The sequence below is a fragment of the Haliotis rufescens genome, unplaced genomic scaffold, assembly GCF_023055435.1.
Source record: "Haliotis rufescens isolate VD_foot unplaced genomic scaffold, xgHalRufe1.0.p SCAF_9, whole genome shotgun sequence".
NCBI classification, from domain to species: Eukaryota; Metazoa; Mollusca; class Gastropoda; order Lepetellida; family Haliotidae; genus Haliotis; species Haliotis rufescens.
In genome coordinates, this window is record NW_025964383.1 from 15,710,176 (window position 1) to 15,782,264 (window position 72,089).

Genomic DNA, 72,089 nt, shown 5'->3' on the forward strand with positions numbered 1-72,089 from the left:
CCGACGAACTATCTACGACAATGTTGCTTGAATCCCCGCAAGAATGTGATGTATACAACAGGGACGAACTATCTACGACAATGTAGCTTGAATCCCCTCATGAATGTCACGTATACAACACCGACGTACTATCTACGACAATGTAGCTTGAATCCAATTTTAAGTGTCACTTAGACAACACTGACGAACTATCTACGACAATGCAGGTTGAATCCCATTTTAAGTGTCACGTATACAACACCGATGACCTATCTACGACAATGCAGCTTGAATCCCATTTTAAATGTCACGTATACAACACCGACGAACTATTAACGACAATGTAGCTTGAATCCCCTCATGTATATCACGTATACAACACCGACGAACAATCTACGACAATGTAGTTTGAGTCCCCTCATGAGTGTCACGTATACAACAACGACGAACTTTTATCGACAATGTACCTTGAATGCCCTCATGAATATCACGTATACAGCGCCGACGAACTATCTACTTCAATGTAGTTTGAGTCCCCTCATGAGTGTCACGTAGACAACATTGACGAACTATTAACGACAATGTAGCTTGAATCCCCTCATGAATATCACGTATACAGCACCGACGTACTATCTACGACAATGTTCCTTGAATCCCCTCATAAATGCCGAGTAAATTTCATCTTGATACCTAAGCTTGAATCTCCATTTGATTACAATAATTCATTTGTTATTCTTGTATACTTTAAGGTTGAGCATCTTGTGACATTATGATGTAAGAAATCCCGAGGAACATGTCTGTGTTGTCATGGTATAGACGCATTAATCCCTCTGCTGTGACAATAATTTAAGTGACAAATTCGTTCATCTGTTTACTTGTTGTCGCAAATTTAAAGTGTAATTGCCGAACAAACGATGGCCATACGTCGGATTGACAGCGGATTCATAAGGATAAACCCGACATATACGTTCAGATGGACTTCAAATCTCGCGCAACCTAACCACAACACTTTAACATCAACTTGTAAACGAACAAAACCAATTTACGAATATCATATATCTTTATTACAGGCATAATTGTTATGTACTAACATTGTATACATATGCAGAAACACATGGAACAATTGGAAGACAATTATCATTGGACAATTGCAACGATGATCTAACAGCAATGGTACACGGTTGTATAAAAGGTAGTGAATTTACATCTTAGTCAAACTATAGCATAGAGATAGTATAAATGTTAATAGTACAATGAAACATTCCTTCTGAACGAGAGACAGCCTTCTCAGCATCCTGTACAAATTTGAAGCTGCTAAAATACTGACAACGGCATACATTACGATCACCCACTCAAATGATTAGCCACATCACACATTATTTCTATAAATCAAGAAACGGTTTGGAAAGAGCTGGACGTTCTTAACAACACCGATGTGCATAGTCGCATGGTAGTTGATACGAAGTAATGTTCACATGTACACTTACAGAATGACCTCTGCGGTTGTCGTCACTTGGATGACACGTTCGCACATTTGACGTAATTCTGACATTGCTCTCAAAGAGTTTCACTCAAATCTGGGGTTCTGTAGATGTGTTAATGTTAACGGATTATCATTTCACATTTGAGATATTAAATTTCATTTCCATATGAATTCTTCATAAGAACGATGCACAGGAATGTCAAATGTCAAAATGCGTAATGTGCGCTAAAAATCATTGACAAGTATGTCCTTTATATCATTGCCAAATGCAGCGCTAACTTTATGTGGTCATGTCGTTTTATACACTTTTGTTGTCCATGGATAAATATGTACGTAGGAAAGTATCCATATATATTAAAGCTCTTGAAATACAGGGTCCATTGTCTGAACCAGTTTGGCAGAACTAAAGGATGAATAACGTGAAATGAAATATGTGATAATTTAAACGATAAGTACACATGTCCATCCCCTATCACTTTATCTCTGTCCAGGCCTACGCACTTCTTCTTATTCACACCAAACGTATTCACATGAAATGGAAGGTTAGACCTTCCTAGAAAAGCATGGTACAGATTGGACAGAGCTTCCCTGAAGGTTTGTTGGTTAAGGCATTCAACAGGAAAGATAAGCTGTTTTGTCAGGCACTGTTCACATATGAGTGTTTCTAAACCACAGTGACGATAAACAAGTCAAACCAATCAGGAACATACTTGAGGTGCTTCCGCCTGCAAAACAAATATGGCGTCAGTTAGCAATCGACATAATCAACATGTGTATTCAATGCTGTGGTAATTGATTGGATATGTATGTTAACGTAACCTGCCTGATCTGTGTATGTTTGTCTTGAAAAATGTCAACACTTTATCGGATTATTATTTCACCTCATATGTTTCATTCATGCATTTCAGTGCTAATGGATTTACCCGTCATTGTTCTACATTTGACAAATTACACGAGTGAGTGCGTAGAACACGATTTTAGTTATGTCACGGCGTGTCAGCTTGATGTGGGATTAAAGCCTGAAGTGATGGTTTCAGACGATTCCCACTTCAGAGAAACCCACGAGCACGGGTATGGTGCCGGCAAACCTAGAAACATAATCTGGGCGGAGCAATTTGAACCCAGAATCATAGATTTTTGGGCGGCCCAAGGGATGCAAATCTGCACAGGGAATTAAGACGAACAGGCCATCCGTGTCTCCTACAAACTACACGAAAAGAAGGGACACTGAGTATTGATAAAATAGGAACATTCTCGATTATCCAAGACGATTCAAAAGTGATCACAAGTCCATGATCATTAGCCTGATTAACGTATGAACAACTTCTTGCTGTGACAGAAGAAACCTTATGTCTCGCAAAGATCCATGCCAGGATAAGCCGTAACATCCACATAAGTTTTCTGTCGGTGGATTGAAAAAGAAACACCGATTGAAGTGCACTTTGTTCAAAGGGATTATATCGATGTTCAATAAGTCAACTCTTAGGTTCGATTTTTTTAAAAAAGATGTGAGACAGTCTGAAGTAGTGGCAGAGATGAATTCATGTGAACAAGGTATGCCAGAGGAAGCTATGTGTGTCCTCGCTCAGACTACAAACGCATAAACTAGCTAGAACCAGAGTCACTGAAATAGTTCAAAGCGTTTTCCTGGACCCATTCATTGTATAGGACATGATCTACAGCTCACAAAACGGTGCCAATTAATTGGACAGATAGATGAGTCTGCTGAGAGAAACAGTAGGTTAATTTGGCCCCTTGTGTCAAGGTCACAATGTTAAAAGTATCATACCACTGGGACTACTTCTCTTCAGGGTAATTGGATAGAAAATCAGCTTGACCGTGGTCGTCCTAACTCTTGATCAACTGCCCTCTACACAGAAACGATGTTCGGACTCCAAACTCGGACAACGTATTTTCTTTCCTCACTCAATACGTAGCATCAAAGGCTTTCGTAATATGAACAAGGTCAGTTATGAATAAAAACTGTGTCACTCAGTGTAAACTCGCAGGACGTAGATAGCACACCGACGCACTCAGCTAATGAAACAAGTGGAAAATACTGCGGTTCCATTCTACCCCGGAATCCAACGCGGGTCTGGCAAAAAGTGCTGATCGTGCAAAAATGCATACTTGAAACAGGGTTTAAAACAATTAAAAGTCCTATGGAGGCAAAACTTAATGCAAATAGAGTTTAATTGAAGCAAATATTAATGCAATTAGAGTCTTATGGAAGCAAATATTAATGCAGTTAGAGTCTTATGGAAGCAAATATTAATGCAATTAGAGTCTTATGGAAGCAAAAATTAATGCAAAGAGAGTCTTATGGAAGCAAAAATTAATGCAAAGAGAGTCTTATGGAAGCAAAAATTAATGCAAAGATAGTCTTATGGAGCACATATAAATGCAAAGAGAGTCTTATGTTAATTTTCATGCTTTGTGCAGTAGATCGCCCTCTGGAGTTATGGCCGTGCAACATAGATGCATTTCGTAAGTATTGCTTTGATTTTGCTTCATTCAGGTCAACAGCACTTACAGCTTTTTGTCAATACTCGGCCTGGAAGTTGAATATGTGATTTGAACCCCATCCCTTGAAACAGTTTTCCCTGAAAGTGGCTTAGTGGAGTACACTGCGATGGTATCGTTATGGGCAAATGATAGTCAACAAATCACATGTATGCATCGTATGCGTTGTATGTAATGAAGTAAGTTGGATTTACCATGTTTAGCATAATATTGTATAGATAAATGTAATACATGGGACTACATGGCACCTATTGGTTAGGCGAATGTTCTGGAAAACGTCTGTTTTGTCAAGATATAGAAGCTCAATCCCCATGTTGTGACAATCAAGGGTAATTGCTGAACGGACAACGATCATGGACGGCGGATCCACAAGGGAAAACGACTCGTATCATAAGCTCAGGGGGACTTCCGGTCTCGCTCAGCTTAGCAGCAACATTTAAACATCAACTTGCAAAAATAAAAGCTAAATTACGAATATTAAAGATCTTTATTTGAACACACATATACACTTACATTGTATAAAGGAACTCATTAAACACTTGGAAGACAATTATCACTTGCCAATTGCAACGATGACGTAACATTCATGGGCTATGGTACACGATTGTACAAAAAGTAACACAATTTACATCCTAGTAATGGAGATGGGTATGATCGAAATGCCTCTACCTTGCAATGAAATCTCACTGCTTACAGAACTATGGGACTGATCAGTTAATATAGATGAGAGAGTTTGTATCATATCATGCCGCCCCCATCCCAAATTTAAGTAACATTTTTTTATGTACACTCCCGACCCCCAAATACATGCATGCGATACCATTTACATAATCCTCTCTATATAATAAATGACCAGTCCCTAAAAAATATTCAAATGTATAATTTTATTTTTTTTCGAAAATGTTGAACTGAACGAATTTTCTTGACCCTTCTCCCTCCCCATCCCACCTACAGTTATGATAGTCTTTCGCTGTGTCATTTCGTCATGCCTACCCTTAACCTCACCCCCAACCCCACCCATAATCAATGACCAGTCCCTAAACGTACCCTACATCGAAATGACCTTGGTTCCTATAATAACACTTCTAATAAAGCTATGCCTCCGGAACATGGAGCCGTATAAGGAACTAACAAAGACAAACATAAGAACCATATATCCTTATATCTAGCCTCAGCACATATATCTAGTCAGTCTAGCGAGTCAAATCATCAATTTTTTGTCACATGATTAAGAAGCGTACATCCGTTCTTGATCAGGGCAACACACATGTGCATAGTCACTTGAGTATTTGATCACAATAATGCCCTCACGGAGAATACTGTGCACTAACATTATTTTGTATTATTCTGCTTGTGACCCGCTTGTACGTAGCATGGGTTAAAAGGAGCATCTTTTACATGAGAGTACGGTGATGGTCTAACTGAATTGGTTTCTCCACATTGCCATTCTTCATCCCTTCATGGGTGTGCCAGTTACCTTTGTGAACTGGCATGTTTCTTTAACTTTATCTAACATTTGTTTCGTTTTAGTACGATTTCGACCACAATCATTGCACTTTAACAATTGCGAGGGTTCATACACATATACATAGTGCAATCTTAGTACATACATTGGTATATATTTATGTGCAGGCATGGGGTTGATTCTATTGTTTGGAATCCAACATATATGTGGTATATCTATATTCACATTTGTGATTTGGACCGGGTGTCTTCGTCACGACGTATCTCGGATTGCGGATGTGGGCAATGTTTCAGCTATGTCATGGCTACAAAACACAAAGTTGCTATGACGATGACGTTTCCCATATTGGGGAAACCTTCGAACACAGGATTTGTGTTGATTGACTAAGAGTAAGGAATATGAACCCAGTGTCATGACTCAGCACAGCCCTACACCATTGATACTCCAACGAAACTTCTTAAAATTCAGGAGCAAAGAAATAAGGTCCATTATCTAAATCTAAGAGGCAGAACAAAAAGCTGAAAGATCGTGCAATGAAATGCGTGATAAAGTTAAGCGAATATGTCGATCAGTTATCGTTTGAGCATTGCTCCGGAGTGAGTTGTTTTTCATATTCACACTTGAAGACATATCTCATTCCGGAACCATGCGATACAAGCCCATGCATTCAGACGAGGTGGAAGCGAAAATCTCCCCATGAGAACATGGTGGGTTGGACTGTCTTATCCCTGAAGGTTTGTTGGTTAAGGCATTCAACAGGAAAGATTAGCTGTTTTATCAGGCACTGTTCACATATGAGTGTTTCTAAACCACAGTGACGATAAACAAGCAAAAACAATCAGGAACATACTTGAGGCGGTTCCTGCAGCGGTGCCACCTGAAAAGAATAATGATTCAGTTAGCAATGAACATTTATGTTACCGAAGATGGGTAAGAAATGTTAACACTTTCTGATTGTTAAACGAGGTAACTAATTTCTTTGAAATGGCATTTAGAAGCGATACACATGGATGTCAACTTCTTTATTATGAGGTGAGGTGAAATGGGGTTTAACGTCGCGTCCAAGATTATTGCACTTATATAGCGACGTGCATGCACGTGTATGTGTGTGTGGCTGCTTGTACTAGTCCGGACTGATGCCGATTTATAGTGCTAGCACACTGAGATACCATGCCGCAGTTTAACATGAATACCCCACTCAGACACAGTATACTGACCCCGAGCCGACCAGTCCTTGTTTTAGCCCCTTAATGCCGAGCGCCAGACAGGGTAACAACAAGTACTATCTTTTAACGTCTTTTGGTATGACGCGGCTAGGGATCGAACCCCGGACCTTCCGCTCTCCGGGTGGACGCTCTACCACTAGACCACGGAGGCGGTCTCCTTATTAAGAGACCGCCTTTGTGGTCTAGCGGTAGAGCGTCCGGCGGTGAATCTCTTAGCGGTGAATAATGAACAAAACATACATAAGTGTTATTTCAAGTCAAACTGTCCGATACATTTGTCATAGTGTGGTCACTTGCATAGCCCTGCACCACAACCGTGGAATATATTTATTTTATGAAAAAAATAATAATCTAGAAATGTATTCAAAAGCAAGTCTAGCCAGCTCAAGCTAGCTCTATTCTGAAATTCAGCTTAGGGATTTAAAAAAAAAAAAATTTAGAGTCAAGAATGATATTGTGTAATATAAGATTTCAGAGACTAAATGTTAATCTTTCACTTGCATGAAGCAGTCAAATAAAGCACTTCACAGTTCCATTCCCTGTCCCAGTATAAACGGTTCCATGCAATGATTGACATGTTAGTTCATTCAGAAAGATGGACTGGTCAGCTGAAGTTATAGTAGCGGGTAATTCGGCCCCTTGATTCAATGTCAGATTGACAAATTACCATCCCAGGGGAGTAAGTTCTCTTCAGGCTAATTTTGATGGAGAGGCGACTTGACCACAGGTCGTGGTAACCCTTGATCAATCCCTAGATTGAAATAGTTTTCTGCTTTTATACCTAAGTGAGATTGAGTTGCCTCTAAATAGAGCATTGCAGACAGCTGTGTAATTATTGAATTTTTGTTAAACCGCATTCATATCCACATATCAGCTGTTATCTTTTGATTCGTCGAGAAGGCTTTGCAAAATGAATTTGTATCATGTGGAACACTTAGAATTCTTAATGAACCTCAAAAGATGAATTCACGAACAAAATCTTAGGGACCGACCATTTAATATTCTGGGGGTTCCTGGGATTTTATCGAAAGAATATATTGTCACGGAATATGTTTGACGTAACTAAACATGCTTCAGCCTGTTGAAACATAGATGGTCTTCCACAAAACTATACATTGTTGCAATGCGTTTCTTACAAAAAAATAAACCGCCTCCGTGGTCTAGTGGTAGGGCGTCCGTCCGGAGAACGGAAGGTCCGGGGTTCGATCCCCGGCCGTGTCATACCAAAAGACGTTAAAAGATAGTACTTGTTGTTACCCTGTCTGGCGCTCAGCAGGGACTTAAACAAGGACTGGTCGGCTCGGAGTCAGTATACTGTCTCTGAGTGGGGTATTCATGTTAAACTGCGGCATGGTATCTCAGTGAGCTAGCACTATGAATCGGCATTAGTCCGGACTAGTACAGGCAGCCACACAAACACAAACACATACACGTACATGCACGTCGCTATATAAGTGCAATAATCTTGGACGCGACGTTAAACCCAATTTCACCTCACCTACAAATAAATAGAATGTCAAATGGTGGTTCCCTCAGATGCACCACCTTCAACGTGTTTAGTCACTTTGTTTATTCGTCACAGAACATCGGCATGCCTGATAACCTACAGGAGTTGTTTTGGTATTTTTCTGTTTGAAGGCAATAAATAACGTCGAGTATTCCAAAAGATCCAAATTGTTTCTAAATAACTGAAATGGTAATAAGGAAACGCTGTACACAGACACATCATGAAATGTCAAGTACTGTAAATTTGCTGGAATGATTTTGCATTCACCAAGTATGATAATCTCACTTGATATAATCGTGTGTGATATTAACGTAATTGATGATGTAATCGTATGTGATGATTTAACGAAAACCTAATTATTATTGTTGGTCATGAGTAGGGTCCTTTGAAAAGTGTTTAGCTTAATGTCACATTACATATGTGGTAATTGTTGTTTCCGACCACACATATATGATATGATTTTGACAACTTTTGTCAGGAACAAAGTGGTTCTATTCAAAGTCCGATTCCAATCCTTGGTCTGGCAGTTCCAGTTTGTCCATCGGCCTTTTCGAAGAAGATATTTCAAGTTACACGATGGCATAACGTAAAATTTTAAGTTCTGTTGCATTCGCCAAGAAGAAACTTCGGAAGAAACTATAATAATTCATTAAAATGCGCGTAAGAATACACACTTTACGTTATTTTTTAAAATTCCAATGTATACTCACAGTATATTTCGAAATCCTTTCGACTCTGTGCCATCCGGTCCTTCAGCATGTCGTATTGTCCCTGGAGGGCAGGGTTATCCTTGCAGGCGTCCAAGATGTCGTCCACACAGTCAATACCATCCTTCAGATTTCTGGAACCAAACACACCAACGTCACCACAGGGCCAGACTCACATTCGTTCCCAAGAGGTAGTCTTACCCAGTCAGAGGATATTAGTCTGAGAGACTATTGAACCATTCTGTACTGACCTCAGAGTTGAGGACGTGTACGCTGTGACGCCTTGTAAGGATATACTGTCTATATCACTGCACCAGCTTTAAACAGAGACCATTACATACTCAGACGTACAGGGGTTAATACGTGATAGGTGATGTGTTCGGCGTTTACGAGAACAATAGCTTTTTAACGTAGACAGGGGATTTTCTTTGCTTAAGGTCCTCCACATTTTGCTTTGTTCTACATTAAACTGCACGCCGTGAAGTGACTTGTTGTAAACACTGGACTTAATCCTGACGCTACACTATTCGTGAGTGAGTGAGTAAGAAAGAAGGTAGGGAGTACACCGCTTTGAGCACAGATCTGATCTGTTAATGTCACACAATTGTGCATGCCACAACAAAAATGCCTCCTAAATAGCATAACTCGGAAAGGACCCCCCGTGGTTGAAAACTTTGTTGAACCTGTCAATATGCTTGAAGGCGTCCTTAAAACTTCATGACTAGCTATCGAATTCGTTTAAAAACATTACAGTATTCCTCTTTCATTTGCTGCGATGGTGGCAATGTCCCGGTATTGATCATCCAGTGCGTCCATACAATTTACCCAAGTCGGAGCAGATCACACGGTCAAACGTCAATAGCACAAAGGCTACAAACGCTGGTTTAATGAAAACGGATATTTATCCAAACACGCTAAAGATAATGGATACCATGGGATTCTGGTGTTTTGTCAATAATTGCGTGTGTCTTTTTTAATGTTAACTGCGGAAACCTCTATCACTGTTTTGAAGGTTGGATGCTATACGTTTCCTCCGGGGTGTATCGTAGACGCACGGGAAGGGTTGAAGATTGATCAGTTAGAAACTGACGCCTTTGTTTTGAAACTACACTGGGCTGACTGGGCTGCTATTGTCGTATGATGTAAAAGGCTCTTGTTGATCCCACAAGTCGATGTAACCGAGTGACACTACATAGAATAATAACGCATGATCGAAACTTTTAGTGCAGTGTATGAGTTGGGTTTCAGAGCACTTTTAAAGGTTTTCACTGATAGTGTAACGTGTCAGCTTAGAGTAGGAGGGAATCGCAAGGCAGGTCGTAAGTTTATTTGAGTTACGTGAAACCTGTGAGCTTGTGAAACATGTTAACCTGTGAACCCTATAAAACCTGCGAACTTGTGATACCTGTGAAACCATTAAGCATGTCAAAACTGTGAGCATACGAAACCTATGAAACTTATGAAACCTGTGAAATCTGTGAAACCTGTGAAATCTTTGAAACCTGGTGACATCTTTGAAACCTGTGACATCTGTGAAACCTGTGACATCTGTGAAACCTGTGAAACCTGTGAAATCTGTGACATTTGTGAAACCTGTGACATCTGTGAAACCTGTGAAATATTTAAAACCTCTTAAATCTTTGAAACCTGTGAAACCTGTGAACTTTTTGAAATCTGTGAAACTTGTTAAATCTTATAAATCTTTGAAATCTTTGAAACCTGTGAAATCTGTGAAACCTGTGAAACCTGTGAAATCTGTGAAACCTGTGAAATCTTTGAAATCTTTGAAACCTGTGAAACCTGTGAAATCTGTGACATCTGTGAAACCTGTGAAATATTTAAAACCTCTTAAATCTTTGAAACCTGTGAAATCTTTGAAATTTGTGAAATCTGTGAAATCTGTGAAACCTGTGAAATCTGTGACACCTGTGAATCCATTGCCCTGAGAGACCATTATGAACCAAGGATTCGCGTAAATTCAGAAAATTCTTCTTCACAAAGTTCATATTAGGGGTAGTACGAATCCTGCGTCAGGATGTAGAAGGTATACATAGACATTTAACATTTGAAACGCTTCATCAAACGTTTATTTTTGATAGAAAAGATTATATTTTCGTAACAGCTAAACATTTTTCTGGCGCCAGATGACCCATGCAGACTGTTTTTTCTGCATAATGTGAAGCTCGACTTTGGGCCCACTTGTGTAAACACAGTGTAAGGGATATTGACGCTTCTGCACATCAGGGAAGTCGAAAAGAAAAGGCAATAAAACTGCTAACGTGAGGATTTTCTCCGATTCGCCACGCTTTCTCGCTTTTCAGGGAAAATAATATGTGAATTTAATGACTAATGGTGTTTTCTTTCTAAATATGCCATGTGTAGGGTCTGACTATGAAAATGAGAATATCAGCCAAACATTAAGGGGGAAAACATTCATGCGAGCAAGGAGATGGCCAGAATAGCGTCTATGACGCATTAGCAACAAAATATGGATGTGAATACAATTAATGAATCATTTTCTTGAACTGGAATTATGAACAAAATCTGCACAATTTCACAACCTCAATAGATTATTTGCGTGCCAGCTCTCATTGTATTAATGACGTTCACTTTTGAATAATTTGATACTAACTGACAGCTGCAGTCGGAATATCTCGCCGTCCACGCTGAGATACAGTGAAGAAAAGATTGTGGATGTCATTTCGGAGGTTCATATCAGCACAAAAAATATACATTTATTTTAAACAACTCCGGGCACCTTGACATGTCACAAGTTGATTAATTTCAGCACACGATGCAGTCATGGTGGACTGAAGGCCAAATCTGCATAACAGTAACTTTACCAGAACACGGAACTGTGTGTGTGTCTGTGATATAGCAACGGTATAAACGAGCATACACGTATGGTTAACATACGCGAAATACATAGGTTGTCAGCTGTTGTGGGCAGGAACGAGACTAAAACATACGGTTTCCTATCCCAGGGTTCAGATTCAAACCGGAAGGCCCATCTGCCATGTTGCAAACGTTATATCGATGTTTGCACGTTGTTGGCTAATACGCATCCACGCATGCACTCATCACCCACATCCCACTGCTCATGTATCACCACCACCACCACCACCAACAACAACACCAACACCACAACAACAACATCCCCTTCGCACTACACCTGATAACACAATAACGATATCAGTCACTTTACACTCTACAACACCTGTGTCACAATACACCGTATAACACCGCACCACACCTGTCACAATACATTCTACAATACCCACACCACCTGTGTCTCAATACACCCTACAATACTCACATCACCACAGTCACATCACATCCCTATAACACCAACACCAGATCCTCAAAATACACCCTACGACTCCCACACCACCTCTGTCACAATACACACTACATTACCCGCACCATATGTCCCTGAATACACCCTAAACCACCCACACCACACCCTCACAGTACACTCTAAACCACCCACACCACACCCTCACAGTACACTCTAAACCACCCACACCACACCCTCACAGTACACTCTAAACCACCCACACCACACCCTCACAGTACACTCTAAACCACCCACACCACACCCTCACAATACACTCTAAAACACCCACACCACACCCTCACAGTACACCCTACAACACCCACACCACACCCCTTACAATACACCCTACAACTCCCACACCACACCCTCACAATTCACCATACAACACCCACACCACACCCTTACAATACACGCTACAACACCCACATCACACCCTCACAATACACCCTACAACACCCACACCACAGCCTCACAATACACGCTACAACACCCACATTACACCCTCACAATACACCCTACAACACCCACACCACACCCTCACAATACACCCTACAACACCCCCAACCATACACCCAACAACACCCATACCACACCCTCATAAATATACTCCACAACACCCATACCACACCCTCACAATACACCCTACAACACCCATACCACACCCTCACAATACACACATACCCCATCCTCACAATACACCCTAAAACACCCCCAACAATACACCCAACAACACCCATACCACATCCTCATAAATATACTCCACAACACCCATACCACACCCTCACAATACACCCTACAACACCCATACCACACCCTTACAATACACACATACCACACCCTCACAATACACCATACAACACCTGCATCACACTCTCAAAATACACCCTACAACACACACACCAAAACCCTCACAATACACCCTACAACACCCATATCACACCCTCACAATACACCCTACAACACCCAAACCACACCCTCCCAATTCACCCTACAACACCCACACCACACCCTCACAATCCACCCTACAACACCCACATCACACCCTCACAATACACCCTACAACACCCACACCACACCCTCCCAATCCACCCTACAACACCCACATCACACCCTCACAATACACGCTACAACACCCACACCACACCCTCACAATACCCGCTACAACACCCACACCACACCCTCACAATACACGCTACAACACCCACACCACACCCTCACAATACACCCTACAACACCCACACCACACCCTCACAATACACCCTACAACACCCACATCACACCCTCACAATACACACTACAACACCCACACCACACCCTCACAATACACCCTACAACAAATCTATGTTTCAAACCACACCTGCTTTATATTAATCATCCCACATCTTACACTAAAACCTCACAGAGAAATATACTTACGGGCATTTTGATTTCCTGTCGTTTTTATCTGCGTTTACGAACATCATCATGCTTCCAAGGCATGTCTGTACATCCTGAACAAGTTGCTGAGGTTCGGGACAGGCACTGGACGTGTGGTACCCTGCAATAAATACACAAAAGCATTTACTGAGCTGTCCGAAAATAATATACTGCCGGGTAAACGAAAATATACAACCATCTGGCTGTGGCTTAAATTTAATTTAACACAAACAAGAAATGGTTAGTCATTGAAGTTTGACCCATTTGCTACGAAACTTCGTTTTTGCTACCGATTCGAATAAACGCTATTGCCGCCTAATCATATTAGTCCCATTGGCCAGCGACTGTCTGCGCTGAGTTGAGACATGGAGATCGTGACGTCTCTTCCGAAACGAAGCTATGGGGGTGAATGGGTCGTGCGTATTGATCGAAGGAGAATTCAGACATACAACACTGACTATATGAAGATACATATGTACAGAAAGGAGTTTAAGTGACATCTGAGTGTTAAAGTCACGGGAACGGGGAGTATCGTAATTTATCATTTCCCTACGACTTTTCCGGGGGCACGGGTGGTCCAGTCGTCTAAGGCGCCGCGATTCGCTGTGCAGAGTTGCGTCCCTTGGGCACGCCAGAAACCTATGATTATGGGTTCGAATCCCGGTTCGCCCCGATTATGTTGCTAGGTTTGTCAGCACCATACCCGTGCTCGTGGGTTTCACCGAAGTGGTAAACGTCTGAGACCTGCATCACTTCGGGCTTTCCTCGCACATTGAGCTGACACGCCGCGATATAACTGGAATACTGTTAAAAGCGGCGTTAAACCCAACTCACTCACTCACTCACTCAAGACTTTTCCAAACCAACACGTCACGTGTAATTGGATACCGATGCCGTCTTGGTATCCAGAAGCACTTTAGATTAGGTCAGTTGAAACAAAAGTGTACAATTGTTAGAAAATAAAAAGTCGCCATGTGTCATTTTGCTTGGCTGTACGAACCACAATGATGGCGTCATCTGTGTACAGTAGCGGGGCCCTAAAACTTTATATCGTGCTGCGTTCATTAACAATGTCAATAGCTTAGGGGTATTCATAATACTGTTATTTTTGTAAGCGATAGAACAATGGGTGTAGCCACTACCCATTTTTTTTTTATCAAAACATAGTATCTATTTCCTTCTTATACAGAGGTCAAATTATTTTGTAAATGGTTATCGCGATACGAGCGAGTGGGTGAGTTGGGTTTAACGCCGCTTTTAACAGCATTAGTTATATCCCGGCGTGTCAGCTTAATGTGGGAGGAAAGCCCGAAGTGATGCTGGTCTCGGACGTTTACCACTTCGGTGAAACCCACGAGCACAGGTATGGTGCTGACAATTCTAGAAACATAATCGGGCAGAACCGGGATTCGAACCCACAATCATAGGTTTCGCGGAGCCTTAGACGACTGGGCCACCCGTGCCTCCTATCACAACACGGGTGACCTGTCCGGGACTCTCGGTTTATCCGGACAGACAGACAGACAGAGCACCAACGTGTTTCTCTACAGGCCAGAGAGCTTCTTCTTTCCAAAGTTCGATGTTTAGAGTGAGTGAGTGAGTTGGGTTTAACGCCGCTTTTAACATTATTCCAGTTATATCGCGGCGAGTCAGCTTAATGTTGGAGGAAAGCCCGAATTGATGCAGGTCTTAGACGTTTACCACTTCGGTGAAACCCACGAGCACGAGTATGGTGCTGACAAACCTAGAAACATAATCGGGGCGAACCGGGATTCGAACCCATAACCATAGGTTTCTGGCGTGGCCAAGGGACGCAACTCTGCACAGCGAATAGCGGTGCCTAAGACGACTGGGCCACCCGTGCCCCCGATGTTTAGACCATGATCAAAACCTTCATGAAATGTACACGATTTTTTATTGCTGTGTAATGATAAACATATGGTTATATTTTAATATCATCTTTATATAATATGTTAACTCCAAGGTTATTTCGCTGGTTATATTTTGACTGGATAACACTTATCTTTGGGTGTGAGATGAAACACATTACTTGACAACAAACGTATCGAATGACAATGGGGTTCATTCAACCGCCCTGTTCTGTTGTTAGACAGATCAACACTTTCAATCAAACATGTATTACTAATATTAGTTGATATAGCTATTGTGTCATATACCAGTAAAATATCACGATTTTCAAACTTTAATAATATAAAATAACAGTGGAGACTACCCAACCTCCATTTCTTCATGACCATTTGTGATCCTCTAAAAAAACCTGGGACATGAGAGAATGTTTCCTATTGTCCATGTGTATGTAGGTTATCCCATAAACCTTGACGCTAAAACAATCCCTCCTTGTACATCGGATCGCGAAAAAAATGTTTCCATAGCAATGTTATTATCAGGCTTCTGCGCGAGGGCAAGTCACACCTTTGTAGCAGTGTGTGGCCCGCGTGGGTTTAGATGAATACCACGGAATTCGTTGGACTGTTAACGCATTTCTGCTTCTGTTCCAACCACTTCGAGCTGGAATTGCAAATGTGCTCTGCACTAAAGAGTCACGTATGACTTTATCTGGAGCATTCACTCGTTATTCTGGTCAGAGAGATCGATTATCAGAGCAAGGGTCACAAGTGTGTATCGCTCGAAATTCTGGTGAGAAGGATGGTATATGCGAGATGTCGGCCGTGTTCATTTTTGGCTAGGCTAGCCTCTGACGTGAACATATTTTACAAAAACAGTGGTTATATTATTTGATATATGTAATACAAAGGAACCCTGGGGACTCTCTGTATTTTCATAACCCTTTTCTTTTTTTCTCTCTCTCTCTCCGCCCCTCTCTGTGCGTAGATCTCTTAGCGTATCTCTCTCACTCTCTCTCTCTCTCTTTCTCTCTGTGTGTGTGTCTCTCTCTCCGCCCCTCTCTGTGCGTTTCTCTCATAGCGTCTCTCTCTCACTCACCCGATCTCTCTCAATGTCTGTATCTCGCTCTCTCTCACTTACCAAGCGCTCTCTCTATCCCTCTCTGCGTCTCTCTCTCTCTCTCACTCACCAACTCTCTCTCCTCTCACTCACGTGTAACATCATTGCCATAAGTCGTTATTCGAAACGATGTGAGTGGAGGAAGTAGTGTCCAGATTAAAGGGATATACATTGAACGTGTATCAGATAGATAAGCCATTTAACCAGAATTGGGGAGTCTGTAAGGTGCCGCAAGCACAGCCCGCCGAGAGATACGCAGTTTGACGGCTTGTTTTGATAGCCTGTATGTGTGATAGCGTTCCATTAGTGTTCCATATCTGTGGGAATTGCGCGCACCCATACACTCATAAAGAGGTCAGGTACTGACATAAAGCTTTCGGATCCACGCGACGCACGTCTTGAGAACGGCTGTTGGCATACGAAAATAATGTTAAATAGGAGGCTTGGGTTATACCGGTAGACAAAACGGAGCGCGAGAACATCTGGATGCATTTTCAGAATGACATATGTGAAACGATATGTGAAAGCGTTGAGTGTCAAAAGTCAGTTGCCATGGACACGGCGTGACACATCCTTGGGGGTCGTTTTAGTGTAGAACACTGAGTCATACATATGTGTATGACTTTACACCCTATATATATATATATATATATATATATATATATATATATATATATATATATATATATATATATATATATATATATATATATATATATATATATAACCCTGGGGTGTATAGTTTCACCGAAGCAGCATCAGCAACACATGGCGTCGAGTGCTTATCTCATGTGTTTCTAGCCATCAGATGCATATATATATATATATATATATATATATATATATATATATATATATATATAACCCCAGGGTTATATATATATATATATATATATATATATATATATATATATATATATATATATATATATGCATCTGATGGCTAGAAACACATGAGATAAGCACTCGACGCCATGTGTTGCTGATGCTGCTTCGGTGAAACTATACACGTCATGCTCACCCTGTCATTATGGACAGCATCCCTGTACTTAAGGAAAAGTATATTAAAAAAAAACACGTTTGCCCAAGGACATGATTCCCTTTACTTTTGTCGGCTCTTTTAGAAATAAATACAACGTGGTTGTCTGGTTCTACTTGCAAAACTATTCTATGAATGCTGATTAACCCCAAACCCCACAGTCGATATCCAACTTGAAGCACTTTGAAGCCATGCATCATTTATGTCAGTGGTATGTATGAATATAAACAGTGTTGATCTTGCATATATATGGCACCGGACATGTAGTGATGCTTCTTTCCAGCCGACTGCCTCCTGGTGTATGTAGTGGAAAGAGCATCCAGCTCATCTGCCCGGAGAGCGGAAGGTCCGGGGATCGATCCCCTTTACGCGTCACAACAAAACACGTTAGAAGATGCTGCTTGTTGTATCACTGCCTTTCGGCATTGACGGCATAAAACAAGCCTTGGTCGGCTCTGAGTCAGTATACTGTGTCTGAGTGGGGTATCCATGTTAAGCTGCGGCAAGGTATGTCAGAAGACTAGCCCTTTAAAACCGCCATTAGCCTGGATTAGCAGAGGCAACCACGCACCGCTATATTCGTCCAGAAATCTTCAGCGCGACCTCACCATCTTCTTTCAGGTCACGTGTTATATACGCTCATATACATAATAATGATATAGATATATATCATTAAAGACAACTTGGGTTCATAATTCTCGGTGAGCATGCATACATAAGGACGTGAATATTACAAAATATAAATATGCATACTTTATTCTTATCACACTGTTATTATCGTGACAACGCGAGGCTAAAAGGTTGCCTCCAGGATGAGTGGATCTGATAGACTTTTCATAAATCCAGCCCCCCGAGCAACAGGTAACGAAACTCTACATAACAGAATAATCATGCAACCAGATTGTCGGGTTGCAATAACGAAATGCAGCCTGATGAACAATAGCATGTTAAGAGATATAACCCGTCTGAGATACCCAGTTCTTATGTCCGACAGAACACTGTAAACTCCATTCCAAGATAGAAATAATTCCACGAGAGGACATAACGGTAAATAATTAAAATCTCATTTTCTTTCTAATTCATGTATCTACTAACCCTGACTAAACTACCACTCGGGTTTTTCAATTTTCAAACTCTATCTTCATTTCAGAATTCCATTACATGGACTGGTGTTATTGGAAATGAGTCCGTCTCTGGTCCAGTTCGAGCAGGTCTAACGAATCTTCAACAACGTGGGCAAATAAAACACGCCCAATTATAATTACAACAAGGGAGTATGAAATATCGCAAGGGGGTATATCAGCACAGCGGCATATGGGCTGGGTCGCTTCCAGTGTCAACTAGGAACTAATGAGGTTTTGATTTTATCGCTGGCTGACAGCACGAGTTCGATAGAGACACTGTCACTTCTGATTTTATGGCATTGGTTCAACCTGATTTGGGATAGTTTTGATAATAATCTGAAGTTTGTACCTTGGATAAACGATTATCGGTCATTTGGGGGAGGAGGTCACAATGTATTCCGATAGAATCCCAGCCCACACCCACAACCGAAAGGCAAATGGTCGCTCCTATATATCGTGACATGTCAACATAATGTGAACTGAGTGATCTCAGACCACTTGGTGAATCCCTAGTCCTGCAACATGGCCGTGGAATATATTTATTCTATGAAAATAAAATCTAGAAATGCATACAAAAGCAAGTCTAGCCAGCTCAAGCTAGCTCTATTCTGAAATCAGCATAGGGATTTTTTTTATTTCTTAAGTCAAGAAGGATATTGTGTATAAGATTTCAGAGACTAAATGTTAGTCCAGGTGAATCCCATGGCCACGGTAATCATTATCAGTATGATTTGGGATTCCAGTCCACGATAATCGGATCCGTCAACTCCTAGAGACGCAACGTTACGGTTCTATGAGGGACAGGACCACCAATTCCCCCATAGAGAACTAAGTATACATTTGTATAAAGACAAGCAAGTTGACATCAAGAGTCACCTCAGCAAGCTAAAGATGAGTCAAACACGACGGAGCATGAATATTACCCAGACATGATGGCTGGCATAGACGCTGTTTATACTGATACGTCTACGTGTAATGTAAATTTGTGTAGATGTAATTAGAATTAATGGAATCGTTCGGTACGAAACGCCTTGGTTCTTTGACAAGGATCAAACAATGGTATTGATAAATGGCTATTTCATTACAGAACATTTTCTACGATTAGAAATGGAAATCAGGATTTTACCTCCAATCTTCTCCACCAAAAGAAATTGGAAAAATGAAGGAAGTATCATTCAGTTAATTATGTAGGTGCTATAATCTTGCCAACATGGCTGTCCTTGATACTTAACAATTTGCATTATCTTTTATTAAAGATTTACTCTTCTTTCTTGGAAAAATGACATATTTCGTTTGGCACTGACTTCAAATTCACTGCAGTCATACTCCACATTGTGATGGTAATACTGTCGAAAATGATTCCGGCAAACATAATCGTTTCCTCTCGCACCGTTTGATGAAATAATAAGAATAATAAAATGGAAAACACAGACTGTAATCATAATGAATTAAAGCAAGCAAGGCATAATCTACACAGCTTGATGTAATAATACCAAGAACAAAATGAGACCAATCTCCATAATAACCACCTTAATGAGAACATAAATCTAAAACGACGCCCATTCACATCCAGAGACTTGCTTCGACGACAACAAGACAGCAGTGAGTCAAAGACCGTGCTTTCAAAGTAGGTAGCTTATACTGAGGCCTAAAACAATTGGATGATTCAAACTCGCACACGGAACATATTCACAGCACACCAATGACTTTACTCTGGTTGGTTAGTTAAGATTAAAAACAGGAATCTAATTGTATTTCATACCTGAGAATACACGCGTCGTTATCCTACGCATCGATGCACATAACAATGACATCCAGCAACTCATTAGAATTGTACAATTTCAATATCATAACAGGGGCGGTCGGGTAGCCTAGTGGTTAAAGCGTTCGCTCGTCACGCCGAAGACCCGGGTTCGATTCCCGACATGGGTACAATGTGTGAAGCCCATTTCTGGTGTCCCCCGCCGTGATATTGCTGGAATATTGCTAAAAGCGGCGTAAAATCAAACTCACTCACTCACTCACTCACTCAATATCATAACAACGGTATTTTAAACCCCGACAGACTGTTTCAGAACACACATAATTATGTAAAACACGCACTAACCACTGTGCAAGTGCCACACAATCACCATTCACAAAAAAATTAGATGTTTCTCAGACCAATTCGTGTCGTACAATGCCGACTCGTCTTCAGCTAAAAACGGCGGTATTCAGTCGTACTTCAGGGTGTTTCCGTTTGCGATGAGGTTGTGCCAGAGGGCCCATTTCCACCTTTAAATCATGACGTGAAAGGAAAATAATTACAGATCGGGAATGCCCTCTGTGTTCATGCAATTTGTAATTAGCACTGTCTATACAAATTCTTGACACTGTCACCGAAAACAACTATTTTGGCCACTGTGGATAGTGATGGCGAAGGAAGTTACGGTTACTTACATGCCGCTGTCATAAAACTGAGATACTGAACAAACAAACAAACAAACGATGCCTGTTACCCGTTACGTCACGTTCTCTGGTTGGAAGACAATGCCAATCTGTACGTTGCGTTCTGGTGAAAGGGACCCTGATGAACTCAGTCGGTTATCAATTACTCATCGGTCACTGATTAGCTGAGTGAACACATTTTATACTGATTACAAATTCATTTATCTTTAGTGAGCGAATTTATTCAATTGGAGTATAAGAACCATATGGCCATACACTCTAGTTAGCAATATGACAAACGCACAAGCGCTTCGCTATATTCCAAACAATCGTGGAGGGTAGTATTTGGTCTACTTCTGCTACAAATTTAGACAAATGAAATATAAAATCAATTTAAATTTAATTTACTATATTCACGCATCTATATTCAGAGCATACAATGACGATTGTGAACCTTTACGCACGTGTCATTCGGTTATGTTTACTTTTTGAAAATAATAGCCCGACTAATATCAACGATTCGGTCATCAGGTCTCCGAAATGACGGTACAGACTTATTGACACCCTCACCTCCCCGGCCACACCCTACAGATCCAGAGCCCAAACAAGATCTGCTCTACCACGTCACCGTCGTATATGTATGGATTTATACATTTATAAACTTATATCATGTCAGTAATTTATATTGGTGTATATATGTATAAATGCATATCATATCAAGAATGTGCATTGATGCATAAATGAATAGATGTACATCATGTCAAGAATTTCTATAGATGTAAAATATTATGAATGTATATTATGTCAATACTTAATATTAATGAATATATGTATAAATGCATATCATGTCAAAACTTTGTATTGATGCATATATGAATAAATGTATATTATGTCAATAATTTGTTTTGATGTATATACGTATGAATGCATATCATGTCAAGAATTTGTAATGAGGTATATATGTTTAAATGTATATCATGTCAAGAATGTGTTTAGATGTATATACGTATAAATGCATTTCATGTCAAGAATGTGTATTGATGTATATATGTATAAATGTATATCATGTCAAGAATGTGTTTAGATGTATATACGTATAAATGCATTTCATGTCAAGAATGTGTATTGATCTATATACGTATAAATGCATATCATGTCAAGAATGTGTATTGATATATATATGTATAAATGTATATCATGTCAAGAATGTGTTTAGATGTATATACGTATAAATGCATTTCATGTCAAGAATGTGTATTGATCTATATATGTATAAATGCATATCATGTCAATAATGTGTATTGATGTATATATGTATAAATGTATATCATGTCAAGAATGTGTATTGATGTATGTATGTATAAATGCATATCAAGTCAAGGATGTGTATTGATGTATAGATGTATAAATGTATATCATGTCAAGAATGTGTATTGATGTATAGATGCATAAATACATATCATGTCAAGAATGTGTATTGGTGTATACATGTATAAATGTATATCATGTCAATAATAAATGGTACTGAATATCCAGGGTTATACTTTATACAAACTATAGTCGGTACATCAAAGAAGTACGTGTTAGTCACAACATGCGGATTATCTGTCGGCATATCAAAGGAACCGGTTACGTGGGACGATCCCGCTCCAAGAGAACATCGTTTTCAAAGGGCTCTTGTCGTCATGGTAGAATGGATAAAAACTACTGTGTTTTGACATTTTAGCGCGAGGTTTCAAATGTATAAATAAGAGGTATCTAATCTGCAGTCTACCTCGCATTTCTTCGGAAATATAATATTTTGAGAATCAAACATGTGAGCTCAATAAAATATTCATGATGCATTTTGTTTATTCTCACGTTTTATGAAACAGCCTATTTAGAACTACCACTGACCACAGCTGGTAGTACTCACTGCGGCCACGAGTAAAGGTCATGTTTGCTGGATGAGATTGTGTTTAACTAGATAAGAAAGGGGGAAAGTTATGCATTTCATGAATATTAGATGACGTTTGCCTGGCAACATATTAACATAGAATTCCGTTGAGAAAGAATAAGAATGATTGAAGACGAATACCTTCATTTTACCCGCACCTCACAACAACCTCCTGAGGACAGAAATGGCAGAAATGACGAGTTGCACAACACCGTTTTAGAAGGAATAAGAATGGAAGATGTATGTAGACCCTCATTTCACCTCCAGCTCACAACCACCTCCACCATCACCACCGCCACAACAACCACAACCATCTCCACCTCACAATCATCACAACCATCACCACCGCCACAATCCCCACAACGATCACCACCGCCACAACCACCACAAAATCATCACAACCACCTCCACCACACAACCATCACCACCGCCACAATCCCCACAACCACCTCCACCACACAGTCATCACAACCATCACCACCGCGACAACCACCACAACCATCACCACCGCCACTACAACCACCACAACCATCACCACCAGCACCACCACCACAACCATCACCACCGCCACAGCCACCACAACCACCACCACCACCGCCACAATCACCACAACCACCTCCACCACATAATCATCACAACCATCACCACCGCCACAACCACTACAACCATCACCACCGCCACCACCACAACCACCTCCTCCACCACGATCAGTCCTAGCTCCTCCTCGCATCATCCCACCCAGCATCCTCAATCTCCCTCACCTACGCTAGCCAAGCCTTTCATCCGTTCCGGTATTGATTTTCACATTTGATCCTCTTTCCCAGAACAAAGGACATGGTTAAAAAGTGAAGCAGCTATGATAACGATCATATACACCGCCAACACACATCCTCACCCACACACAGAGATACATACTTCATTTAATTGAAGATAAGCACTACAAGTGTATTGGATGTTGTACACAAGATTGTGCAAAGTTCCTAAGTGTTTGACATGACCAGACCAATCTTTGATGAGACAATCTGCTCAAGCATCTCACTGAGTGACGTCCAAGTCCCATCCAGTGAGCCACGTGTTTAGCCACTGCTACACAGCCTTAAGCCGGTGTTTGATTTGCTTACACAGGCTTCCTATTGATCCCTTTATTTACGTTTGCCCAGTGATCATTTTGGTCCATTGTAACAATCAAGCCCGTGGCAAACTCCATTGATCTTGCAGTATTTGGCATTTACTAAGATTAATGAGTGGCTAGCTTTGGCGCAAAAAATACTTCTTTTGCACCACAGCATGGCTGACTCCTCTGAGACAATTTCAGCTCCTCGGTTTGTTGTTTCCTTTAAATCTATTTGAGGGCTTCAGGGTTTCATTGGAGTTGTTTGAAACGGGGCTTGGAGTGCTTTTAAAGAACGTTATCAACTGCTGTTAGGTAAAACAAAGGTATTTTCACAAGATCAAAGAATGAGTTCAAAGAGTGTATCTTCAGGTCAGGGGTCAGAGAATGATCCTCAGCGTTCAATAGTGTTTAAAAGATATGGGCGTGAATGAATGTTGTTTATATCCGAGTTATTTCACGGCGGTCTGTGAATAATCGAATCAGGCTATTGTGACGCAAACAATGAACATAGGTAACTGTATTTCACCACTGGTAACAAATAAGTCAATGTTAGTCTTACAATACTTCCATACAGGGTGAGAATTAACACCCTCAGGTAACATGTGTTTTGAGACCGCTGACATGGTCTAGTGGTAGAGCGTCTGCCCGGAGAGCGGAAGGTTCGGGGTTAAAATATGAAACTTGTTGTTACCCTGCCTGGCGCTCGGCATTATGGGGCTAAAACAAGGTCTGTTGGGCTCGGAGTCAGTATATTGGGTCTAGGTGGGGTGATCATGTAAAACTGCGGCATGGTATCTCAGTGGGCAAGCACTATAAAATCGGTATTAGTTCGGACTAGTACAAGCCGCCACACACACAAGTGCATGCACGTCGCAATATAAGTGCAATAATCTTGGTCGAGCGTTAAACTCCATTTTACATCGCCTCACATGTGTTTTATGCAAAAGCAGATTTCTGTTCCAGATTTAGATACAAACTCCTTGTCACGCTGACACCAAACACTCAACATTCAACCCAATTCCTTTGTAGCACTGGCATCTCATATTAGAGAATTGTAATTCCTGAACAGTTGATGGGCATCTCACTGCACATGGATTATAACTAAATACCGTGTACATGTTCCAGTGACTGATACAATATGCTCATCGACCCTCATGTTCCATTACACGGCTGCTATAAAGGCCGTGGTCCTAGTGGCGACATAAACCCCGCTGTTTGTGGAATCAACGTATTCCTTCCATGTTTTACTGCCTCTCAGAATAGCCAGGATAATAACACTTGTAGCAGTGCAGCATATCTTACTCAGGATGGGATGGCAGTCATTAGTGCATAGGACTTCGTGGTCCTTCACTTCCAAGAACTATCCAGAGTACATCGTACGTATCCAGACACACCTGCTGATCTCGAGTCTGACAAGGAATACTTATTTTCTGTTTTTATAATGGAAAAACGTAATTTGCTGTTGCGAAATGTGGATTCGATATACATGGGTTAGGATGTAATCAGTAAAATGAACGTTCGTAAGAAAATATGACAATTTAATCCACATCACGATACTAAGGAGCATCTGGTTTCATAAAATGATATGTCTTAAACTAAATGGTCATCTTTAAATCCACTGCATTGATCGAAGGTTATGACGTTCTCGAGGCATTATTTTAGTTTATTACCATTGTGGCAAACTCAGACTTGATCGACCTGTCTGTTGGGAGAAAGTAGTGGGGGTGCTAGGCATCACAGTTGAGTAATTATAAATTCTATTCCAATATTTGTATTAATTAAACCCTCCATGCTGGGCATGACATATTACATAAATACCAGTATCCTTGTAATGCTGTATTTACACAGCCCTAATAGTCTGGCAGATAAGGTAATTAGGATGTACAAAGATTAGCGTTACCCCCGTGGCTCTGATGGCTGCAGGACATGTCTTCGTAATACCTCACCAGGTGATTAGCAGAGAAACTGGGTCACCGTCGTGTGATTTGGGACTTTTGAGGAATAGTTGCATGTATTCATATCTGTTGTTTGTCATTGCGTCTCTTGCTGTGCATGTTGGACTGTGCTTCAGTTCATAGGGGGGATGGTGAGTGTGCGTGGGAGAGAAAGGGGAAGGTGATGGAGAAAGGAGGGAAAGAGATGGAGAGTAAAGACAGAGAGAAAGGTGGGAGAGGCGAAACAGAAAGGGAGCGAGGGCGAAAGAGATAGAGAAGAGAAAGTGCTATAGAGAGGGGGCGAGAGATTGAGAGACGGCGAACAATGACACACGTACACACACGTGGATAAAGAGAGAGAGGGAGAGAGAGACGGAGAGAGAACGAGGAGAGCGAGGGCGACAGAAATAGAGAAGAGAAAATGAGCTGGAGAGAGGGTGGACAACGACACACGTACACACACATGGATAAAGAGAGAGAGTGAAAGAGATAGAGAGACGGAGAGAGAATGAGAGAGAGGAGAGCGAGAGAGAAAGAGATAGAGAGGAGGAAGTGAGATAGAGAGAGGCGAACACAACACGAACACACAAATGGATAAAGAGAGAGGGAAAGAGAGAGATAGAGACGGGGAGAGAACGAAGCGGGCGAGGGAGAAAGTGAGATAGAGAAAACAACGACACACGTACACGCACATGGATACAGAGAGAAAGGGAAAGCGAAAGAGACGGGGAGAGAGAGACGGAGAGAGAACTAGGAAGGCGATGGAGAAAGAGATAGAGGAGAAGTGAGATAGAGAGAACAACACACGTACACACACAAGGAGAGAGAGAGAGAGAGAGAGAGAGAGAGAGAGAGAGAGAGAGAGAGAGAGAGAGACGGAGAAAGAACGAGAAAGAGGGAGAGGAGAGTGAGGGCGAAAGAGATAGAGAAGAGAAAGTGAGATAGAGAGAGGGCGATAAACGAGACACGTACATACATGGATAAGAAGAGAGAGGAGGAAAGAGAGAGAGACGGAGGGAGAACGAGAGAGAGAGAGGGGGGAGCGAGGGAGAGAGAGATAGAGAAGAGAAACTGAGGTAGAGAGAGGGCGAACGACACACGTACACATACATGGATACAGAGAGAGAGGGAAAGAGACAGAGCGAGCGATGGAGAGGGCTAACAATGACACACGTACACACACATGGAGAGAGAGAGAGAGATAGAGAGAGAGAGGGAGAGAGAGATAGAGAGAGAGAGAGAGAGAGGGGGGTAGAGGACTAATAACGACACACGGATAAAGACAAACAAATGGCGACGAATATACGTGTCACTGGACAAAGCCTAGACTAACATCTAGTCTCTGAAATGAACATATCGTACATAAAAAACAGTTGTTCAGTTATCTTAATAAAAATATAATAAAAAGGAGCCCAGTGACTCTCTTCATTTTCAGATACTGCAGTGATCTAGACTTGCCAAACACTATAGACTTGCATGGGCTGTATTTGATATATATTTGTATCAGGGTCTGTAAGACAGACTAGACAAAGCCTCTCCATTATCACACTACTTGCCCTTTTCAAACATAACTTTGGTTGCGTGCTCTTTATTGCTAAAACGTCTTGAATGTAACTTACTCTTTAAAAGTAATGGGAATTATCAATTATGAATATAATCAATCTCATTATCACATATATAACCGGTAGCATATGGTGTCTAACATCTGTGTTTGATCTCGCGAGACGTGCAGTCGTACGCCGCCCAATCAATCGACCAGCTCTGTCTTCACGACAATAGAGCATAAACAGAAGTATCATTAATGAAGCTAAGTATCAAAAATTATATGCGTGTGCAAGTGCTTATAACAAGTTCATTAGCATCTAACTCTGAAGGCACCCTGACGCTGTCTGGTCTACTCTACAGCAACATCTGGGAATCAAGCACTAACGAAACGATATAATTGGTGCAGAAAGGTCAAGGACAAACATATAACTTTTCGTGACTTGCATAATTGGTGAGTTGGGTTTAAGCGCCACTTTGAACAGTGAGTGAGTGGGTGAGTTGGGTTTAGCGCCACTTTGAACAGTATTCCAGATATATCACGGCGTGTCAGCTTGATGTGGGAGGAAAGCCAGAAGTGATGCAGGTCTCAGACGTTTACCACTTCGGTGAAACCCACGAGCACGGGTGTGGTGCTGACAAACCCAGAAACATAATCGGACCGAACCCGGATTCGAACCCACAATCACAGGTTCCTGGAGTGCCCAAGGGACGCAACTCTGCACGGCGAATTTAGGCGTGTTAGACGACTTGGCCACCACCCCCCTTCTTACGTAATGAGTGTCATGGTACTCTACCTAAGCCTCATCCACAAACTGGGCAGCAATTTGGGGTCAGAAAAGTATCTCCTTGACTGCGATAAGTACAGGACTCGGTCGATTACAACAACAATGAGATTCCACTACAACTACCTGAGTATGTATATGATAGAATATATCACCGGAATGCTTTAATTACTGCGTGTGTATCTATATATCACCAAACGACATATTCCAAGGCGCCAGAAATTGCAGTGAGGAGTTACGTCCCTTACCTGCGCCAGGTTCCTCTAGTCGTGTCTTCGAATTCAAAACTCGACCCCATATTTACCCCCGTACCGTCAGCACCGTACCGTCACCCCCTAATTGGCCAATATAAATCTGATGCATTATTCCTAGCGGCATCATCTCGACTGATGACCTCAATCAGACACTCGGCCACGCCGCAAACATCTGGTATTATCATATTCATCCATTTTGCGTGTAACCGTGGCCGATTTATGCTCGTTCACGTTGCTGCATTTTCATGTGCCAGATTAAACCAGTTTGAATATTTATGGAACATTACCGTTAATGGAGGTGCGTGTGCATGTGACATGGAGCTAATAACGGTTTATCTATGTGGCATGTAAGCAGAGCTAGAGGAAGCGCCCTACTCCGGCAGCACATCAGAAGCTATTGTTGTAACTGTTCTCCTCATGCGGTCTCTTGTTGCCTACATCTTGTTGGGGATGCAGCACCTCCACTTAGACTAACGAGCAGGACAAATACCGATAAATCAAAACGTAAACGATTTCTTGGGTGGTTTTGTGTGCTTCCTGTGTTTGAGCGAAGCACTTGAAGTAAGGAAAGTGTGGGCTTCTCTTGAACGTGTGTTTATAGGAGCAGGAAAAACATACTTAAGTCGTATTGTTCAATATCTCATTTTAACAATGATCATAACTGATATTCACAATTGATATTCACTATGGTACAGGGAGTTCTATTCTAATGTAGGAGGTGTTGAGTGGGTTTAGAACAGCCCAATACAATAGGGGTAAGGCAATGCTTCATACATCCTACCCATGTAGAGAATCGAACATGGTATGTGGCGTCACAACAAACGCTTTAACCGCTGTGCTATACAACATCCCACTTTTATATCGACTTTTTCAATCACGATTTCTAACTCTGGTGGGAGGTATATTGATACGATCTGAAAACGAATAGTGTACTAACAGGCAATTATCGATCGATCTGACTGTGACGCCATTAGCACTTCATTATGATTACAATTAATTTGGAACCATGATGGTTTCTTTGTTACCATGGTGACTGGGCAAACTCTTAATAATTTTAAAAGCATACTGACTGAGGTAGGGAGTCGAACCCGGTTGTATAGTTGATGGAAGGAGCACTACGCCCTGTCACATGTATACAGTCTACTTTTTCATCTGACGGTGGGGCAAGGTTAGTTGTTAAAGATTTGGCACGTCATAGCGGGTAGGATCTCCAGCATGAAACACCCATTCTGGCCCCCCTCGTCCCGACATTGGACTATTGCTGAAAGCAGCGACACTACACACTCACTCCCTTGTTTGACTACGTTTTGAGATGATGAGAACCCTCTACGATCTACTATAAAAAGCTATACATGTTGGATATGTTACATGGCAGCCAGTCGCGGTGTAAAACCTCACGTAAAACCTCACCTAAACACTCACTAACTCACCCGCCCACCCACTCACTCACTCACCCACACTAACTCACTCACTGACACTAACTCACCCACCCACCCACACCCACCCACCCACCCACTCACTCACTCACTCACTCACTCACTCACTCACTCACTCACTCACTCACTCACTCACTCACCCACTCACTCACTCACTCACTCACTCACTCACTCACTCACTCACTCACTCACTCACTCACTCACTCACTCACTCACCCGCCCACCCACTCACTCACTCACTCACCCACACTAACTCACTCACTCACACTAACTCACCCACCCACCCACCCACCCACCCACTCACTCACCCACCCACCCACCCACCCACCCACCCACTCACTCACTCACTCACCCACCCACCCACCCACCCCCTCACTTTGGTCCCTTGGTGGAGTGTTTGAAGACGATCCTGTCATCGCCGGTCCACGCCTCGTCAAAATCGAATTTGTTCGATTTCATATTATACAAACTCGTATCTTAAAAACAGGAAAACTGTATGTCACGTTTGACATATGGCTTATCAGTTCAAAACTGATGTCAAATACATTCTGGAAACTAATGTACAAATCCTCCCCCAAAAAACAGAACAGAACGACGTAATTCGGTTTAAAAAGAAATCCTATCATAAAACCGGAAGAGAATTGTAGAGAACAAGATCAATTGCTCCCAGTCTGACATCACAAGTCCAACATCAATATCCACTAGGAACAAACAACAGCTGGATATATCGTCTATATGTTATCATACCACGTCCTGGGTATCATCAGATGAGGTAGCGAGTCATCGTTATACTGTCTGGCAATGTAGACAGACATTGTATAATGGATTATAGCAACTTCTTTATGATACTTTGCTTGACCACGGTAACAGGATCTGGACCGAAACGTCTCTCTATAACAGTATAATAAGGAAATCGTACCAATACAATGTATGTCTACCTTGTCGGGGGCACGGGTGGCCCAGTCGGTGCCGCGATTCGCTGTGCACAGTTGCGTCCCTTGGGCACGCCAGAAACCTATGATTGTGGGTTCGAATCCCGGTTCGCCCCGATTATGTTTCTAGGTTTGTCAGCACCATACCCGTGCTCGTGGGTTTCACCGAAGTGGTAAACGTCTGAGACCTGCATCTCTCCGGGCTTTCCTCCCACATTAAGCTGACACGCCGCGATATAACTGGAATACTGTTAAAAGCGGCGTTAAACCCAACTCACTCACTCACTCATCTCTGTGTTACAGTTCAGACTTTGTACGTTTCGTTTAGTACTAGTATTAGTAAACGTTACTGATTCAGAGGATTATGTGTAGATGTTAATATTGTAATTCTTTTTTTTCACACATTGTTTAAAGCGTTCATCTTTCCATGGATGTTGGGGGCGGTCGGGTAGCCTTGTGGTTAAAGCGTTCGTTCGTGACACCCGTCAGCTTCAAAGAAATGATGTCTGGTATACTAGCCGTTACATCCGGCCTGATGACGCAGTAGTGGTACATGCGCAATATGGAAAGTCATATTTGCAGTCTTTTTCATCTTTTTCTTTTTTTTCTTCGGTTGTGGGGGAGATGGCGGGGGAGGGTGTAGGTGGGGCGTAGTAGTAATACATATCGGATAAAAACATTTGGAAAGGTTCGACAATATACCACAAAATTGTAATGTTACCACACAAAATATTAATGGCGAAACTTTCATGTTGTTGTGTGTGTCTTTTGAGGGGGTGAGGAGGGAGGGGATGTAATAGCTGCATAACTGTATCGTGTGTGCGTGCATGTCGTGATTCCCCTGCAATCAAACGAGCATGATGTGGAACAACTGAAATGTTTTTGAAAACGATTTCACAGAAATCTATCGGGGAAAGGGGCACCAGGAAGAGCATTTGCCCCCTCAGGCATATGCCATGGATTGTAATGATAAACTAAGTTATAATCATAGACCCTTACCCACGCATGTCGTCCTCATCCATTTTTCAGAGAAGACAAAAATAATCCAAGATTATCTGGAGAGATATTTTGCCACGTTTCTTTATTTCCTAACACAAACTAAATCGGACACCATAGCTTGATGGGGCGTATAGGGTTTCAGTGTCCTGGCCAATTCAAATGTCAAATGTTATTGATAAGCAACTTTCTCCATTTGAATAGATAATCAATATGTGTTCTTTGGACGACAAGTGGTTCGTTTAAAGAGAAATAACGAACACTTTCCTCAGATTCCAGATTGTAATACGGCGTTCAGTTGGTAGTTAATCATCGACGCTGCCACCAGCGTGAACCCCGGGGACACCCCACTCGTAAAAGCAGTCAAACCACCATAGACTTCAGAAGATGTGTGGAATTAATTACGTGTATTGGCCGACAATTGTTAATGACGCTGAACAACGGCAGTTTTCCTACAATCAGTGAAAAGACGCCGTCACGGCCAATCAGTCATCGCCTCTGTTCTCTGTCAAAGAAGAAAGCCTGCCGTGACCTGATATGAAACATGATATGCTTGTGGCAATACGGTGCGATAGTTCTCACATAGCTGTATATTACATGGTAGAAGCAATTAGTGACGTTTCCGTCTAGTTACATGTAACAAGTGCAGCGGACAGGGTGGTACCAGCTGCAGTACACATGGGCGTGTTGCACGGGGCGAACTAGCGGGATTCTTCTATACAAGAGCGTCATTAACTTCATCAACTTAACACAACACTGTTGCATTTGCGACGTGCCATTCAACATCCTTACAACCTTTTGACATTTGTGTGAATAGATTATATGTGTTAATTCAACTTCCTAGCATCATTACTGGTCATTTATAGTTATATTATGTACAGTAACATGTTTAGTCCTTTTACTAAAATCCAAGGCAAGTCTAGATCAAACTAACCAAGTCTAGTTTGCTTGATTCCACAGTCGAAAAGGAAAGGTTCTTTCAAGAATAAAAATATTTTAAAGACATGTTTTCATTGACTAAGTCTTAGTCTGAGACATGTCCAATGAAGCTGTCTGTGCATAAAAGTATTTTTGATTGACGATAACATATTTGGAATATTTTTTTCTAAACCTTTGCTTACGTTGATACACAGGTAATGACATGGATCTATACACGTTGTGGGTATAGTGAGAAGAGACGCCGAATGTTCAGTGCAAAACAAGCCGTTAATCTTATTACGTTACGGTAACGCCGGGAATATCAATATGATCCCAGATTTAATGAGGCACGGCTGTTAGTCAACATGTGTCATAAGACAACACTGTTCCCAATGTATTTGCCTGCAGAAATAACATAACTTATGAGGGTTTGCTAGAAAGATGAGCACATAGTTATATTTCCTTACGTATTTATAACTTAAAACCATCCTATTTATTCAAGTCACGAGTCAACTTCTTATCTGAATTAGCAACATGAGTGGCGATCATATGGAGTTGTAGCTTGCACATCATTATTGTTCAATCATGTCAGCTAGTTGGCTATGACACCGACCATTAACGGCGATCAACGTACAAGAAAAACGAGGACGGTAATGAGTTTTCTATTGTGATATTAGCGTTGTTCGCTCAAATATGTTTGACAGATGAATGCTCTCACTGCTACTTACAATATGATAATGTCAAATGAACAATCCTCTCAGTAGGCATTGAAGAGGTATCTTGAGAAGCCGCATCATCACTACAACCACCACCACCACCACCACTACCACCACCACCACCACCATCATCATCATCATCATGATTATCATCATCATCATCATCATCATCATCACTACAACCACCACCAGCAGCAGCAGCAGCCTCAGCAGCTTCACTACAACCACCACCACACCACCATCACCATCACAACCACCACCACCACATCACCACTATTTCCACCACCGCCACCACCACCACTATAACCGCCACTAAACTATCACCATTATAACCACCACTACTATCATCATCACACCATCACAACATCATCACTTTTACCACCATCAACATCAGCAGCATCTTCACTGTCATGGTTATCATCACCACCATAACCACAATTATATTCACTATCACCACCATCGTCGTCATCCTCACCACCATCATCACTACTACGTTATATTATGCATATTCACCCATCCCATCATCATCATCATCATCACCAGAAGCATCAAATTACAACATTAAGTTTTCCTTCCTGTCTCTCCACGACAATCTCATCAGAATTTAGAACCATCCCTTACACAGCTATTACAGTTCTATTATATGAGTAATAGTTAGAGAGTTAAAAGTCTGTCACGCAGACCATGTTACAAATATATCCAATACAGCCCATGCAAGTCTATAATGTTTGGCAAGTCTAGATTACTGCAGTATCTGAAAGTGAAGTCTCTGGGCTCCGTTTTATTACATTTAATGACTATAATTTAACAACTGTTTTTTTCTTCGGTAAATTATGTTCATTTCAGAGACTAGATGTTAGTCTATAGTGGTATTGATGCAGTACCCGGACGTGCATCCTCTCTTGCATATCGTATAATACAAGATGGTGGGTTAAAAGTACGTTAAGCAGGAAAGGAGCGGAGAGCAGAGAGAAGTAGGGGGTTCTAAAAGGCGGGGTAATTCCAATCTACTTTCTATAAACAGACATAGCTGAAAACATCAAAACCATCAGCTGCAAACACAACACGGCAGAATTTTATAAACTTATTTCAGATAAGAGCGTAAATATAGTAACAAGCAAATATCAAACGGTTGCTGGAGTTGGTGAAACATTGAGATAAGTTATCGGTCTTTACGAAATGCATCTAGGCATATATATAAATTTATATAATATGTTTATGGCATTTCTGATGTCTATCTATATCTCAGCCAGGGCTACCTCCACCGTTCAACTAAAGTACATAGGAAGCTCAAGGTCTAACCAAACACCTATGGCGTCGTTTCATGATTGTGAATAACATAAAGTAATTTTGATTGCCTCAGATTTATAATAATACTTTGATCAAGGGAACTTGACCCTTATAGCAAAAGGCAGAGCCATCTCAATGACTGTACGGGTGCTCGGCCACTTCCGGGTGCTTATCAAAGAGTGTTTGGACAACAGCAGAAATATTTAGAGGACAAAAACTCAGGGTTTGAAGCATGATTTCCACGAAGAATATAGACTGACATCATAAAAAAATATTTTCAAAGTTTCACAACATACTTAGCTCGCGATTATCGACATATCACCATTGGCAGTACTGAGAAGAAACTGTATTATAGACAGTAGTACAACACAAGCCAAGAAACGACACAACCCAACTGCTGGATAAGTGCAATTTTTGTCAATAATGAAACTACTAGAATTGCCCCTTGTGGAAAACATTTCCGTCTTAACGCACACGAACCGCGCCCTTCTTTTCCGTGTTTTACTCTGGATGTCACCGAGTAACCTGGCGCTTATAGGAAGCATGGGACAATCTCGTGCTTCCCTAGCGTGTCCCCCAGATATTAACCCACAGTCCTGGTTGTTTGGCTCTACACGTGTAAACATATTGGCTGAGTTCATTAAATGTCTCTCCCCAGGACTTTGTCGACATCAATGAAAATTTGATTTTTTTAATTGAACTGGACCCTAGTCAAGTTTGTGTCATTTCAAACATATCTTATTGACATTATATAAAGATCAAATTGATCAGGCAAAAGTTATCCAACTTATAACGCCCTTTCCATAAACATTTTTACAGACAATAACACTACGGATTTGGCCCTTTTCGCTTTCAAACAGCTCTATACCTTAGTCATAAAACTCGTCCCCAAAGAGTCGGGATCTAATCACCTATTACACTTGAAACTACTTCGTTTACTCGTTAACAACACATCTTCACTGCCGATTAACGCAAGTGTTCAGAATGCACTTTAGCCCTCTGGGTCGGTAGAAATACGCACGCATGTCATGTATGTGTAAGCCTTCCCAAAACAAGGTGAGATTTCCCTGAACCCACTTCCGTTATTGTTAAATCGAAGTGTCATGTCCCCTGGTGCAATCGATTGTACACATGACCCTGTGAATGAGGAATGCCCCGGGGGGCAAGAGGCAACACCATCGATCAAAGCATGAGACGATTTCTATCCAGTGTTTGATAACCTTTCTCGACACTTACAGCTTACTTCCAAATCAGGTGTCACACCAGAGACTAGGTGCATGAACAACTAGCCACGCCATCGGGATACAATGATGTGGAGGAATCAGACAAGTCACTGAGCCAGGTCATCAGATACCCATTTTCAGTCTGACGCTGAATCCCCACAAGATCCCCATCAAAAGAACAATGGGATGCACAAACATGACCTTTTACATACTGACATTAGGCTAACGCGTAGTCACTGTAACTATCCAATATTGATTGGAACAAGCAACTATATTTATATTTGAAATGAGCCCCAATGAGATGGAAGATTCAGAACCTGGGGTAAATCTAGACTTGTTATGTAGGGCTATAGCATTACCGTAAGTGTTGGGGAAAGGGAAAATGATATGGTTCAGGGTCTGTGAGAACGCCCAATATTGACATCAAAGTGTTCCTCTCTTTGTGGATGGGTTCTTACAGGCGTTGACACTAGGACTGAATTTGTCCCATTTGAATTCTGAATACATCGTTGTACGGCACATATCCGATAATTTTTTTATAGTACATCTAGGTCGTCGCGCTTCAGCGACACACAATTAAACCGCTACCTAGTCAGTGTGCACAGTCGAGTCACATCCAGTGGTAGCTGTTTGTTTATTGTTTAACGCCACACTGAGCAATATTCCAGCTATATGACGACGGCTTGTAAATAATCGAGCATGGACCAGACAATCAAGTGATTGACATCACGAGTATCAATCTACACGATGGGGATACGATGAGATGCATCAACCAAGTCAGCGAGCCTGATCACCCGATCCCGTTAGTCGCCTTTTACAAGAAGCATGGGTGGCTGAAGATCATTTCTACTCCGGACATGTCTTCAGTATCAAATGAGGGCCCACTTGCCCAGTCGTCTAAAGCGATGCAATTCAATGTACAGAGTTGCGTCCTTTGGACACGCATAAACCTTTGATTGTGGGTTTGAATCTCGGATCTCCCCGAGTTTGTTTCTTGTGTCTGTCAGTACCAGACTCGTGGGTTTTAACCAAACTTGTAAAAGTCCGAAACGTGCATAGCTTTTCTCCCACATAAAGCTGACACGCCGTGATATAACTAGAATGCTGTTCAAAGCGGCGTTAACACCAACACTCACTCACTATAGAATAATTTTTTTCCGAATAAACTCCTCATTGTCAATGCTGTAAACATGTGATCTTTGGTAGTCCGTGGGGCGACATTGGTGACTGTGACATTCAAACACTTTTCACTCACTCATCTCGGTGCTCGAGATTTATAATGACCTTTAACTGACATGTTCGAATATCGCGACCAACAACTAATCTTGAACTATGTCAGTCTTTGAAAGCCCATATGTCCCCTTGCCATGTGTAAAAGTAAAAGCTATGTCCGTTTTACGATTCCAACTATTTCATGCGCATGTGTTTATGAAGCACTATTAAATAGTAATGATACCAGGTGTTCGCGAAAAGGTGAGCGTATCCTGCCCCACAGGTGGCACCCGTCTCCGATACATTGCTTAGAAGATAACACAGAATGAAACTGCTTTTAGAAATGTGCGTTTACTTGAACACGAAGGCGTCAACTTCCAGCGTCACACTTCCCCCTCCAGCCTTCCCCCTCCACCGGCCCTCCCTCCTCCATTTCCAGCGAAACCTCCACCCCCAACCCCCTTCCCCACGAAGCGCCTCTGCGATTTGCTTTCATCACCGACCTTTATGACCTAAATAAGCCCAGCGTTCAGACGGTTGAAGGAATCTGGAAACTAAACATTATACACCGGGCCATCCCAGGCACGGTACACCAGCCTGGCCCAGAATTCAACAAAAAGACCGTTAAACTGCCATTTCATTGGTTGAGCTTTATCAAATAAAAACCAGAAGTTAGGCGTTACCAAGGAATATCCAATTTCTCCGCATAGTGAGAAGCTGCTCTTTAAAACGTGTAGACATGTAAGCTATTGTTGAACCAATTCCCAGGGAGTATTCAGCACGCTTCCTCAGTGTAACAAAAGCCAATTACCAGGAACGCTAAATCCGTCACAATGATGAATTAGGATGTTGAAGGATGCTACAAACAACTGTGCTATATCAGAATACAGAGCCAAATCCGCTTTAATAGTTTCTGTATACGTTTCTGTATTTCGAAAGATAAAACTCCTGAACTATCATATTTAACTGTTAATCGGTCTTATAATGACTATGAAGTACTCCTATTTACGGTATTAATAACGTTGGTACGGGTATGTAACTTTGTCAGGAACTTCATGATGTCCATAGATTCCCTAAGGAAATACATGCAACAAGTTTCAAAGTTGTGATTGCGGGAGTTGATGCCAGACTTACCTAGGACTACAGCAATGGTGAAGAGTGCTGGAACTTTCATCGTGCCGTCTCGTATAAATCCGTACCTCGAAGGAAAGACACAGGTACTCCTCCAGAGAATGGTAGACCTCGCCGCTAGTTGCTGGTGGGACTTGAGCAGAAGACCTCAACTACCCAAATTCCTTGTACCTCCTCCTGATTCAGCCAATGAATGACTGGCGATCAGCCCCCTGCGTTGTTGATTGACAGCTAGAGGGAGAAGCCCTTTGAATGTGTTTCCGTCCGCTGTATAATATCACTGGCAGAAACTGAGCACAAAGTGACTATGAAGTGACGAGGTACCACTGATGTAGACTGCCAAGCCGCAGCAGCCAATCATAAAATGCACGAGATCCTTTAACTGTGAATGAAGAACTGTTGCTGTACTTGTTTCACTGGGAGTTGGACCCTGCAGTAGTAGAACGCCGATACGGGCGCTCCAGGAACAGCTGGCCAGCAGACAGGCGGGGTCCGCCGCTCACGTTGTTGCCATCCTGAAACGTCACTGTTGTGGTACTGTGATCTGGCGTGGGGTGGTAGTCGTTGGGTGGAGGATGGGGACGATGTCACAGCGTCAGAGGGCGGGACACGACTTCTGACGACGACCACAACCCTCCATCTACCACGCGCCTCGCGATGTAAAGACAAGTACAGCAACTCGTCGGTGGTATTGATTTTCCATGGAGCGTTCATTTATTACTCTCATTTTGCGTGTTAGCATCTTTTGACCGATTCTAGGACTGATTGTAGGATAAACCGGCTAGCTATTAGGGGATAACATTCGTTGGCCGGTCGCGGCTATTAGAGGCACTGGCCATTTCGCATCCAACAATATTTCAAAGAAACATATAATAAATCTTAACACAGGGGCCACGTGTTTGTCGCCTAAATGTGCACTCCCCGTAGAAGTGTGAGGTTTCCTTTTACGGCAGGGTCCTTCACAATGGGCCGGGGCTGCAGCTAATCTACTTTGGATTTAATCTAGCGCAGACCATAAATCTTGCACATGTATGCGCACTTCTGTATTGGCGTTAAACGTGTATTAAAGTGTGGGCCTGATTGTCCGTCTTGTAATCTTTGATTTAAGCACAAGTAAGATAACTTACCCCCTGTATCTCCTGGTTGGCATGTCAGGGTATGCGTCTGGTCAGGGTGCCAATATTACATATTGTCGATGATACTTAGTTCATCTATTTTCCTAAAATATTAAAGTACAGTAAACTACGGTTATAACGAACTCAAAGGGACTACTATTTTTAGTTCGTTATAACCGTAGTTCGTTATAAGCATATACACAGCATAACTACATCAAATAGTCGGGACTTAAAAGTTAGTTCATTATATCCGTCAGTTCGTTATAAGCGTGACCGTTATAACCGAAGTTTACTGTATTACTATTTACGTGACGGGTCCACCTGCATTTTCATGCAAACTAATTCCTACGAAGATAAACGTAGAACGTGATGGTAACTTTTATTACTTTACAAACGGAATCTCACTGATAACGGATGCACAGAAAAGTACATTTTAGAGTTGACTTTCACTTAGTGTGAGTTCACAGAGTGAGGGCCAAACTGAATGAACGTCGGAGCTCATAGTATGTGAAGGTTCATACTTCGATGAACTTACAAAAAGTGAACATTTTTATGATTTTTTATAAAGTGTAATCACTGCAGGCATGGTTTACCTTGAATATGTCCACTTCACACATCTTCACTCACTTCACTACATACTTTACCTTCAATCTCTCGACTTCAAATTGCTTCACTCACTTGACAACAGACATAACTTCCCTTCAATCTCTCGACTTCACATAGCTTCACTCACTTGACAACAGACATGACTTCACTTCAATCTCTCGACTTCAAATTGCTTCACTCACTTGACAACAGACATAACTTCCCTTCAATATGTCGACTTCACATAGCTTCACTCACTTTACAACAGACATGACTTCCCTTCAATCTCTCGACTTCAAATTGCTTCACTCACTTGACAACAGACATAACTTCCCTTCAATATGTCGACTTCACATAACTTCACTCACTTGACAACAGACATGACTTCCCTTCAATCTCTCGACTTCAAATTGCTTCACTCACTTGACAACAGACATAACTTCCCTTCAATATGTCGACTTCACATAACTTCACTCACTTGACAACAGACATGACTTCCCTTCAATCTCTCGACTTCAAATTGCTTCACTCACTTGACAACAGACATAACTTCCCTTCAATATGTCGACTTCACATAGCTTCACTCACTTGACAACAGACATGACATCCCTTCAATCTCTCGACTTCACATAGCTTCACTCATTTGATAACAGACATGACTTCCCTTCAATATGTCGACTTCACATAGCTTCACTCACTTTACAACAGACATGACTTCCCTTCAATATGTCGACTTCAATTTGCTTCACTCACTTGACAACAGACATGACTTCCCTTCAATATCTCGACTTCACATAGCTTCACTCACTTAACAACAGACATGACTTCACTTCAATATCTCGACTTCAAATTGCTTCACTCACTTGACAACAGACATGACTTACCTTCAATCTCTCGACTTCACATAGCTTCACTCACTTTACAACAGACATGACTTCCCTTCAATATGTCGACTTCACATAGCTTCACTCATTTGATAACAGACATGACTTCCCTTCAATATGTCGACTTCACATAGCTTCACTCATTTGATAACAGACATGACTTCCCTTCAATATGTCGACTTCACATAGCTTCACTCACTTGACAACAGACATGTCTTCACTTCAATCTCTCGACTTCAAATTGCTTCACTCACTTGACAACAGACATAACTTCCCTTCAATATGTCGACTTCACATAACTTCACTCACTTTACAACAGACATGACTTCCCTTCAATATGTCGACTTCAATTTGCTTCACTCACTTGACAACAGACATGACTTCCCTTCAATATCTCGACTTCACATAGCTTCACTCACTTAACAACAGACATGACTTCACTTCAATATCTCGACTTCAAATTGCTTCACTCACTTGACAACAGACATGACTTACCTTCAATCTCTCGACTTCACATAGCTTCACTCACTTGACAACAGACATGACTTCCCTTCAATATGTCGACTTCACATAGCTTCACTCATTTGATAACAGACATAACTTCCCTTCAATATGTCGACTTCACATAGCTTCACTCACTTGACAACAGACATGACTTCCCTTCAATATGCCGACTTCACATAACTTCACTCACTTGACAACAGACATGACTTCCCTTCAAACTCGACTTCACATAGCTTCACTCACTTGACAACAGACATGACTTACCTTCAATCTCTCGACTTCACATAGCTTCACTCACTTGACAACAGACATGACTTCCCTTCAATATGTCGACTTCACATGTGCGTATTCGTATGAGCATCAAACCGATTTTACGAAATCAGTTTTCTGATGCAGGTGTCGTCTCGTACACTCACTGTGACGCAAACACAGGTACCCGTAGAGACCCGGGTTGGAATAGGTCTTCAGAATACTATGCTTGTCGTAAGAAGCAGCTAACGGGGTCGGGTGGTCAGGCTCGCTGACTTGGTTGATGCATGTCATCGTAAATGTGTAGATGGATGCTTATTGTGTCAATCAGTGGATTGTCTGGTCCCGATTCGATTATTTACAGAGCGCCGTCATAGAGCTGGAATATTGCTGAGTTCGGCGTTAAACGACAAACAAAGAAAGGAAAGACACTGGTGATAATAATCTTTTTTTATTCCTATCGTTTTATCGTTTTTGTTCTGTTTATTCATCATGGGGCAGGGCATTAATCCATTCTACTTCTTGAGTGTGAGAGAATTCCAATGTACAATATACAGTGAGTAAGTGAGTGAGTTGGGTTTAACGCCGCTTTTAAGAGTATTCCAGTTATATCACGGCGTGTCAGCTTAATGTGGGACGAAAGCCCGAAGTGATGCAGGTCTCAGAAGTTTACCACTTCGGTGAAACCCACGAGCACGGGTATGGTGCTAACAAACCTAGAAACATAATTGGGGCGAACCGGGATTCGAACCCACAATAATAGGTTACTGGCGTGCCCAAGGGACGCAACTCTGCACAGCGAATCGCGGCGCATTAGACGAATGGGCCACCCGTGCCCCCGTCGCAACTGTAATGCTTTAAAAGAAAGGTAGCAAAGTGGGAAGACTAGTGGATACATCGGTTAAGGCCGTAGTAAGTGAGTATTGTTTTACGCCACTTTTAGCAATATTCCAGCAACATCACGGCGAGGGACACCAGAAATGGGCTTCACACGTTGTACCCATGCGGGGAATCGAGCCCAGGTCTTCGGCGTGACGAGCGAACGCTTTAACCACTAGCTATCTCATCGCCAGTTAAAGCCATAAATATGTTAAACTTATGTAATGTAGGTTATAGAACCATATTTTTTCCATGACGAGCTCAATCTGCCATGTTGTTTATGTAAATCATAATTAGCACAATGCACTGATCATCAACATTTTATTTATATATGTATTTTTTTAAACATCTATTCACCCTAACATTTTTATATATGTATTATAGAGTCGTAATGTGTTTTTAATTATATCTTTGAAATGTTGATAATAAGAAATAATTTTGTTTATTTGCTTGATGGTGCTAAAATTTAAACTCAGACAGGAACATGCATATTGCGGAATGGGTAGAAAATTGTTTCGTATCTCCCAGTTAATTGGCAGTGTGAAAACGCACAATGAGCCTTTTTGTAACAAATACGATTTCAGTGAACATTCATGCATGGAAACACTATACATCTGTCCACAATGTCTGACTTGATATTGCAGGAGAGCTGCATACTGAGCACAAATAACATGAAAAGCTGTTACTTTCCTTTCTTACACATTTATATACCGCAGGTATCCAGGTGCTCGTTTCCGCTCAAATGCGGTTATAATTGTTCCCCGACCAGTGGATCCGTTTGCATTCCAGTTATCATTCTCAACTCCCTGGGGAGTATACAACCCAAGCTGCTCAGAGGCGCTAGAAGGTTTTACATCCACCTCACATATCGGGTACCCATTCCCTGCTGGGTGAACAGAGGCACATTAGAAATAAGTCACTTGCCCAGGGTGACACCACACGTGTTTACGCTTGTGTTTTGGGTGTATGTACGTATTCGTGTTTCCACCATCTAGTCATCTACCATCGGACGAGTGGGTTCTTTTGAGAGCACAGGGTGAATATACTGTACACTGGGGGTAGTGACAACACTGTAAACACCTGTAAACATTGTTGGTCCCAAGGCTGAATAACAACCCGGTCACTAGCGGGATACGATCTCAGCACCTGGCGCTTGCTAGCCTGGCGCTTTTGACCGCTTGCCCACTCCGCCCCGAATTCCAAAATAGGAAGCAACAGCAACAGCAGATTAACGGGAGGAAACACTCGATTCTTCTAAAGTCGTGGGTGGGGGAGTGGTGTTTGACGCCGCTTTTAATACTATTACAGTTATATCACGAGTCAGCTTAATGTGGGAGGAAAGCCTAAAGTGATGCAGGTCTCAGAAACCAATGAGTGAGGGTATGATGCTGACAAACCTAGAAACATAATTGGGGCGAACCGGGATTCGAACCCACAATCACAGGTTTCTGGCGTGCACAAGGGACGCAACTCTGCACGGTGAATCGCGGAGCCTCAGACGACCGGGCCACCCGTGCACCTTTTATAATGGAGAACTTCATCAGGTAAGATGTGCATGTTTTGACCATACAGGGTACATATTGTCCGTTATAATTCGCGAACGATTAAGCAAATTGGTAGCCTTCTCAATAAAACCAAATCTGTCATACGTATGACAGGAAGTGGCATGCTGGGACATTTGCATAATTTTTACAGAGTAATATATTTTTTACAGAGTTATATATTTCCCACCTGTTCCAAGCAGTTAAAACACTAGTTAAAATATGCGAACATTTGTGTCGAAATGGCGGACGACATAAAGTTAATCAGAATTTTGATCGGACATCATTTCTGGAATATGTGCTATCCCCCCAAAATGATATGAATTCAGCACATGTGCGTCTCATCTAAAGGCACTGTGTCGACATTTGATCAACAGCCAGTAGTACCTTTGGCTCTGGCGGGTTTCGGAGAAGGAGGGGTTGGGGGGGGGGGGGGGGGGGGGGGGGGGCATGTGGCAGTGGTAGGGAGAGGACTTGTGGCAGTAGTAAGAGAGGACTAGTGGCAGGGTTAGGGAGAGGACTTATGGCAGTTGGCAGTGGTAGGGACAGGGGACAGGGCTTGTGGCAGTGGTAGGGACAGGGCTTGTGGCAGTGGTACGGAGAGGGCTTGTGGCAGTGGTAGGGAGAGGACTTGTGGCAGTGGTAGGGAGAGGGCTTGTGGCAGTGGTAGGGAGAGGGCTTGTGGCAGTAGTAAGAGAGGACTAGTGGCAGGGTTAGGGAGAGGACTTATGGCAGTTGGCAGTGGTAGGGACAGGGGACAGGGCTTGTGGCAGTGGTACGGAGAGGGTTTGTGGCAGTGGTAGGGAGAGGGCTTGTGGCAGTGGTAGGGAGAGGGCTTGTGGCAGTGGTACGGAGAGGGCTTGTGGCAGTGGTAGGGAGAGGGCTTGTGGCAGTGGTAGGGACAGGGCTTGTGGCAGTGGTAGGGAGAGGGCTTGTGGCAGTGGTACGGAGAGGGCTTGTGGCAGTGGTACGGAGAGGGCTTGTGGCAGTGGTAGGGAGAGGGTTTGTGGCAGTGGTACGGAGAGGGCTTGTGGCAGTGGTAGGGAGAGGGCTTGTGGCAGTGGTAGGGAGAGGGTTTGTGGCAGTGGTAGGGAGAGGGCTTGTGACAGTGGTAGGGAGAGGGCTTGTGGCAGTGGTACGGAGAGGGCTTGTGGCAGTGGTAGGGAGAGGGCTTGTGGCAGTGGTAGGGACAGGGCTTGTGGCAGTGGTACGGAGAGGGCTTGTGGCAGTGGTAGGGAGAGGACTTGTGGCAGTGGTAGGGAGAGGGCTTGTGGCAGTGGTAGGGACAGGGCTTGTGGCAGTGGTACGGAGAGGGTTTGTGGCAGTGGTAGGGAGAGGGCTTGTGGCAGTGGTAGGGAGAGGGCTTGTGGCAGTGGTACGGAGAGGGCTTGTGGCAGTGGTAGGGAGAGGGCTTGTGGCAGTGGTAGGGACAGGGCTTGTGGCAGTGGTAGGGAGAGGGCTTGTGGCAGTGGTACGGAGAGGGCTTGTGGCAGTGGTACGGAGAGGGCTTGTGGCAGTGGTACGGAGAGGGCTTGTGGCAGTGGTAGGGAGAGGGCTTGTGGCAGTGGTAGGGACAGGGCTTGTGGCAGTGGTACGGAGAGGGCTTGTGGCAGTGGTAGGGAGAGGACTTGTGGCAGTGGTAGGGAGAGGGCTTGTGGCAGTGGTAGGGACAGGGCTTGTGGCAGTGGTAGGGAGAGGGCTTGTGGCAGTGGTAGGGACAGGGCTTGTGGCAGTGGTACGGAGAGGGCTTGTGGCAGTGGTAGGGAGAGGACTTGTGGCAGTGGTAGGGAGAGGGCTTGTGGCAGTGGTAGGGACAGGGCTTGTGGCAGTGGTAGGGAGAGGGCTTTTGGCAGTGGTACGGAGAGGGCTTGTGGCAGTGGTACGGAGAGGGCTTGTGGCAGTGGTAGGGAGAGGGTTTGTGGCAGTGGTACGGAGAGGGCTTGTGGCAGTGGTAGGGAGAGGGCTTGTGGCAGTGGTAGGGAGAGGGCTTGTGGCAGTGGTAGGGAGAGGGCTTGTGACAGTGGTAGGGAGAGGGCTTGTGGCAGTGGTACGGAGAGGGCTTGTGGCAGTGGTAGGGAGAGGGCTTGTGGCAGTGGTAGGGACAGGGCTTGTGGCAGTGGTACGGAGAGGGCTTGTGGCAGTGGTAGGGAGAGGACTTGTGGCAGTGGTAGGGAGAGGGCTTGTGGCAGTGGTAGGGACAGGGCTTGTGGCAGTGGTACGGAGAGGGCTTGTGGCAGTGGTACGGAGAGGGCTTGTGGCAGTGGTACGGAGAGGGCTTGTGGCAGTGGTAGGGAGAGGGCTTGTGGCAGTGGTAGGGAGAGGGCTTGTGGCAGTGGTAGGGAGCGGGCTTGTGGCAGTGGTAGGGAGAGGGCTTGTGGCAGTGGTAGGGAGAGGGCTTGTGGCAGTTGTAGGGAGAGGGCTTGTGGCAGTGGTAGGGAGAGGGCTTGTGGCAGTGGTAGGGAGAGGGCTTGTGGCAGTGGTAGGGAGAGGGCTTGTGGCAGTGGTAGGAAGAGGGCTTGTGGCAGTGGTACGGAGAGGGCTTGTGGCAGTGGTAGGAAGAGGGCTTGTGGCAGTGGTAGGAAGAGGGCTTGTGGCAGTGGTAGGGAGAGGGCTGGTACAGGTATGCAGGAGGGCTTGTGGCAGTGGTACGGAGAGGGCTGGTACAGGCATGGGAGAGGGCTTGTGGCAGTGGTACGGAGAGGGCTGGTACAGGCATGGGAGAGGGCTTGTGGCAGGGGTGGGGACAGGGCTTGTGGCAGGGGTCGTTGGGAAAGGGCTTGTGGCATTGATGGAAGAGATCTTGTGAGAGTGGTAGAGAGAGGACTGGTACAGGTATGCAGGAGGGCTTGTGGCAGGGGTGGGGACAGGGCTTGTGGCAGGGGTGGGGACAGGGCTTGTGGCAGGGGTGGGGACAGGGCTTGTGGCAGGGGTGAGGAGAGGGCTTGAGGCAGAGATGGGAGAGGGCTGTTGCATGGCCGTGACAATAGCTATATTCCTGTTACAAACGCTTTAAATATTTCCGGAATGAGAAAGTAGCCACTTGTCTCGGACAATGAAATAATAGAAACACTGCGTGACCTACTCGTCAACACAAAGATGTCTGTTGTGGAATCACTTTCGCCTCCTCCAACACAATAACTCGAGTGTTTGATTATCGGTGTTAGCGAATGTCTGGATGGAGAGACTGAGTGGAGATGCGGATGTTGTGGATGGAGTTTGCCGGTCGTACAGTGTAAATGTCGGGAACCACAAGCTGCCTGCTACGTTATGTCCTATAGTCAGTAATATTCATATGCGTTATTCACAATTCAGTTGACTTGCACATGTGTCACCAACCCCTGACATCTATGTCACTATGAACAGGTGAGTCATCTCACCCACACTGAGCACTGTCAAACAGATCCTTCACTCTCGGTACCATGTTCGGTAAAAACATGTTGGTTTGGTTGGTTGGTTTGTTGTTTAACTCCGCACTCAGCAATATGCCAGCAAAATAACGGCAGTTTGTTAATAATCGTGTCTTGACCAGAAAATCGGTGATTAATATCTTGAGCATCGGTCCACACAAATGGATTCGGTGACATGCATCAACTAAGTCAGCGAGCCTGACCACCCTATCCCGTTAGTCGCCTCTTACGACAAGCATAGTCGCCTTTTACGGCAAGCCTGGGGGGTAACACCATGTCCTGGTGGTCATCAATGCCCAGCAAGTCATGTACACCCGCTCGCCTACTGCATGTTATTAGACCCAAAGAACTTGATAACATTTTCTAAGCAAAACACCAAAACAAATATATTGTAGAAAAAATGGAAGTGAATTATCAATACTCGTACGAAAACCCATCCCGTTTGAAGAACCTTTCAGCTCATATTCTCACAGCAAATTAACCAATGTTAAGCAATTGTATTGATTCGGATCCATTCTCGACTTGTTTGATGTTTAACGCCGCACTCAGCAATATTCCAGCTATATGACAGCGGTCTGTAAATAATTTAGTCTGTACCAGACATTCCAGTGATTTACATCATGAGCACGGCCCGCGCAATTCGGATACGATGACATGCATCAACCAAGTCAACGAGCCTGACCACCCGATCCCGTTAGTCGCCTCTTACGACAAGCACGGGTTGCTGAACACCTGTTCTAACCCGGAATCTTCACGGTGTCTCGACAGCGTGGTTCCACATTAGACACATGGTGTGCAATAAACAGATCAACCACTGCTCTTTGGGATAAAGTTCCACTCCATACCAGAACTACCGCCTCCATGGTGTAGTGGTAGAACGTCCGCTCGGAGAGCGGAAGGCCCAGGGTTCGATCCCCGGCCGCGTCATACGTTAAAAGATTGTACTTGTTGTTACCCTGTCTGGCGCTCGGCATTAAGGGGCTAAAACAAGGACTGTTCGGCTCGGAGTCAGTATCCTGTGTCTGAGTGGGGTATTCATGTTAAACTGCGGCATGGTATCTCAGTGAGCTAGCACTTTATATCGGCATCAGTCCGGACAAGTACAAGCAGCCACACACACACACGTGAATGCACGTCGCTATATAAGTGCAATAATCTTGGACGCGACTATAAACACAATTTCCCTGGGATAACAGGGTAAGACTATCTACCAACATTTAAGGATAACATCCTTCATTGTATTAGATACTAACTTGGATAACAACTTTCACTGTACACCTACAATATGGATGACAGCGGAAGCAACTGTCACTGTGTACCTACAATTTGGACAAATGCCTTCACTTGATATCTACACTGTCGATTAAAACGTTTCACTGTATGTCAACTTGAATAACAACTTTCACTGTATCTCAACTTGGATAACAACTTTCACTGTAGCTCAACTTGGATAGCAACTTTCATTTTAATTCAACTTGGATAACAACTTTCACTGTATCTCAGCTTGGAAGACAAGTTTCAGTGTATTTCAACTTGGATAACATCTTTCGCTGTATTTCAACTTGGATAACAACTCTCACTGTATCTCAACTTGGATAACAACTTTCACTGCATTTTAACTTGGATAACAACTTTCACTGTATCTCAACTTGGATAACAACTTTCACTGTATCTCAACTTGGATAACAACTATCACTGTATTTCAACTTGGATAACATCTTTCACTGTTTTTCAACTTGGATAACAACTTTCACTGTATTTCATCTTGGAAAACAACTTTCACTGTAGCTCAATTTGGATAACAAGTTTCACTGTATTTCAACTTGGATAACAATTTTCACTGTATTTCAACTTGGATAACAACTTTCACTGTATTTCAACTTGGATAACATCTTTCACTGTATTTCAACTTGGATAACAACTTTCACTGTATCTCAACTTGGATAACAACTTTCACTGTATCTCAACTTGAATAACATCTTTCACTGTAGCTCAGTTTGGATAACGAGTTTCACTGTATTTTAACTTGGATAACAAGTTTCACCGAAATTCAACTTGGATAACAAGTTTCACTTTATTTCAACTTGGATGACAACTTTCACTGTATTTCAACTTGGATAACAACTTTCACTGTATCTCAACTTGGATAACAACTTTCACTGTATTTCACCTTGGATAACAACTTCCACTGTATTTGAACTTGAATAACTTTCACTGTAGCTCAGTTTGGATACCGAGTTTCACTGTATTTCAACTTGGATAACAAGTTTCACCGAAATTCAATCTGGATAACACATTTCACTTTATTTCAACTTGGATAACAACTTTCACTGTATTTCAACTTGGATAACAACTTTCACTGTATTTCAACTTGGATAACAACTTTCACTGTATTTCAACTTGGATAACAACTTTCACTGTATTTCAACTTGGATAATAAGTTTCACTATACCTCAACTTGGATAACAAGTTTCACTGTACCTCAACTTGGATAACAAGTTTCACTATACCTCAACTTGGATAACAAGTTTCACTATACCTCAACTTGGATAACCAGTATCACTATACCTCAACTTGGATAACCAGTTTCACTATACCTCAACTTGGATAACAAGTTTCACTGTACCTCAACTTGGATAACAAGTTTCACTATTCCTCAACTTGGATAACAAGTTTCACTAAACCTCAACTTGGATAACAAGTTTCACAGTATACCTACAATTTGGACAACTGCCTCTACTTTATATCTTCACTTTCGGATAACAACCTTAATTACCTACATTTGAAATTGGTGTAAAGGTGTTCACGTTTTACCTACACTTTGCAATAACCGAGTTCATTCAATGCATTATTTGTTCACATAACTGCGTTCAGCGTAAACTTACTCTCTCATGACAACAACCCACTGTATACACATACAGTTTGACATGCCAGCGTTCAGTGTGAACTTACTCTCTCATGACAACAACCGTCTGTATACACATACAGTTTGACATAACTGCGTTCAGTGTGAACTTACTCTCTCATGACAACAACCGTCTGTATACACATACAGTTTGACATAACTGCGTTCAGTGTGAACTTACTCTCTCATGACAACAACCCACTGTATACACATACAGTTTGACATGACTGCGTTCAGTGTAAACTTACTCTCTCATGACAACAACCCACTGTATACACATACAGTTTGACATGACTGCGTTCAGTGTGAACTTACTCTCTCATCACAACAACCCACTGTATACACATACAGTTTGACATGACTGCGTTCAGTGTGAACTTACTCTCTCATCACAACAACCCACTGTATACACATACAGTTTGACATGACTGCGTTCAGTGTGAACTTACTCTCTCATCACAACAACCCACTGTATACACATACAGTTTGACATAACTGCGTTCAGTGTGAACTTACTCTCTCATGACAACAACCCACTGTATACACATACAGTTTGACATGACTGCGTTCAGTGTGAACTTACTCTCTCATGACAACAACCCACTGTATACACATACAGTTTGACATAACTGCGTTCAGTGTGAACTTACTCTCTCATGACAACAACCCACTGTATACACATACAGTTTGACATAACTGCGTTCAGTGTGAACTTACTCTCTCATGACAACAACCCACTGTATACACATACAGTTTGACATGACTGCGTTCAGTGTGAACTTACTCTCTCATGACAACAACCCACTGTATACACATACAGTTTGACATAACTGCGTTCAGTGTGAACTTACTCTCTCATGACAACAACCCACTGTATACACATACAGTTTGACATGACTGCGTTCAGTGTGAACTTACTCTCTCATGACAACAACCCACTGTATACACATACAGTTTGACATAACTGCGTTCAGTGTGAACTTACTCTCTCATGACAACAACCCACTGTATACACATACAGTTTGACATAACTGCGTTCAGTGTGAACTTACTCTCTCATGACAACAACCCACTGTATACACATACAGTTTGACATGACTGCGTTCAGTGTGAACTTACTCTCTCATGACAACAACCCACTGTATACACATACAGTTTGACATAACTGCGTTCAGTGTGAACTTACTCTCTCATGACAACAACCCACTGTATACACATACAGTTTGACATAACTGCGTTCAGTGTGAACTTACTCTCTCATGACAACAACCCACTGTATACACATACAGTTTGACATGACAGCGTTCAGTGTGAACTTACTCTCTCATGACAACAACCCACTGTATACACATACAGTTTGACATGACAGCGTTCAGTGTGAACTTACTCTCTCATGACAACAACCCACTGTATACTCATACAGTTTGACATAACTGCGTTCAGTGTGAACTTACTCTCTCATGACAACAACCCACTGTATACACATACAGTTTGACATGACTGCGTTTAGTGTGAACTAACTCTCTCATGACAACAACCGTCTGTATACACATACAGTTTGACATGACTGCGTTCAGTGTGAACTTACTCTCTCATGACAACAACCCACTGTATACTCATACAGTTTGACATAACTGCGTTCAGTGTGAACTTACTCTCTCATGACAACAACCCACTGTATACACATACAGTTTGACATGACTGCGTTCAGTGTAAACTTACTCTCTCATGAGAACAACCCACTGTATACACATACAGTTTGACATGACTGCGTTTAGTGTGAACTTACTCTCTCATGACAACAACCCACTGTATACACATACAGTTTGACATGACTGCGTTCAGTGTAAACTTACTCTCTCATGACAACAACCCACTGTATACACATACAGTTTGACATGACTGCGTTCAGTGTAAACTTACTCTCTCATGACAACAACCCACTGTATACACATACAGTTTGACATGACTGCGTTTAGTGTGAACTTACTCTCTCATGACAACAACCCACTGTATACACATACAGTTTGACATGACAGCGTTTAGCGTGAACTTACTCTCTCATGACAACAACCCACTGTATACACATACAGTTTGACATGACTGCGTTCAGTGTGAACTTACTCTCTCATGACAACAACCCACTGTATACACATACAGTTTGACATGACTGCGTTCAGTGTGAACTTACTCTCTCATGACAACAACCCACTGTATACACATACAGTTTGACATGACTGCGTTCAGTGTGAACTTACTCTCTCATGACAACAACCCACTGTATACACATACAGTTTGACATGACTGCGTTCCGCTGTGTACACAGTCAGACGACACAGATGTTACATGGCTGTCACACATCACACTGCAGCTGATAACATTCATAATCGGAACCCAGGCGCTGCCCGATACACATCTCCATACGTCAATACGTACGCTTGTTCAGATTGTATCATCCGTAAACAACGAGACTAACATTGCCTTATTTTAAGATATATATCTACAAAATATAAAATGTAAACTACAAATGCAGATCTAGTCTGTCTCCCAATACCTGAACCATATTATTTCCCTTCCGCCCAGCACTTTCTGCAATGCAAAATATCTAAATGAAGAGAGTCCAGATTTTCCCAAGATTCAGGAATCTCCCACTGGGTCTCCTTTTCCATTTAAATGGAGTGATTTGTTCTTTCAAAATTATATATTTTCTGAGACAAAGCGTCTGATGGAGTCCTGGGCCCACTTGCACAAAGCGATCTTAGCGCTAAGACTATGGTACGCCTATGTTGAAGTATGGGAGTTACGATCATCTTAGATCGCTTTGTGCAAGTGGGCCCAGAACAATGCTTAATTTCTGCTATGAGCTGAGGAAATCTAGACTTGCCAAATCACTGCAGTTGGATTTGAAATACAATTATTCTCTTGGGTCTGTGAGACAGACGAATAAACAGCGTACATGTGGTCATCCCTGCGATCTTACATCAAGCCCTCCTCGTTATGTCATCTTTGTACATCAGTCCTACCTAGTGGAAACACAACGTAGCCCGTACAAGTCTTTATGTTCTTCCAACTGCCTATCAAAGACTCGCATCGTGTCGATAAAACACCTGCAAGTCAGTTACTGTCATCCGTGACGTATATCTCCCAGGGTGGTTACATGTATGTTGGCTTTACAGACAGACCCTTGCATTCAGCTGATGTTTCTTTCACACCCAAGAGTCGATTCTTTACACAACAATCACAACCCATTATTATCCCCTTCTCAGCTTCAGCAACCCATGCTTGCCGTAAAAGGCGACTATGCTTGTCGTAAGAGGCGACTAACAGGATCGGGTGGTCAGGCTCGCTGGCTTGGTTGATGTATGTCATCGTATCCAAATTGCGTGGGACCCGTGAAGATTCCGGGTTGGAATAGGTCTTCAGCAACCCATGTTTGCCGTAAAAGGCGACTATGTTTGTCGTAAGAGGCGACTAACGGGATCGGGTGGTCAGGCTCGCTGACTTGGTTGATCTATGTCATCGTATCCAAATTACGTTGGACCCGTGAAGATTCCGGGTTGGAATAGGTCTTCAGCAACCCATGCTTGCCGTAAAAGGCGACTATGCTTGTCGTAAGAGGCGACTAACAGGATCGGGTGGTCAGGCTCGCTGGCTTGGTTGATGTATGTCATCGTATCCAAATTGCGTGGGACCCGTGAAGATTCCGGGTTGGAATAGGTCTTCAGCAACCCATGTTTGCCGTAAAAGGCGACTATGTTTGTCGTAAGAGGCGACTAACGGGATCGGGTGGTCAGGCTCGCTGGCTTGGTTGATGTATGTCATCGTATCCAAATTGCGTGGGACCCGTGAAGATTCCGGGTTGGAATAGGTCTTCAGCAACCCATGTTTGCCGTAAAAGGCGACTATGTTTGTCGTAAGAGGCGACTAACGGGATCGGGTGGTCAGGCTCGCTGGCTTGGTTGATGTATGTCATCGTATCCAAATTGCGTGGGACCCGTGAAGATTCCGGGTTGGAATAGGTCTTCAGCAACCCATGCTTGCCGTAAAAGGCGACTATGCTTGTAGTAAGAGGCGACTAACTGGATCGGGTGGTCAGGCTCGCTGACTTGGTTGATGCATGTCATCGTATCCCAATTGCGTGGATCGATGCTCATGATATCAATCACTGGATTGTCTGGTCCAGACTCGATTATTTACAGACCGCCGTCATAAAGCTGGAATATTGCTGAGTGCGGCGTTAAACAACAAACAGACAACCAATTATAGCAGGAGGCCCGTCAGGAGACGTGAGGGTTACATATTCGAGGGATTCTAACATACTAATTATAGTAAACATTAGACATAACTGATATTGTTTACTATATGTAATTCTGTAAGGAAACCCTCGAATATTAGTAAACATTAGACATAACTGGTATTGACCCGTGAAGATCCGGGGTAGAATAGATCTTCAGCAACCAATGCTTGCCGTAAAAGGCGACTATACTTGTAAGAGGCGACTAACGGGATCGGGTGATCAGGCTCGCTGACTAAGTCTTGGTTGATGCATGTCATTGTATCCCAATTGCGTGGATCGATGCTCATGACATCAATCACTGGATTATCTGATCCAGATTCGATTATGCGTATTATTTTTTATTTATTTTTTTAATTTTTATTTTTTTTATTGTTTTTAGAAAGACACACCTGTTACATAAATGGGCTTCCGCCCAGGGTAGCAGAAAGCCCATGACATAAAGCACAACTTATCAGTACATCTTACTTTGTTGTTTTTTTTAATACAGAAAATAACATACTCTCACTCACACATTCACTCCTTTTTATATTATATCATATTGCAGTTTAGGAAAGTACATGGTCTCAAACATTAAAATCTTAAGTACAAAACTAAAATTAAATTGAAAGCTGCTCCTCATTTTCGAAAAGTTGATGATACAGCATCCAAGCACCATAGAATTTCTGTTGATTACCTGTCTTGAAAGCAATATCTTTTTCATTGTTGTATCGTGAAAAAGCTTCCTATTTATAAACATGAAAATAAGGTTTTGTATTTTGGAATTTGCATCTATAAATATAGTATTTTGCAATTAGTTAAAGTAAATCAAACACTTTATCTGTTTTTATGTTCTCTTTAACTCCAAAAAGTATCAATTCTGCACAAAATGTCATATTATAAACATGAAAGCACTGGTCGATCCATAATGACCCTTCATCCCAAAATTGTTTTATTACATCACATTCCCAAAACAAGTGAGTATTTGTTTCCTTTTCATTGTGACAGAAGGAGCACAAATCATTCTGAGCATAATTGAGTAAATACAGAAAAGTATTAGTGGTGAGAATTCTGTGGGTAATTTTGTATTGAAACCATCGCAGTTTGACATCCTGTGTTGTACTGAAAATTTTATTATAAATATTGTTCCAATTTAAGTTTTCAAATTGTAATTCCCACTTTTCCTGCCCTTTAGTTTTTACTTCTGTAGAAACCAATGAAAAATAAATATGTTTTGAACCGGACTTGGAACTACAAATAGTTTTTACCACACAGCGCTGATCCTCCACAGAATCTGTTGGAACTCTAACTAAATTTAGAGCTCCAAGGTATTGTTTAACGCTGCTAACAACACCATAAAACTCCAAATAGGATGAACAAATACCATACATATCATTAAATTCCTCATATGACAGAAACTCCTTATTGGCCTTGACCAAGTCTATAATTTGGGAGATGCCCTTCTCAAACCAGCATTTCAAGAAAAATGATTTCCTGTTAATTTTAATATTAGGGTTATAAAAAATTGGTTCAGTTAAAAAACTACTGAAAGATTCTGGCTTGATTTTCTTATCAAGCACTATAAATGACTGAAAACAACTTTTCCAAAACTCATTACTTATCAAAGATAATTTTCTTTCAAAAAACGTCACACCAAACTCACCAAGTTTACACAAATAAGGATATGTAGATTTAAATAGGTGCTTCCATTTTGGATCACCCGAGGACACAAGTCTCCTTATCCATGTGGCCTTAAGAGATGTTACATATGAAAAGATATTCACCATACCTAAGCCCCCTTGCTTAACAGGTTGACAAACTTTTCGATTATGCGTATTATGGTATTCTATGCTATACCTGTGCTGTACTGTGCTGTGCTGTGCTGTGCTGTGCTGTGCTGTGCTGTGCTGTGTCATGCTATGCTATACGTACATCATCTAATGGACAATCTAAATAATATTGTCATTTCAGAGACTAAATGCTATTCTTGGGTTAAGCCTCGCTCACATATCAACTTGTTATTCGTGTTAAGGTGCGTGTCCCTGAGGGCGGGTTGTGGAGCGCCAACACATGTAGTCTGTGCCACTTATCAGGCCCTCCATCTATCTGAATATAAACAAGCATTATCGGAATTAATGTGAGCAATATCGTGTGTACAGCTACCAGGTGCGAAAGAAAAGTTTCACATGCGATATAAATGCGGTATCTATCGTTGTAACAGCGTTTCTAATTGGAATCACCACCCAGCCGCAATTGGAACCGACAGCCTCGGCAACCGAACACATTCGGTCATATCCGTAAAATTCCGCATTTCGCCGAACTACAACACTTGGGGCGTTGGGGTAGCCTAGTGGTTAAGCGTTCGCTCGTTACGCCGAAGGCCCGGGTTTAATTCCTAACATGGGCAAATGTGTGAAGCCCATTTCTGGTGTCCCCCGCCGTGATATTGCTGGAATATTGCAACAAAACGGCGTAAAACCATGCTCACTCACTCACTACAACACTAACTGTCGATACAGCGTGCGAAACATGGCTGTTCTTTTCCGGAAAAGGGTGTTGTCAGTTAACTACGATCGGCTGTTGACGGATACAGCCGAAGTTATTCCGCTGCATTTGACCGAGTTTCCCATAGCGGCTGTGAACATATTTCGCTAACCGCTAAAAAACACGGCTCTCAAATCCGATGGTGTTTCTTTTCGTTCGCATAATAATTATGCATTCGGTTCCAATACGGACGGTATGCTACCAATGCGCCTTCGTTTTAAACCCATTTAACGCTTTTTATTCAAACAGATAGGAATTGCTAATGGCAGAGAGCTGTTAGCTCGTTCCCGACTCAAGCACGGTATCTCTTCATCGCACGTGGTCCACGAATCAAGCGTCATCACGGTGATCAGAAAGAGGCCACCCTCTCAGATTGACCAAACCATCCAAATTGGGATCCCTTAATAAAGAATGACCACGTGTTGTATATATGTTTCAGCTGAGACCTAAGTACTAGCCGAAACACTATAACTCTCTATATGTTATTCACATGTCTGTAATCAGAAACCATTATCTTGCAAATGTACACTTACATTCATTGTAAATAACCTTAAAATTTGTATAATCATATGCTACCATGTTTCTCATTATGTTTTTATGCATTTTGGACATGTATATAAATGTTGATTATTAAAAGAATTATCAGTCACGCGGCAGACACACATATTATTTCCAGTCAGCGGTATTGCTGGAATATTGCAACATATTCACTCACTCACACTAACTTGCCCGGTGTTTGTCTATTATGAATACTGTGTTTACTAACATGTCTGATGGGGTCAGTCCATCTTCTGCACCATATACTGTTCATCCTAAACAAACATATATTCATGAACTGAATCTACTGAGAAATTTAGGGAGGGAGGTATATAATCTGTCACAGAGACTCAAATATATCCAGCACAGCACATGCAAGTCTATAATATTTGGCAAGTCTAGATTATAATTACTGCAGTCTGTTGGCTCCCTTCTATTATAATTTTTGATTATAATTTAACAGCTGTTTTTTACTAGAAAATATGTTTATTTCAGAGACTAGATGTCAGCCTGGGAGGGAGTTCATATTTTGTCACGGCCTCCAAACTCAGAGCCCTCCGGGCTATTTCTTCTGCTGCGTCGTACATCTGGGATCTATATCAACTTGTTCAGCTTGTTTATAGGGGCCCCGGCCTCTGCTTGACCACCTACCGAGAAATGACAGCATACCAATCTTGGCATGACTTTCCGGCACCAGTCATGTTGTTATAAGACTGGATTTCCCCTCGGGCTAATCAGCGCAGCGCAGCGCTGGTACGCCGGTGAAGCGGCTTAACCCCCAGTGACCTGCGGGCATCCAAGCCGGCCTGTACGTTGTGAGGGGCAAGATGAAACCAGAGACCATAATCTAAATTTATAAATTTATTTTATGGTCTCTGATGAAACAAGATTGTTGACATGACGACAAGGTACAGATGCAAACACACGGTTTTCTAAATGGGAATGTAATAACACCGACGACATTCCATGGATCGAAATAGCTGTGATTACAATCATTATGTAGGCCGGATGTATTTAAACATTCCTTATGAAACGTGGCCATGTGCGATTACTTTGTACGCTATTTCATTTACGTCACCGCTTGTCTTGTGGGAAGTACTGGTTTAAGACAACCTCGATCAAATACGAATGTGAGTGTATGTATGGTGTGGACAAAGGACCAATCATGTTATTAGTTAAACTCATGGATTGGAACCGGTGATCAGAGGATATCCTAGCACGACTAGCGGACACAACTCTGCACAATTGCAGCCCGATACCCATGTATAATGAAAGATCGACGCACCGTACCATCACCAACCCATCGCCAACTAACCTACCCTCAAACAACCCATCACAAATCCAACCAGCCTCAAACAACCCATCACAAATCCAACCAGCCTCAAACAACCCATCACAAATCCAACCAGCATCAAACAACCCATCACAAATCCAACCAGCCTCAAACAACCCATCACAAATCCAACCAGCCTCAAACAACCCATCACAAATCCAATCAGCATCAAACAACCCATCGCCAAACCAACCAGCCTCAAACAACCCATCGCCAACTGACTAGTCCCAACCAGCCTCAAACAACCCATCGCCAACTGACTAGTTCCAACCAGCCTCAAACAACTCATTGCCAATCCAACCAATCCATCGCCAATCCAATCAGCCTCAAACTACCCATCGCCAATCCAACCAGCCTCAAACAACCCATCGCCAACTGACTAGTCCCAACCAGCCTCAAACAACCCATTGCCAATCCAACCAATCCATCGCCAATCCAATCAGCCTCAAAGTACCCATCGCCAATCTTACCATCCTCAAACAACCCATCGCCAACTGACTAGTCCCAACCAGCCTCAAACAACCCATCACAAATCCAACCAGCCTCAAACAACCCATCACAAATCCAACCAGCCTCAAACAACCCATCACAAATCCAATCAGCATCAAACAACCCATCGCCAAACCAATCAGCCTCAAACAACCCATCGCCAACTGACTAGTCCCAACCAGCCTCAAACAACCCATCACCAATCCAATCAGCATCAAACAACCCATCGCCAATCCAACCAGCCTCAAACAACCCATCGCCAACTGACTAGTCCCAACCAGCCTCAAACAACCCATTGCCAATCCAACCAATCCATCGCCAATCCAATCAGCCTCAAAGTACCCATCGCCAATCTTACCATCCTCAAACAACCCATCGCCAACTGACTAGTCCCAACCAGCCTCAAACAACCCATCACAAATCCAACCAGCCTCAAACAACCCATCACAAATCCAACCAGCCTCAAACAACCCATCACAAATCCAATCAGCATCAAACAACCCATCGCCAAACCAATCAGCCTCAAACAACCCATCGCCAACTGACTAGTCCCAACCAGCCTCAAACAACCCATCACCAATCCAATCAGCATCAAACAACCCATCGCCAATCCAACCAGCCTCAAACAACCCATCGCCAACTGACTAGTCCCAACCAGCCTCAAACAACCCATCGCCAATCCAACCAGCCTCAAACAACCCATCGCCAAACCAACCAGCCTCAAACGACCCATCGCCAACTGACTAGTCCCAACCAGCCTCAAACAACCCATCGCCAATCTAACCATCATCAAACAACCCATCGCCAACTGACTATCACAACCATTTACCAACCCAACCAGTACCAACCAGCCATCATCCACACTCAATTACATTGCGGAAGTAAAACGGCACGATCTTGCGATCTAAAAAGGCTCTATGATACTATGTTAATAAGTGTAGACATTGTAAGTGTAATTAGTAGGGTACCGGGAAGATTCTCTTTCAAAGCCCTATTCATATTTGAATTTACTGATTTCATGGTAAGGGGAATTCGTTTCTACTTCAAAGCGTCTCTAAATCGAATGGTCCAGCTTATTGTTAACTGTCTTCTCTTCAGACATGTTCTTGACAAGGGCGGGTCCTAATTGCAGTATAGAGACTCGTGACTGGGAGTGGATCGTTGTTGATGTTTTCAGTCACTGGTTTGTCTGGTCCAGATCTAGACCGCCGTGATACAGTTGGAATAACTCTGACTGTGGCGAAAGACAACATTCACTCACCAAACAGCCCCAGCATGTCGGTGTAGGTAGGTAAAGAGGAGTTAGTGTAACAAATTTACAAATGGTGGTATTGGGGGAATGCAAGAACTTCAATATACCAGCAAGTCTACATAAGTAAGGCCAATATTTTGAAGCAAGTCATTATGGCACCATTATCGTGAGAGTTCAACTGGTGTTGGTAAAACATCTCGTGGTCTCGTGGATGCAGCCTCTGCCGGGATAAGGGCAAGGTCGGTGATTCGGTTGCTGGAACTGCAGGTGGTCAATTTCAAAGCTGGGAGATCCAGGTGGCTTTAGTTTTGGAAAATGATTCTGTTAGCCTGGGCATCATTCCTCAGAGAATGGTCTTCTGTCTGCAGGCATCGGGTCAGTCTGCAACGAGTGTTTCGTTTGTTCGCTTTTGACGACCACTAAGAAAACCATTTATCGTGGGAGTTGTTACCTTGTCAGTCCTGCACCATAACTGTGAAAAACATGCCCTGTATGCTATTCCATACATTAGACCTCCGTGGTCGTGTGGAAACAACGTCTGCCCCGAGAGAAGTACGATTCCCTGGACGTGCCATATCAAAAGATGTGTTACTATTGGGATAAAACAAGGATTGGTTGGCTCGGAGACAGTTATCGCCGCATCCAACAGTACTCAAGTTATTTCACGGCGGCCTGTAAATAACCGCGTCTGGTCTGACCAGGCTATCGTGGCGCAGGCAGTGAGTGAGTATGACTTTACGCCGCTTTTAGCAATATTCCAGCAATATCACGGCGGGGAACACCAGAAATGGGCTTCACACATTGTACCCATGTCGGGAGCCGAACCCGGGTCTTCGGCGTGACGAGCGAACGCTTCAACCACTAGGCTACCCGACCGCCCCGGCGCAGGCAGTGGACAGAGCTAACTGTATATCACTACTGTTAACAAATAAGTAAATGTTATTCTTACATTGGTTCCGCACAAGGTATGAATTGATACCCTAAGTTAACATGTGGTTTGAGACCGCCTCCATGGTCTAGTGGTAGAGCGACTGCCCGGAGATCGGAAGGTTCGGGGTTCGATCCCCGGTCGCTTCATACCAAAATACGGTTAAAGGTGGTACTTGTTGTTACCCTCCCAACTTGTGCTTAAACTGTAAATCAGCCTTTTGAGTGTAAAATAGGAATCTCCCGTGGAAGAGGATTTTGGATAAATATGTCCAAACCGAGACCACGTGGTATATGGTAAAAGCAGTGCAGAGACTCGGACACTGGTCATCGGCCTGACAAACGGGCCTTTTTATCACAGTTGTCCTAACACTCCGCATCACCAACATCACTTGTTAATAGCACATGGACACTTTAGGCGTGACGTTTCATATACAAGTACTCTCAGTTTCTAAGAGACTTCACGGAACTGAACAATGTGACAGTGTCTTGTTTCACCGCAACAGCTTGTTGACTGGAGTGCTCTATTACCATGTATGAATAAACCTGATAGAGCTGTTGTTTATGATGCAGTATAATTTGATACAGATGATTTACCGTGCGAGTAATTAGATCAGGAAACGGCATATACTTTCTTACAATTAAACACAAATAACACACGTCTGACATACACATACAATTCCTGCTATGTGTAAATACGCCAGGGAGTATTTTAATTATAGTACAGCGTGACAGCTTTATGTTTGAGGAAAACGCAATGCGACTCGGGCCGTTGACAATTTTGTTTAATTAAAACAGCCGAGTACGGGTATGATGCTTACAGATACACGAATTTGAACCTTCAAGGAGCAGATCCTTGCACGTGTAAGGGGCGTAACTCTGTACAATGCTGCGCCTAAGTTCACTTGGTTACCCATACTCCAAACCTGTTTATACAACACGTGAAGCATGTTGTTAATGCTCATAAATTCACAATGCAATACAATAGCGGGAATTCAACATTCAAAATTATGTAACCTCGTTTGAAGAAGAGAGGGTGTTAAACCTCGTGGTTAAAGATTTCGCCCGTCACGAGGAAGACCCGTTTTCATACCACATGGGAACAAAGTGTGAAGCCGATTTCGTGTGTCCTCCTCCGTGATACGGTTATTACAATGTTAACAGCACAGTAAACCCTACTCACTCACTCATTCACTGACTCGGTCGTGGTTGGGAAGTACTGAATCGCGGTGCCCACCTCTTGTGTTTGTGTTGTGTTGTTTTAATCTGTACCTAAGTGTAGTGAGAGCTCCACACCGCTGGCTGTCCTCAAGGATACGACAGGGGGTGGGGCTACACATCCCCATGTCGGGTGCAGTTATAACTAATGCCTTCACACTCACATTCCATCCCATGGCTTAATATACTATAAACAATTGGAAATAATATTATGCTGAAAAATGTTTGACAAATTTAAAAATAACTTTGTATTTAGGACGCAGTTGTACATATAAAACATTGTTCTCGTCGCTATATGGCTGAAATAATACCGAGGCGACGTTACATTTTAACTCACCCACTCACTCACTCACTCACTTAATGGGGGGCACGGGTGGCCCAGTCGTCTAAGGCGCCGCAATTCGCTGTGCAGAGTTGCGTCCCTTGGGCACGCCAGAAACCTATGATTGTGTGTTCGAATCCCGGTTCGCCTCGATTATGTTTCTAGGTTTGTCAGCACCATACCCGTGCTCGTGGGTTTCACCGAAGTGGTAAACGTCTAAGACCTGCATCACTTCGGGCTTTCCTCCCACATTAAGCTGACACGCCGTGATATGAGTGGAATACTGTTAAAAGCAGCGTTAACCCCAACTCACTCACTCACACCCACTTAATGCACTTCACGGCAATGAGGCTTTTGTATTTAGATACGCTCATTACGACACGAGCGCTACGACTCAGTCACCGCCTCACTGCCTCCGGAAAATATGTACTTCAGTGTAGGAAGTGTCCCACTCGGAAAGGCGCGTCTGTGCATCGGGGAGGAGGGGGGGAGGTGGGGGGGGGGGGGGGGGGGGGGGGGAGAGTTGTTGTTTTTCTGTAATAACATCAAGCAAAGACGTTCAAAGATGCATGTACGCCTTTGCATCAAATTAAATGCACCAAGATGGCCGTTCATATCAGTTTTAATAACACAGCGGTAGCTTGCGTTTTACATTCGTGTCAGTTTGAGATAATGTTTATGTTCGTGATATTCATCTGCATTAGGTACACTGTAAAAATTACTGTAAAAAGTAAACGTTGCACCAAATAATGGATGTCATTCTGCTACATCCATTTAAAGGAATAACACTAAACCAGTTTTGAGTTCAAGGTTAACTTGAGGTTAAACCAATTATTGGGGGCACGGGTGGCCCAGTCGTCTAATGCGCCGCGATTTGCTATGCAGAGTTGCGTCCCTTGGGCACGCCAGAAACCTATGATTGTAACATTATATAATGTACAGATAATACCCTATTCAGTGGACGGGGTTTTCATAGAACGAACTACATTAAACTACTAAGTATTTTACATGCAAACATTAAAAGCATATTGCCTTGACATAAAGGGTTGACCAAACGTCAGCAATTAAATTACCTGTTACAGTATCCTTAACTATGTACTGGTTTTACGTTGATGAGAAAAAGGTTCAACGTTGAACTCACGGGCTTTGCTCAAAGGGATATTGAGCTAACGTTCAACCAATATGCCAATTGTGGTTCAACCTTGAATCGGCAACTAGTTCAACGTTGCTCGGTGTTTTTACAATGCAGAATATATCAATATGCATCACCCATTATTGTATATATTACCCAAACAGTATACTACTTTGAAGTATGAAAAATGAGCCGTTGGCAGCTGTTGCCTTGACATAAACATGTCGGGTACGGTAGGATGGTTTTCAATTAACCTGTTGATTTCTCCCCCAGACCGTGGTAGGTGATGTATAGCTGTGTCGACTGAATACAATCGCGAATAAACTGCAGTAGTAGACCATGCAGCAAAATACACACACAATCTAACCCGATAGTCAGTATATCAAGACGAGTCGATAAACGGTTAAACTCCGAGACTTTTCCGGGAGTTATCGCGTATCGACGAGTGTTGATATATTTCATACTATGAGACACGAGGATGAGATTGGACTGATCATAAAAAAATCAATCTTCAAACTTGTTCAGTTTGTAAATAGTATTGCAAAAAGAAGAGTGTGTGCTGCAACCTGATTGGTCAGAAAAACGTGATTACATAGGAGGAAATCCGCTGGACTGCGCATCAACAATTGTTTTTCTTTCCTTCAATTCCAAGTTTGAAAAACCTGACATCCGTCAATACCAACCAGAATGACTTCGATTAAGTTTAAAAAACCTCCATTCTGCTAACCAGGCGGCCGATTGAAGAAGCAGTTTTAGATGACACAAATCTTAGCGACTTACAACAAAAATTATGACTGCCATCAGGGCAATGTTTTCAGCTGTGTTAAACCTATCTCAACGCAACTTCCTCACGACGCAAATCTGTAAAAGTTTAGACAGTGAACTTATTTTGCGTCGGAGATAAAACAAGTTTGGGGTGGGGTGGGTTCCAAAGTGACGTCATTAATTATTCAAGTAATTCTCAGGTTAACACTCATGACTCATGACTCTGGGTAGCCTAGTGGTTAAAGCGTCCGCTCGTCACGCCGAAGACCCGGGTTCGATTCCCGACATGGGTACAATGAGTGAAGCCCATTTCTGGTGTCCCCCGCCGTGATATTGCTGGAATATTGCTAAAAGCGGCGTAAAACCATACTCACTCACTCATGTTCAATATGATCAGTGACAGATAATATCGTCAAGATCCAGTGAAGATCCGGGTAGAAGAGGTCTTCAGCAACCCATGCTTGCCGTAAAAGGCGACTATGCTTGTTGTAAAAAGAGACTAACGGGATCGGGTGGTCAGTCGCGCTGACTTGGTTGATGCATGTCATCGATCCCAATTGCGTGGATTAATGCCGGTGTGATCCATGTTCATAATTTCAATCACTAGATTGTCTGATCCAGTTGATTATTTACAGACCGTCGTCATATAGCTGGAATATTGCTTAGTGCGGCGTAAAAACAATAACCAAACAAACATTGTGTGTATTGCACGCGCACCAATTAGTGGGCTACACACGCTGTCACAAACAAAGCAGCTGGAAGCTGTGTCAGTTGATAAGATATTCGTTGCGATACTGATGTTATTTAACAAGGTTAAGAATAATGTTATTTGTTAATGTTATTTGTGCATATTCTTGGCATCTAAAAAAATCACTGATGGCCATTTCATCCTTGAAACTTGAAATCCTTTAAAACCATAGCAGTTTGTGAACAGTCTGTATGCGTGTATGATGTATGTTTCTCTGTAGCATGTTCAGGACTTCCCTGTTACCAGGAAGTAACTTTCAACGAGTCTATTTCCTGTAAAGCGTCACCATGTAGAATCACATCTGACAAGGCGGAAACATGTTTACCATGCCAGTTTGGTCACTTGTCAAACACAGACAGATTGCACCACACACTTTGAGCAAACATTAAAGATATAATGATAGTACATTTATAACAGCATTGGGATCTTTTGCTCCGACGCGATGCCTCTCTGAGGATTTCTGTACGGTACTGACGGAAAATATACCCGCAAATATGAATTGTACACATGTTACTACAATCTGAACAAATATATAAGGCCTGTTTACAATCTACAAAAACATTATAGTTTCTGTCAGTTAGTGATCTTAGTTTGGCCTTCGATTCGCTATCGCATCTCGTGGCTTTAGGGGATCTGTGACAGATAGTGGATCTAACTGCATTTCTTGTTTTACCCAAGACGCAACCCTCCTACTACAACATCGAAACCAACGACGCCCCCGAATATAGTTCACCATCAAAATAGAAAAGAACAACCGACTAGACTTCCCAGATGTCCTCGTCTCCAGAAGCCCAACCAACAGAATCCAAACCAGTGCCTACCGGAAGCCCACCCAATCCGACCAGTATATCAACTTCAACTCCATCCCCTTAGAACTAAGACTGGCATCATCTCTACCCTACTAAACGAGCCATCAGCCTTTCTTCTGGTGACCCCAAATCTGAGATCGAACACCTCCACCAAGTCGTCACTCACTTCAACAATTATCCACCCAAACTTGTCGACAAAGTCATCTCCTCTGTACTTCATCCCACACCCAGACCTGCAAACCCTAAACCCGAATCAGCGCCCTTCTACATCGCCCCCCAGGAAAAGCCTTCCACATCACCAGCCGCCTCCTCAAACAGCAAGCCAAACGGGGCCCTGTGGTTTTAATTGTGAATCGTAGCGCTATGACAGCTTCGTGAATAGGCCGCCAGGCGAGTTCATATCAGAAGTATGTGACGTCATACATTGTTTTATGACGTCATATCATTTCATAGTGACGTCATGTCTATCCCATTATTCTGAGAGTTCACTTGAGAAAGAGTGCAACATAACATGATTGTATTTTATAATTTGCGAATTTTATTGTTTATTCGATGTATTCGATTTATTGCGCATTCGAATCAGTATCACGAGTGTAATAAGTACAGCTAACCAGCTGGAACCATGGTAATACATCTTCATTGTAGTGATAACTCCTTGGTGCTATCGCTTCATCTCACCCAAGCGATATCACCTGTGGAAGCCAAGTTTGACTGAAACACATGTAAGACAAGTACAACATTGATTTTTGACTCTCTGCAGAAATAAAAAAGGCGAAAAATAATTCCAACACTGGCGTATTGGCATCCGGGTACCAGAAAAAAGTTTCGTGTATCCGGCGTACCATAAGGGGGTTAGAATTTGCGTCAAAATTCTGCACAGTGTAAAATCTGAATTTTGCTTTGTTTTCATTTTCAGATAAGTACGGTTTTCACACCTGATTTGTTTCGCCTGATCCGTATTAGGTACATATGTAATTTCATTTAACTCTCAAACGTATAATGAGTTCAGGGATGTAGGTAACGTAACCGGGTGTGAAATATGTTTATTCTAAATAATGTATTGTAAATAATGTATTTGCCTATGTAAGATCTTCGGATTCGTCTCAGGAGGAAATCCATTCATTCATTCATTCATTCATTCATTCATTCATTCATTCATTATGAAAGAATAATAAGGCGTCTCAAAACTGGATTTTCAAAGCGTGATGTTGTCAACAAAATCCAATATGGCGGAGAGTTGACTTCGGGGTGCGTGTTTTTACGTAGCTTGGGAAACATACTAAACCCAGGGGTTATTGACAATGTTTCAGAGTGATAAAGCGAAAAAGCGCAATCACTCGTGATCACGTATATGATAAAAACTTTTTTTTAAATAATTCTATCCTAATGATCCGATATTTAGACTTCAAAAAATATTTTCATAAACTGGACCAGTGTTTGAAGATCTGGATTAGAATAGGTCTTCAGCAACCCATGCTTGCCGTAACAGGCGACTATGCTTGTCGTAAGAGGCGACTTACGGGATCGGGTGGTCAGGCTCGCTGACTTAGCTTGATGCATGCCATCGTATCCCAAATGCGTGGATCGGTGCTCATGATGTCAATCACTGGATTGTCTGGTTCAGACTCGATTATTTACAGAACACTAAGGGGAGGCCACAGTGCTTTTCCAAGGACCAGCTATCGCGGTACAGCTGTGCTAAAGAGAACATCAGTGTAACACAGCTTTAATAGTAGTTCGGTGGCAAGTTCAATGCGAAAGTAATACCAAAGAATTAGACGCTGGCTTCAGGGCACGATGCTGAAAATGAAAGCCACGAAACCATTTCCACAAGTCCAGGGCCCACTTGCACAAAGCGATGTTAGCGCTAAGATGATCGAAACTCTCATACTTAGTGGGCCCTGATCAGGACTAACCTTGGATCCAAACCCATGCCTCTCACATCCTGGCGAGGATGCTTAACCATATAAGATATATATCACAAAACAGATCTGGTCATCAGCGTTGGTAATGAACATTTCTGCTCTCAATGAATTTTTGAAGTAGCGAGATCGACATTAAAAATAAGTCATTTAAAAAAGCGCCAGTTTGAAACTTTACGCTCATGGCGCGATATAAATTGTGACAAGTTGTGTCAATAAAAAGTGGTTGGGGCGGAGCTTTGCTCGATAGTGTTGATGGAAGAAATTGGTTTAAAAGGATGAGATTGATGGTGACAACTTCAGATCTGTCGCTACGTCCATAGTGAGGGTGTACAGTTGTCCAACTACCTATAGCCGAAAGTCTTCCTACAGGTTCCTGGAACTGCAGGTGCTCAGTTTCAAAGCTGGGAGATCCATGTGGCTTGGGTTTTGGAAAATGATTCTGTCAGCCTTCCTCACAGAATGGTCTTCGGTTTGCAGGCATCGGGTCAGTCTGCAACGAGTGTTTCGTTTGTTCGCTTTTGACGACCACTGAGAAAACCGTTTATCGTGGGAGTAGTTACCTTGTCAGTCCTGCACCATTACTGTGGAATACATGTCCTGTATGCTATTCCATACATTAGACCTCCGTGGTCGTGTGGATACAGCGTCTGCCCGGAGAGCAGAACGCAGGGAGTACGATTCCCTGGATGCGTCATATCAAAGGACGTGTTACTATTGGGATAAAACAAGGATTTGTTGGCTCGGCCCTCAGACACCCCCCCCCCCCCTCCCGAACCCCCCCCCCCCCCACACACACACACCCCACATGTACACCCACACCCACATACCTCACACTACTACCTCAGACACACCCCCACCCACACACCCCACAGCTACTCCCTCATACACACACACCCACCCTCAGACACCCACCCACAGACACCCCCCCCCCCCCCTCCACCCACAGACACACACCCTCAGAAACACATCCTCACCCCCAGACACATCCACCCACCCTCAGACACACATCCCCACCCTCAGGCACACACACACACACACCCTCACACACACACACACACACACTAATTGCCCTCACCATGTTTCAACCGTACAAGGAACGGAGCCAAGCTTCCTTCCGACTTGATGCAGCCACTGCCTTGCACAACAAGCGACACTTCCTGCCCCCCTGTATAATAACTCGCATCATGCACTGACATTGTTATGGGTTAGTTAGCCTGGCGTTTAAACCGTTGGTCCGTCACACCGAAGACATGGGTTCGATTCCATACAAATGTTGGTTCCCCCGACTCTGATATGGCTAAAGGCTATGTTTACCCACGTGGGGGGTTGAACACAGGCTGTCGGCGTTACGGGCGTTACGGGCGTTACGGGTGAATACTACTAGATTGAGCCTCCGACCCTACACTGCAGCGATCGTACATGTTGTACCAGTGGAGTGATTGTACAATGCTTACCTAGTCTGTATTACAGACCCTGATACAAATATATATCAAATACAGCCCACGCAAGTCTATAATGTTTGGCAAGTCTAGATTACTGCAGTATCAGAAAATGAAGAGTCACTGGGCTCCCTTTTATTATATTTTTATTAAGATAACTGAACAACTGTTTTTTTTCTGTACGATATGTTCATTTCAGAGACTAGATGTTAGCCTAAATGCTTACCTATTTTATCAATATCAATGATCATATGTATGTTATTAAAATTGTTTTTACTTTAGTCAATGGTAGAAAACACGATATTCTTTCTGCATTAAACACGCACAATAATAACAGAAATGTCGTTCTACAGATCTGCCGAATCATTTTGATAAATAATGGCTGATTATTCAATACTACTAATACTAGATTATCAAAACATGTAAATTAATATTTTACAATCAGTTAGTCCTATAGATAGTTTCAAAATAACACTCGTTGTATATCCTACAATACCTGTCATCATACCTCCATGTCAGAATAATGAGATCTGATTGGTTCACGTGATCTTGGGAGGGAAATACATTTCTCAACGGGAGAATAAATACCTTATACCCCGCCACGAAGAACACAGGCTGTACGTGGATTACTGACCTGGAGAATAAATCTCTTATACCCCGCTTCACATCAACCTGCCGCACGCTTTTCCCCCTCGAGTCAATGAACGTCACGTGACATTGTACAAGTTAACCTTAGCTCAATCAAACAGCTGTTTTCTATCAATTTTGAATTTGTTTAAATTCTTGGAAGATTAAAACATTTCGGTAAGATTAACTCGTTGTAGCAGTGTCACTCGGGGTACATGTGGTTTAATTCCCCCCTTATAGTGACCCATGAAGATAATGGTTAGATTGGTCATCAGCCATTCATGACGCTGGAATATTGGTAAGTGCGGCATTAAACAACGAACTACACCATCTCGTACAACTACGTACTCAAAGAACATCGTGACGCCGCGTAAAAAAATAGCATCGTTGTGAATACATGTCTTCTCCTTATCGTCTGCATCCTCATCTGCAATCATGTTAACTGATTATTATCTGCATCTCTAGCACGCACAGCATCACAAATCCTCATCAACACCCTTGATGCCCTTCTAATAGCCTAGTGCTTAACACAGCAGAGCGCGTCAAGTCTGGGTACGTCTAGTTCAAGTATAACATGTGATTAATTACTTGAAGCATGTAGCCTTTCATGAAGTGATACATGAGTGTGTCGGGTTTGGCGCTGCTTATAGCATATAGCTTATTATATATAGCTGCTTGTACCAGTCCGGTCTAATGCTAAATGTATAGAGCTTGCCCACTGAGATACCATGCATCAGTTTAACATGGATACTCCACTTTGATACTCCGAGCCGAACGCGAGGCAGGGTAACAACAACTACCATCTATTAACGTCTTTTGGCATGTCCAGGGATCGAACACCAACCTTCCCTCTCCGGGCAGACGCCCCATCCACTCGACCATGGAGACGGTCCAATACATTGTACTTACAGGGGCGGTGGGGTAGCTGAGTGGGTCAAGCTTTCGCTTGATACTGATATTGACCTGGGTTTAAATCATCACGTGGGTACAATGTGTGCACGCATTCTGTGATCCCTGCCATGGGGCTGGAAAGTCGCGAAAAT

At 42.7% G+C, this 72,089-nt stretch overlaps 2 protein-coding genes across 2 annotated transcripts; both read right to left on the minus strand.

Moving 5' to 3' along the window:
- Nucleotides 1–1,020: 1,020 nt before the first annotated feature.
- Nucleotides 1,021–39,235, minus strand: LOC124150222. Its single transcript, XM_046522169.2, has 5 exons — nucleotides 38,641–39,235; nucleotides 13,644–13,764; nucleotides 8,894–9,024; nucleotides 6,301–6,327; nucleotides 1,021–2,187 (listed from the first exon to the last, which is right to left on the minus strand). The coding sequence occupies exons 1-5, from the start codon at nucleotides 38,678–38,680 to the stop codon at nucleotides 2,111–2,113; spliced, it is 396 nt and encodes a 131-aa protein (XP_046378125.2). The 5' UTR covers nucleotides 38,681–39,235; the 3' UTR covers nucleotides 1,021–2,110.
- Nucleotides 39,236–44,902: 5,667 nt separating this feature from the next.
- On the minus strand, nucleotides 44,903–47,110 carry LOC124150196 (extensin-2-like). Its single transcript, XM_046522138.2, has one exon. It carries the CDS (start codon nucleotides 47,108–47,110, stop codon nucleotides 44,903–44,905), a length of 2,208 nt encoding a protein of 735 aa, XP_046378094.2.
- Between the last annotated feature and the right edge of the window lie 24,979 nt (nucleotides 47,111–72,089).

What these genes read in the sequence shown, in the direction of transcription:
- LOC124150222 (XM_046522169.2), bottom strand. Translation starts at nt 38,680, where the DNA reads ATGAAAGTTCCAGCACTCTTCACCATTGCTGTAGTCCTAG. An exon ending in AAAGGATTTCGAAATATACT is followed by an intron (nt 6,328 to 8,893) that starts GTGAGTATACAT and finishes TATTCTTTTCAG; the next exon opens with GTGGCACCGCTGCAGGAACC. An exon ending in CGCTGCAGGAACCGCCTCAA is followed by an intron (nt 2,188 to 6,300) that starts GTATGTTCCTGA and finishes TTTGTTTTGCAG; the next exon opens with GCGGAAGCACCTCAAGTATG.
- LOC124150196 (XM_046522138.2), bottom strand. Translation starts at nt 47,110, where the DNA reads ATGCCTGTACCAGCCCTCTCCGTACCACTGCCACAAGCCCTCTCCCAT.